Source organism: Puma concolor, chromosome E2 (assembly GCF_028749965.1).
Source record: "Puma concolor isolate L17-30 chromosome E2, mPumCon1.1.hap2, whole genome shotgun sequence".
In the NCBI taxonomy this organism is placed as follows: domain Eukaryota; kingdom Metazoa; phylum Chordata; class Mammalia; order Carnivora; family Felidae; genus Puma; species Puma concolor.
In genome coordinates this window covers 545,100-617,188 of record NC_141681.1, presented here as the reverse complement: position 1 = coordinate 617,188, position 72,089 = coordinate 545,100, and the positions used below count along the sequence as shown (strand labels likewise).

At 44.6% G+C, this 72,089-nt stretch overlaps 3 long non-coding RNA genes across 13 annotated transcripts; 2 read left to right on the top strand and 1 right to left on the bottom strand.

The window, feature by feature from the left end:
- Positions 1–5,822: 5,822 nt before the first annotated feature.
- LOC147573270 (uncharacterized) lies at positions 5,823–17,415 on the top strand. Its single transcript, XR_015244556.1, has 3 exons — positions 5,823–6,780; positions 9,605–9,628; positions 17,034–17,415. It is a non-coding gene; the product is annotated as an uncharacterized LOC147573270 (long non-coding RNA).
- A 17,891-nt stretch (positions 17,416–35,306) lies between these two features.
- Positions 35,307–65,086, bottom strand: LOC147573268 (uncharacterized). 11 transcript variants are annotated; one of them, XR_015244554.1, is made up of 10 exons: positions 64,699–65,082; positions 44,220–44,358; positions 41,934–41,990; positions 40,722–40,782; positions 40,579–40,614; positions 40,422–40,489; positions 40,217–40,298; positions 37,696–37,849; positions 36,107–36,213; positions 35,307–35,485 (listed from the first exon to the last, which is right to left on the bottom strand). It is a non-coding gene; the product is annotated as an uncharacterized LOC147573268 (long non-coding RNA). The 11 variants fall into 11 exon arrangements; XR_015244544.1 differs by lacking the exon at positions 40,422–40,489 and having other exon boundaries at positions 40,217–40,382; positions 64,699–65,079; XR_015244552.1 differs by lacking the exon at positions 40,422–40,489 and having other exon boundaries at positions 64,699–65,079.
- LOC147573269 (uncharacterized) lies at positions 36,931–40,405 on the top strand. Its single transcript, XR_015244555.1, has 3 exons — positions 36,931–37,649; positions 38,880–39,039; positions 40,270–40,405. It is a non-coding gene; the product is annotated as an uncharacterized LOC147573269 (long non-coding RNA).
- Positions 65,087–72,089: the final 7,003 nt, after the last annotated feature.

The window sequence follows — 72,089 nt, the reverse complement described above, 5'->3', positions numbered from 1 at the left end:
ATAAATGATGGCCCGTAAGTGGGTGAGGGTCAGGTGTAGGTTTAGCATTAGAGTTGAGGTAAGGTTTATGTTGAGGAGTACAGTGAGGGTCATGATTAGGGGTAGGAGTAAGTCTAAGAAGGCCCCAGATTTTGAACCCCAAGCAGTGCAGTGGTGTCCCTGGAGGGCTGAGTTGAGGACGCATGTTAGTGTGCCAGTAAGTCTTAGTCTTGGGACCTAGGGCCTGCCTCAGCTGTGGGCCACTCTTTGGTTGGGCCTCAGCAACCCCCTTGTGTAGCTCCTTCTGGGCTTTGGAAATTATCTGGTCATTTTCCACGTTCCATGCCAAGGAATCCAGCTCCTCTTCTGAACCCCACGTGTGTGGTCTCTCAGATTTTGGAATTGGATCACTATCGGCAGTGAGCCATAACTAGGTTGAAGGTTCATGCCAGGAGCATTGATAGGGCCGAGGTGACACTAGTCCCGTGTTTGCCCTTCAGGGCTGAAATGGGGGTCCATGCGTGAATGCTAGTCAGGTGTAGGGTTATTTTTAGAATTGGAGTGAGGTTAGGTTGAGGAGTAGGGTGAGGGTCATGGTTAAGGTTAGGGGTAGGGCCAAGGAGGCCCCAGATTCTGAAACGCAAGTAGGGCAGTGGTCTGTATGGACAGCTGTGTGGAAGCTGCATGGTAGTCTTCAGTTCACACTTATGCTTTGTGTGCCAGGGCCAGCCTCCCATGTGTACCACTCTACAGTTGGGCTTCAGCAACCTCCTTTTGCAGCTCCATCCCGGCAGTAGAAATGACATAATGTTCCAATACCATCCTGAATAATACTGCAGGGGTTTGGGGCCTATGTGCATGGTTTTCTCAGAGTTAGGAACTGGATCCACATTGGGAGAGAGCCTTAGATAGAGTTAGGGTTTGGTCCAGGGCCATAAGCATGGCTGAAGCTACACCAGTCCCGTTGTGTCCATGGGGGGCTGAATGAGGGCCCATGAGCGGGTGCGGTTCAGGTGTAGGGTTAGCATTAGTGTTGGGGTGAGGTTGAGGTTGAGGAGGACAACGAGGATCCTGGTTATGTTTAGGGTTGGGTTCCAGGAATCCCCAGATGCTGAACCCCTAGCTGTGCAGTGGTCTCCCTGAAGGGCAGAGTGGAGGGTGCATGGGAGGTTGTCGTTCAACTTAGTCTTTGGTTGCCAGGGCCAGCCTCAGGTGTGGGCCACTCTTCAGTTGGGCCTCAGCAACCCCCTGTGCACCTCCCTCTGGACTTTGGAAATTACCTGGTGACGTTCCACTTTCCATGGAAAGTAACACTGCACCGCTTCTGTGCCCACATGTGTGTGGTCATATCAGACTTAGGAATTTGGTCTTTATCGGGAGAGACTCTTAGCTAGTGTTAGGGTTTGGCCCAGGGACATAGATAGGACTGAAGGGATAGGAGTCCTGTGATCGCCCAGGAAGGCTGAAGTGAGGGCCCATGCACTGATGCGTGTAAGGTTTAGGATTATGGTTAGAGTTGGTGTGAAATTTAGGTTGAGGGGTATGATGAGGGTCACCATTACTGTTAGGGTTAGGTCCCAGGAGGTTCCAGGCGGTGAACTCCTAGAAGTGCAGTGGTCTCCACGGAGGGCTGAGTGGAAGCTGCACGGGAGCCTACAGTTCAGACTAAGTCTTTGCGTGCCAGGGCAGCATCCTATGTTTGACACTCTTCAGTTGGGCCTCAGCAACCTTCTTGTGCATCTCCATCCCAGAAGTGCAAATGAAATGATGATGTTCCAATTCCATCCTGAAGAATACTGCAGGGGTTTTGGCACTAAGTGCATGGTGTTCTCAGAGTTAGGAACTGGATCCCCATGGGGGAGAGCCATAGCTACGGTCAGGATTCGGTCCAGGGACATAAGCAGGGTCGAAGCGACACCAGTCCCATTGTCTACATGGAGGGCTGAATGAGCGCCCATGCAGGGGTGCAGGTCAGGTGTAGGGTTACCTTTAGAGTTGGGGTGAGGTTGAGGATGATGTGTATGGCTCCGGTAAATATAATGGTTAGGTTTTGTCCCAGGTGGCTCCAGGCGCTGAAGCACCAGCAGTGCAGTGGTCTTCCCGGAGGGCTCATTGATGAGCACGTGGGAGGGTGTGGGTCATGCTTAGCCTTTGAGACCCAGGGCGAGCCTCCTTTGTGGACCACACTTTGGTTGAGCCTCAGGAACCGTTTCTGAAACAACATCCGGGCTTTGGATATTACATGGTGATATTCCATATTCCATGCCGAGTATTCCGCCTCTTCTTCTGGACCCCATGTGTGAGGTATGCTTAGACTTAAGAATCGGGTCACCATCTGGAGAGAGCTTTAGATAGAGTTGGGTTTCAGACCAGGGCCATAAGTGGGGCTGAAGCTACCCTATTCCACTTACCTCCATGCGGTGAAGAATGATGGCCAGTGTGCAGGTGAGGGTCAGTTGTAGGGTTAGCGTTAGTGTTGGAATGAGTTTGAGGTTCAGGGTATGGTGAGGGTCATGGTTAGTTTTAGGGTTAGGGCCCAAGAAATTCCAGGCAGTGAACCCCTAGCATCACAGTGGTCTCCATGGAAGGCTGAGTGGTGGCTGCATGAGAGCCTTCAGTTCAGACTTATTCTTTGTGTTTCTAGGCCAGCCTCCCATGTGTGCCACGCTTCATTTGGGTCTCAGCAATCTCCTGGGGCAGCTCCATCCCGGCAGTGGAAACGAAATGATGATGTTCCAATTCCATACCGAATAATACTGCAGGGGTTTTGACCTATATGCGTGGTGTTTCAGAATTAGGACCTGGATACCCATTGGGAGAGAACCATGGATAGGGTGAGGTTCTGTCCAGGGACATAAGCAGGGCTGAAGAGACACAAGTCCTGTTATCTCCATGGGGGCCTGTATGAGGGCCAATGAGCGGGTGAGGGTCAGGTGAAGGGTTAGCATTAGAGTTGGGGTGAGGTATAGGTTGAGGAGTATGGGGAGGGTCACAGTTGGGGTTAGGGATAGGTTCCAGAAGGCCCAAGGTGCTGAATCCAAGGCAGTGCAGTTGTTTCCCTGGGTGACTCAAAGGAGGGCGCATGGGAGGGTGCCAGTCATGCTTAATCTTTGGGTGCCAAGGCCAGCCTCTTGTTAGTGTTAGACTTGGGGTGAGGTTCCGATTGAGGAGTATGGTTTGGGTCATGATTAGGGTGAGGGATAGATCCAAGGAGTCCCCAGGTGATGAACCCCATGCAGTGCAGTGGTTTCCCGGGAGGGCTCAGTGGAGGGCGCATGGGAGGGTGCTGGTCAGGCTTAGTCTTTGGTTACCAGTGCCAGCCTTGCATGTGGGCCACTCTTCGTTTGGGCCTCAGCAAGCATTTTTGCACCTCCCTCTGGTATTTGGACATGACATGGTGGTGGTCCACGTTCCATGTGGAGTATTCCTGCACCGCTTCTGGTCCCCATGTGCGTGATATTCTCTGCCTTAGGAATTGGATCCCCATCGGAATAGAGAAATAGCTAGGGTTACAGTGTGATCCAGGGACATAAGCAAGGCTGAAGCAACACCATTCCATTTATCTCCATTGAGTCTGAGTGAGGGCCATGCGTGGTAGCAGGTCGGGTGTAGAGTTAGTGTTAGAGTTGTGGTGAGGTTTAGGTTGAGGAATACAGTGAGGGTCATGGTGAGGGTTAGGGGTAGGTTCCACGAGGTGCATAAGTGCATAAACCTAAGTAGTGCAGGGGTCTCCTAGAGGGTTGAGTGGAGGGCGCAAGGGATGGTGCCATTCCTTCTTATTCTTAGGGTGTCAAGGCCATCCTTGGGTGTAGGACACTCCTTAGTTGGGCCTCAGCAGTGCCTTTGTGCATCTCCCTCTGGGCTTTGGAAATGACATGGTGATGTTCCAGGTTCCACGCCGAGTGATCCTGCACCGCTTCTCTATACCATGTGCGTGCTGTTGTCCGTGATTGGAATTGGGTCCCCATGAGGAAGGAGACACAGCTAGGGTTAGGATTCAGTGCCGGGACATCACCAGGGCAGAGGGACTCCAGTCTCGTGAATTTCATGGAGGGCTGAAGTGAGAACCCTTGCGAGGGTACGGGTCTGGTATACAGTTAGTGTGAAAGATAGGGTTAGGTTTAGGTTGAGGGTTATAGTAGGGTTACGATTAGGTTTAGAGTTAGGTCCCAGGAGTCTCCAGGCGCTGAACTCACAGCAGTGCACTTGTCTCCCCGAAAGGCTGAGCAGAGTGCACAATGGTGGCTGCTAGTCAGGATTAGTCTTTGGTTTCCAAGGCCAGACAAATGTTTTGGGCACTCTTCGGGTAAGCCTGTTGAATCCTCACGTGCAGTGGCAGCCGGGCTTTGAAATGACACGATGATGTTCCACATTCCACACCGAGTATTCCTGCACTGCTTCGACACCATGTGCGTGCTGATGTCAGACTTTGAATTGGGTCCCCATGTGGATGGAGCCTTAGCCAGGGTTAGGGTTCAGTGCAGGGAAGTCACCAGTGCTGAAACAACTCCCGTCTCTTGATTTTCCTTGAGGGCTGACCTGAGATCCCATGCGAGGGTGCGGCTCAAGTGTAGGGTTAGGATTAGAAACAGGGTTATGATTAGATTGAGGGTTATGTATAGGGGTATGGTTAGGGTTCACATCGGTCCCTAGGCACCAAGCGCTGAATCCACAACAGTGCAGTTGCCTCCTGGAATGACTGAGTGGAGTGCACAATGGAGGCTGCGGGTCAGGATGAGTCTTTGGGTCCCAAGGACAGACAACTGTATCCGGTCTGGTGTAGATATGTGTGTCTAGTGTGAGAGATCGGGTTAGGTTTAGGTTGAGGGTTAGCGTATAGTTCTGGTTAGCATTCAGGTTAGGTCCCAGGAGGCTCCAGGCACTGAACCCACTGCAGAGCAGTTGTATCCCCAAAGGGCTGAGTGGAGTATACAAGAGAGGGTGCTGGTCAGGATTATTCTTTGGGTTCCTTGGCCAGACAACTGTATGGGTCACCCACCGGTTAGGCCTCAGGAATCCTCTTGTGCAGCTGCAGCTGCACTTGGAAATACATGGTGATGTCTACGTTCCATGCCGAGTGTTCATGAACTGTTTCTGGTCCCCATGTGCATGCTGTTGTCAGTCTTTTGATATGGATTCCCATGGGGAGAGGGCCTTAGGTTTATAGTTTTATGGTTAGCAGGTAGAGTTAGAGAATTAAGGTTAGGGTTTTAGGGTTAGAGTTAGACGGTTAGTGTTAGAGGTTTAAGTTTAAGGTTAGGGTAAGTTGACGTTATGTTTACGTTAACTGTTAGTTAGAGTTAGGGATAGCGTTAGGGGAAGGGTAGGGGCAGGATTTAGCATTAGGGTTATGGTTATGGTTACGTGTTAGGTTTAGTTGGTGGCATTTCATTTAGTGATAGGGTTAGGAGTTGGGCAAGGAGTAGGTCATGCTTGCACCCCCACTTTGAGCTGGAAGGTGTTCATGCATGGACACCACCTCCATTTCAAGGAATTGTGTTCATGCTATCACCCCAGTCTCTCTGCACTGCAGGTTGTTCTCGCCTCGCCCCATTCCAGCTTTGCTCTGGAGTGTTTCACACCGTTACCCCGCCCTCTCTCGGTATGATAGGATTTCACGTGTCGCCCATTCCTTTTTTGGTGCATGGGTTGTGTTCATACTTGTGACACTCCACACCCTCTGTGTGCAATGGTATCACCCATGAGCCTCACCACTCCTTAGATTGGAATTACTGATGCCAGTATTAAATCTGATACTGGTGCTAGTATTAAATCTTGAATATCTCTTTTCACTTTCACAGCTGAAAAAGCAGGCGGTTCATAAGGTAAGGTTTATGGTTAGGATTAATATTAGGTGTCAGTGTAAGGTTTAGGTCATGGTCACAATCCCCCTTGGTGTGGGAGGGCTTCACGAATGTGTCCCATCTGCTCCCCTTTATCCTCGATGTAGCAGTGATAGTCCTTTTAATTCAGATGTTTTCTTTGGCACCTGGGTGTCTCATTGGGTTAAGCGTCCCACTTCGTCTTGGGTCATGGTCTCTCGGTTTCTGGTTTTGAGCCCTGGGTGGCTTCTGTGCTGATGGTTCTGAATCTGGAGCCTGCTTCAGATACCGTCTGTCTCTCTCCCTCTCTGCCTATGCCCCACTTGTGTTCTTTGTCTCTTTCAAAAATTAATGTACCTAAAAGCATTTTCAATCCGATATTTCCTGGATGGCTCTTTTCACTTTCATTCCTGAAGTAGCAGGGTGTCTGTCTCGTCCATTGTTCTTTTGTTATCTTTGGCATAGCTGACGACATATACGACATTTCCCCAACCGGCATCGGGGATGCGCAACATTTCTTCTACGAGCTGGACACCTCTCATCCACTGTAACACTGCATTCCTTTAGCGCATCCCACATGCTCCCAGATACTGGACTGTAACTGTGGATGGTAGCACTGTCCCATAGTCTTCAGATGGTATTTCAGGAGGTTCTTCATTCACATCTTTGGTTACCTTAGTGTCTTCTGGCATCTTCTCTCATGTTTCCACTCGGTCACTGCTATGACGCCCAATAGGGAACCCGAAGCAGAGAGGGATTCAGGAGCAGACCAGTTACTGCTTGGCCCCCACAAATGGTTGCCTTGGAACTCTGTATGGATGAAGAGAAAACACCCACCACCACCGTTTCATAACCCTGCACCGAATGTGGAGACAATAACCACCTACCCCCAAAAGGAAACTCCAGCAGGGTACATGTATCAAACCTAAGGTGTTGGTCATGTATTTTGGATCAATAAGTGAGGTTGTACTTTTGACTGGTAAGTGTACATCTAAATCCCTCAGAGGGGATATTATTCCCTGAGGTGACCCCAACCTAAATTGTTGGCCCACGGAGAGATGTGTTGTCACTATTGGTTGTGTTGATGTTGTCTCTGTAGGCCAGTGAATTAAAGCTCCATAGGGTCTTGTCCTATTCCAGCCTCTTCACCGGAAGGTCCATTTCACTGATTGGAAGAGACAGTAAAACCCTCATGTGGCCATTCATATGAGTCACTATTTAGGGAACAAATGATTATGTTACCTTTGCACGGTCAGAATACCACGGCCATTTCACGAATGTCCCTGGGCAGGCAGGGCCTCTAAAACTACAAATGCTAGAGGTGATTTTATTGGTAAACAGGCAGGGTTTGTTTCACTGAGTTCCTTTTATTTCTTTTCATCTTTCCTTGATTGCCTATCTGTGTTGCATCAACAATTGGTTTGATACTGACTTTACAGTTAGGTTATTTTTATCTTATGGTTAACTATCCATGGTTATCTACTCTGATAGACGCTTATGCAAGGAAAAATATTTCTTGTTGCACATACTAGCATTATTGCTTCTATTGTGAAATTAACCCGGTCATCACTTAGGGGTTGGTTGTCTTTTTTTTGGTATTCAGATCTTAAGATCATATACCAGTGCCTGAGCCCTACTATGAACGTTCATCGTCACAGCCCTAACAACCGCCTACAGTACACGAATCATATCTTTTGCATTTCTAGGACAGCCTGATAACACGTACTTGGCGATGCAGGGGTGTAATGCTCAAACCCCTCATTGGCGATGGACGGGTGTCATGCTAGCACTCCCCCATCGGCAAGGGAGTAGTGATGCCACTACTAAATCTAACATTTCCTGAATAGCTTTCATCACTGTCAGAGCTGAAGAAGCAGTCTTATGTTACAGTTAGGGTTAGGGTTAGGATTAGAGTTAGAGTTAGGGGTTAGGGTAAAGTTTAGGTCACACTTACACCCCCCCCCCCATTAGGTGCAGGACGGAGGCACTCTTGCATCTTGCCACCCCTCAGCATGGGAGGGTGTCATCCATGTGCCGGCCCCCCCTTGGCGAGGGAGTATTGATGCCACTATTAAATCTGATGTTTCATGAATGGGTCTTTTCACTTTCATGGCTGAAGAAGCAGCATCTCTTTTGATGAGGGTTAGGGTTTGGATTACCCTGAGGGATAGGGTAAGGGTTAGGTCATGCTTGCACCCCCCGTTTGGCAAGGGAGGAAGATCACACCTGACCCCTGCCACTCTCATTGCTGACGGGTGTTCAGGCATGCACCCTGCCTCCGCTCCACAAAGTAGTGATGCCACTATTTAATGTGTTGTTTTATGAATGGCTCTTTTCACTTTCACAGCCGAAGAAGCAGGCGTTTCTTAAGGGTTATGGTTAGGATTGCCGTTCATGGTTCGGGTAAGGGATAGGCCATGCCTGCACCCTCCCTTGGAGTGGGAGGGCGTTCACACATGCTCCATGCCCCCTCTCATCTTGGGAGGGTGTTCACCAATAGGACCCAGCCCCCTTCAACAGGGGAGCGTGTTGATGTATGCACCTGCACCCCTCTCGTGTGTGAGGGTGTTCACGCATGGGCACCACAACCCTAGGTGATGGAGGGCATTTGCCCCTGCGCCCTGCCCTCTTTGGCTCAGGAGGGTGTTCATGCATGCGCACAGTCCCCCCTTGGCTTGGGAGGGTGTTCAGGTATGTGCACGCACACGCCTCCAGGTATGGGAGGGAGTTCACGCATGTGCCCTGCCCCCCTGAGGCGCTGGAGAGAGTCACTTGTGCACAGTGCCACTACTCAGTAAGGGAGTAGTGATACCACTATTAAATCTCACGTTTCATGGATGGCTGTTTTCACTTTCACAGCTGAAGAAGCATACATCTCTTAAGGTCAGGGGTAGGGTTAGCATTACAGTTAGGGGTTAAGGTAAGGGTTAGGTCATGCTTGCTCTCCCCCCTCAGCATGGGAAGGTTTCACGCATTACCCTGCTATCCTGAGCAATGGAGAGTGTTCACCCTTTCACCCCACCCCCTGAGAGTGGTAAAATATTGAAGCATGTGCTCCACTCCACTTCTGCTGGGGAGGGCTTTCATACATGCGTAGGTCTCTTCGGGACAGATTGTTCATACATGTGCACCACCACCTCTCAGTGTGGGAGGGTGTTCACTCATGGGCATACCCCACCTATACATGGGAGATGATTCATGTATGTGTCTTGCCCACCTCAGCATGGGAGGGTTTTTACACATGTGCACAGCCCCACCTTGGTGTGGGAGGAGCTCACCCATGCAGAGCGCCACCCATCAATGAGGGAATAGTGATGCTACTATTAAATGTGATGTTTCATAAATGGTTCTTTTCACTTCCACCGCTGAACTAGCAGACAACTCTTAAGGTAAGGGTTAGGGTTAGCATTACCATTAACGGTTAGGGTAAGGGTTAGGTCATGCTTCCACACCCCCTCGTCACCAGAGTGTATTCATGCAATAGCATCGCCCCTCAGTGCGGGAGAATATTCATGCATGTGTCCTGCCCCTTTCAGTGTGGTAGGGTGTTCCCACATGCGCCCCATCCCCTTCCACTTGGTAGTGCGTTCACACATTCGCACATTTGCACAACCCCCACCGAGGTGAGGGAGGGTATTAACACATGTGCCCTGTCTCCCTCCACATGGGAGGTGGTTCACACATGCTCCTCACCCCTCAGCGAGGGAGGGTATCACCCATGAACAGTGCCACCCCTCGGAGTGGGAGTAGTGTTGTCACTATTAAATGTGACATTTCATCAGTGATTCTTTTCACTTTCACAGCTGAAGAAGCACGCATCACTTAAGGTAAGGGTTAGGGTTAGCATTACATTTAGGGTTTAGTGTAAGGGTTAGGTCATGCTTGCTCCCCCTTTCTGCACGAGAGGTGTTTCACTCATGCTCCCTGCCCCACTCGGCACGTGAGGGTGTTCGCGGATGCGCACAGCCCTCCCTCGGGGTAGAAGGGCGTTCTCATGCATAACCCCCCTTTGCAACGGAGGGCGTTTGTGCATGTACCCTGCCCCACTAGCACAGGAGTTTGTTCTCATGTGTGTAAGGCCCCCCCTCCTGGCATAAGGGCATTCACCCATGTGCACCATCCCCCTTTGGCATGAGAAGGTGTTGACCTATGTGACTTGATACATCACCATGGGAGAATATTCACGCATCTGCCCTGCCCTCCTCTGCCCGGGAGGGTGTGTTCATGCATGGGCACAGCCCACAGTCAGTGAGGGAAGGTATTCATGCATGCGCACAACAACCCCTCTATGAGGGAGGGTGTTCACGCATGCGCCATGCATCCCTCAGCAAGGGAATGGTTCAAGCATGCGCCCCATACCCACTTTGGCATGGAGGGTGTTGACCTATGCCCCTCGCCCCCTCAGCGCTGGAGGGTGTCATAGATGTGCCCAGCCCCTGTCGTGGCGGAAGTGTGTTCACGTTTGTAAACAACCCTGGCTAGGGGAGGGATGCCATTCGCACGTGGGTCCCACCCCATACCATGGGGGGCTGTTCACACATGTGCACAGCTCTCCCTACTGGCGGAAGAGTGTTCACACATGCACAAAACTCCCGCTCGAAGATGTAGGGCGTTTCCACGTGAGCACAACCCCCATCAGCAAGGGAGGGCATTCATCCATGCTCCTTACCCGCTACTGCAGTAGGCTATACAGGCATGCGCACAGCTCCCCCCCCCCCCCCCCACTGGCTGGTGTTCATGCATGCGCACAGCCCCCCTTAATGAGGGAGGCATTTGCATATGCGCCCCCCTCCCTTGAGCAAGGAAGGGTGTTCAGACATGCGCAGAACCACCACCTCAGCCAGGGAAGTCGTTGGCGCATGCGCCCTGCCCCACTTAGCACAGGAGGTGCTTCAGGCTTCCGCCTGGCCCCCTGTCAGCATGTGAGTCGGTAACCCATGCACAGCGCCACCCATCAGGGAGGAAGTACTGATGTCACTATTGAATGTAATGTTTTATGAATGGTTCTTTTCACACTCACAGCTGAAGAAACACGTATCTCTTAAGGTTATGTTTAGGGTTAACATTACCATCAGTGATAGGGTAAGGGTTTCATCAAGCTTCCTCCCCCTGCGCATGGATTTCCAGGCATTAGCCTGTCCCCTTTTGGCATGGGAGCGTGTTCACCCATGTGCCCATCCCCACTTTGGCACAGCAGGGTTTGGCATATGCGCCTCACCCCCATATTGCAGGAGGCTATTCACGCACGGGCACTGCCACACCTAGGGACAGAAGGGTGTTCACACATGTGCACAAACCCTCTCATTGTGGAATGGTGTTCGCGCATGCGCCCAGTGCTCTCCATGGGGAGAAGGTTCTCATATGCACCACGCCCCCTTGACATGGCAGGGTGTTCACGCATAGGAACCAGCCCCTCTCTATGAGGGAGGGGTGCTTTCGTGCATGTGCCATGCAACTATGCCGCCAGGGAGGCTGTTGACATATGCTCCCCGCTCCCCTCGCCAGAATGGTGTTCATGCATATGCAAAGCCCCCCCTTCCTGTCCGAAGGGGGTTCAGGCATGCCCACAACCCCCTCTCTGTGAGGTAGACCATTTGTGCAGGCACACAACCCTCCCTCAGCAAGGGAGAGCGTTCACGCTTGGCCCAACTCACGTTGGCGTGAAGGGTGTTCGCACATGCACAGAACCCTCCTCAGCGATGGAGGGCGTTCAAACATGCGCCGCACCCCACTTGACGCCAGATGTGGTTCAGGATTCTGCCTTGCCCCTGGTTGGTGTATGAGATGGTCATGCATGCACAGTGCCATCCTTCAGGGAGAGACTAGTGATGTCACTATTAAATGTGATGATTCGCGAATGGTTCTTTCACTTTCACAGTTGAAGAAACATGCATCTCTTATGGTAAGGGTTAGGGTTGACACTGACATAACGGGAGGGTATGTCTTAGGTCATACTTCCTCCACTCTGGGTATGGAAGGTTTTCAAGCATTAGCGCCCCCCCCCCCCCGCCTTTGGACAGGAGGGAGTTGAAACATGCACCGTCCCACATCAAGGGTGGGTGGTCCCCATTGCGCCATTGTCTCTGGAATGGAGGGGTGTCACTCATGTGCTCTCCCCCACCTCAGCACGGGAGGGGATCGTGCATGTGTCCCTTCTGCATCCCTTCATCGGCGATGTAGCGTTGATGTTCCTTTCAGGTCACACATATTTTGCACTGCCTCAGCCATTCAGTGGGTTAAGTGTCCCACTTTGGTTCAGGTCATGGTCTCATGGTTTGTGGGTTTGAAACCTGGCTTCACCTCTGTGCTGATGGCTCTGACCATGGAGCCTGCTTCAAATACTGTGTCTCACTCTCTGTCTGCCCCTTCCCCACGTGTGTTCTTTATCTCTCTCTCCCTCTCTTTATCTATCTCTCAAAAAAAAAAAATGAAGGTAAAAACATTTGAAAGCAGCTCCATCGGTCAACTTGTCTTCTTGTCCTATTCCCACCTCTTCACAGGAAGGTCCATTTCACCGATTGGAAGACAGTAAAACCCTCGTGTGGCCATTCATATGAGTCACTATTTAGGGAACAAGTGATTATGCTACCTTTGCATGGTCAGGATACCATGGCCATTTCACTAATGTCCCTGGGCAGGCAGGGCCTCTAAAACTAGAAATGCTAGAGGTTATTTTACTGGTAAACAGGTGGGTTTGTGTTCACTGAGTTCCTTTTATTTCTTTTCATCTTTCCTTGATTGCCTATCTGTGTTGCATCAACAATTGGTTTGATATTGACTTTACAGTTAGGTTATTTTTATCTTATGGTTAACTATCCATGGTTATCCGCTCTGATAGAGCTTAGGCAAGTACAAATATTTCTTGTTGCACATACTAGCATTATTGTTTCTATTGTGAAATACACCCAGTGTTAACTTAGGAGTTGGTTGTCTACTTTTGATACTCAGATCTTAAGATCATATACCAGTGCCTGAGCTCTACTACGAATGCTCATGGCCATATCTCTAACAGCCGCCTACAGTGTGTGAATCATATATTTTGACCTTCAAGGACAGCCTTGATACCCCTACACCGGCAATACAGGGGTCTGACCCTTGCAGCCCTTCTGTGCCCCTTCATTGGCCATGTAGATATGTCACGCCTGTGTCCCTTCCTGGGCTATGTAGGGGCAAGCCACCTGTGCCCCTTCATGGTCTATGTAGGGGTGTGGCGCCAGCACCCCTTCATGGCCACTATAGTGTTTGTACTGTCATGGTTTCCAGGACCCACCTGGGGTCTCCGGACATATCCCCATGGATAACGGGGAGCTTCTGTAGTTGTGTTCCTCTGCATTACACCTCCCCACAAGACTTTCCTCTCCAGATAAATATTCAGGATCAGGAACCACTTTTCGTTGCAGTTTCTTCTTGGTGGAAACATCTTGTCTTTGCTTAGCATGGCTGCTTTGGCCTCTCCACCATTTCCTGGAGGTTCCCTTACCTTTGCACTGTTCTTCACTCACTGCTTTTGGGTGTGCTGTCTGCCTCTGTCGCAGTCCTGGACCAGTGGTAATCTATACCATGAGTGGCCACAGGAAACCGCTTGGAACTGGGACTCTGGGACTGGACTGCTCTTTCAGGAGAAGACATACAAGTAGCTTCCTTGATGGCAGAAGTGGATGCTGGACATTGGTGGTAAGAGGTGATTTCACATTTGCTCACATTACCACTAGTGTTGGTGTGGAGTGATGGAGGACAGCACGCTGGAGGACAGCACGCTGGAGGATCACTGGTGGAGTTGTCACTGTGGCCATGGGGGGCAGTTACAGAACCTGTCCAGAGTCAGTTTTGGGTGTCTGGGGTATATGCAGGAAATAGGAGAGGTTGAAAGCAAGGGAAAAACACCAGAAAACATATGACTTCATGAGGTGAGTATCTTGTGTTTGTTGCCAAGAGAAGCAACTCCCCCTGTCTGAGGAAAATAGTCCTATCCCACCCCAGGGCCCCTAGAGAAAAGATTTCACTGGCTTCACCTAAGACAATACTGTCATGACCGAGAACAGTGATCTTCAGGCTCCACGCCTATCATCTGTGTTTACTTCCTGGAAAATAGCGGGATTCTATTATACTCCAAACGGAGGTGTGGGATCAGGTCCACGCATGATCAGGTGTCCATGCAGGGGAGTTGCAGGATATTACCACTTCGCACTGGTAGTAGATGGGGGACGAGTATGGGAGTGGGTTCAAAGAGTATTACACCAAAGAGGGTGACGTAAGATAGGCCAGACATGGATACATGGTTCTTCCTGCAGGAAATGTAATTTAATGTGTTGCCTGGAGAACTGGGAATGGTCATAATAATGACTCAATGGCTGCCTGCAGTCAACTAGGTTGAAATGCCAGAACTTCCCTGACTTTCTCAGGGAAGGAAGACTCCAAAGTCCAAGGGAGATGGGAATGGGGGCCTGTTGTGCCCACACCTGATCTTTTACCACAAACTTAATGGCTTATGAGAACAAAATTATGTTCTCTCAGAGTTCTGGAGGCCAGGAACCCGAAATCCCTTTACTCAGACTAAGGTGTCAGCAGGGCTGTACTCCCGGTGGAGACTCCAGGGCTCCAGGGGACAGTATACCCCTTCCGTCTAGTAGTTGCCGGTGGCCACCAACCTCCTTTGGCTTGTGACCGCATCACCCCAGTCTGTCTCCATGGACACAGTGCCTCCTCTTTTGTCAAGTCTCCCTTTGCCTCTCTAAGGATGTTCGTCATTCCATCTAGGGCTCACTCAGGCAACCCAGGCCTCAAGATCCTTAACTAGATCCCATCGATGGGAGTTATTCCAGCTATTAGGACTTGCTTTCTTTGAGGGCCATTGACCAGCCTAGTACAATGTGTCCTTCCATAGGCAGACAGCCAAACTATGCTATCCCCATGTGGTGGGCGCTCACCTGTGAGCAGTGCCAGGGCACGCACTGCTTACAGACACTGTAGCAGGACTGAATCTCTGGAGAATTATGCCCAGAGTGGAAAAGCGAATCCTAAAAAGATCACATGCTTTTTGATTCGATTTGTATAATATTCTCGGTGCGACAAAATCATAAAAATGGTTAGCAGATCAGGGATTGCCAGGCATCACAGAGGTGATGGGTGCAGGAATGAGATGGAAATGTCTGCTGTAAGAGGACAACTTGGGAGTCCCTATGGAGGGCTCGATGCTCTGTTTCTCGTGTGCATCAGTATTGAAATGCTGGCCATGATCCCATTCTACAGGCAGAGATAATGTAGGGCGTCTTTATCATGTTTCCCAATCACACACATTCCCAACAACCTCACAGCTGCCCACATTGCTACATCTATCCCCATGGCCCTGGCTGGTGTCCCGTTGACACAGTTGGGTCATATTCCTAAGGGAGAAATCCATCTCTTGCTAACACGCTTCCCATACTGCTTCCCTCTCTCCTGCACACTGCGGGTTTTCTCAGGACCTGGCAATCCTGTGCACCTGCAGCTATTTCTCCCAGCCCACGGGGAGCAATCACTTCCCATACAGCATCACCTGTTTGGTCTTCCTATGCCTAGCATTGCACGTGCCAGTGCCTGCAGACCTTCCCTTGTCTCTGTCAGCTGAGTCTGTATGGGCTTCCTCTCCCACTCGTCCTTGGTTCTCATCTCTTTAATGAATGACATATATTGCTAAAGCTCACAGTGAAGTCTCAACCCCCTGTATGTGGACGACATGGTACCATTTTACAGACTCAGTTGATTACTCCCTTTCTTTAAAAATTCCTTCCTTCCTCCTCCCACCATCTGGGCCGCTGCTCACCAGTGTCTGTGTTGGTTGGTCCTCATCTTCTTCCCACACACCCCCCCATCTGCTTTCAGTCCACCCTTACTCTGGTGTGATGGCAGCCAGCCTCAGGCTTCTATCTATCAGCAGCTGGGCCTCCAAGTCCTTATGCCCTGCCCCCAGCTCTTCAAGTCTCCAGACTACTGACTCCAACGTATACCACACAGGTGCTACCCTCCCCAGACTCTGCTTCCTCCCTGAAGGCCTCTCCTATTCCCCTCCCCTTGTTTACTAGGCTGTGGCCACACTGCTCCCTCCCTGCTCCCTGAGCATGTCAGGCACATATTCCTGCTTCAGGTCTTTGCACTCACTTTTCCTCTCTCTGTCCGGAATGTTCTCCCACAGACCAACAAGACATACTCCATCATTTCCGTCATAACTTTGCTCTGACATCCCCTGCTCAGTGGAGTCTCTGCTAGCTCTCTATCTAAAACCGAAAACTGCTCCTTCTCTGACCTGAACACTTGATATCCCTTCCCACCATTCTTTTTCTTCTCGGCCCTTGGCATCATCTGTTTTTCTTTCTTGCTTGCTGGATGTCTCCTACTGCAGTCCCTGCCAGAATGTAGGCTCCATGGGGTTCAAAGACCAAACTAGCTTGTTTAGGGCTGTTTCCTTAGGGCCCTAGAACAGTGTCTAACTACTTCAAAGACTCAAACACCATTTGCTGAGCAAGTAAATATTGGGATTTCATATTCCTTTGCTGGGTCCACCATCACAAAGTACCACAGACTGGGTGGCTTAAGGAACAGAAATTGATTTATTTATTTTCTCACACTTTATTTTTTTAAGGTTTATTTATTTTTGAGACAGAGACAGAGCATTAATGGGGGAGGGTCAGAGAGAGAGAGGGAGGCACAGAATCTGAAACAGGCTTTAGGCTCTGAGCTGTCATCACAGAGCCCGACGTGGGGCTTGAACTCATGAACTGCGATATCATGACCTGGGCCAAAGTCGGCGCTTAACTGACTGAGCGACCCAGGCGCCCCCAACTTTCTCACACTTTAGATCAAGGTGTGGCCAGGGTGGGTGTCCTGTCTCCATGACTGGTGGACGACATCCTTCCCACGTCTTCACGTGGTCTGACTTCTGTGTGTGTATGTGCCTACTCTCTTCCTTTACGACACCAGTTATCAGATTAGGGTCCCTCCCCGAAATTGAGCTCATTCGACCTCCACTTTACTGTTCAAGATCTGGCATCCAAGTACAGTCCCATGGGTAGTTAGGACTTTAATGTATGGACTTAGGGGGCAAATGCATTCCATAACAGGTTTCTGTCTGTTGTACCTAGTCACTACCTACATGTTTTTTTTTCTCTATGCCCTTTTCCCCATTATTTGCTCACACAGTGCTAATCCCAGTTTGCCCTTAGCCCAAGTTATAACTCTGTTTATTTATCTGTATAGGCTTGCATCTTTCCTCTACCTCTATACTCCAAGTTCCTGGCTGGCACTGGAGTTACATCCTTAGCATGGGCATCATAACCTCCAGGTGAGGTAAGTATGATTATTCTCGTTTTGAAAATCCACAGTCTGAAGCTCAAGAGAGAGTAGGTCATGTTTCTGAGATCACAGTACTAGTAAGTGCTGTCCTTTGGATAACTTTGTTCTCATGGGCTCCAAAGCCCACTTTCTTTCATCTACCACACTGTCCCCAAGATGAACAGGGAAAAGCGATACTTCAGCCTGGTATAATATAAGCAATGGTACGTGTAAAGCTGCTCTCACATTCCAGGAAATGGGATTAAGTTTAGTATCTGAGTAATTATACCCACAGGTTGAATTTCAATCTCACATCCTTTTATTTTTTTACTGCTGCAATTTCTGTTATCCTTAATGATTATATAAATGTATTCGTCCCTTTGCAAAATTTAGCCAGCAAAAATACTGAGAGAGTTTGTTTCCTTTGTAACAGGTCTGAATTATACAATGAATTCATAATGTCAAGATAATAGATGTTATTTTTTCCTACAATATAGAAGAAAAGGTCATTGCCTTTGTTGTAAGAGTTTACCATGTGTTCTTGGTAACAAGACTGAGCTGTATTGCTCAAAACCATCGTAGACTTTGAAAGTCAGTTATTTATACTTAAGAGAGTATCGTTCTTTCTTTGGGTGCAGCTGGTTGTTGGAAATAGAACTTAGGATTTTTCTGCATAGATTGTCTATTTCAGAATGAGCTTTGTTTTAAAAAGTGTATTTGCATTCATGTGAGTTGTACAATTATTCTTTTGGGTTCCTAATACTCCATTGTTTATGTATATATACATACATATATATACCACATCTTTTTATCCATTCATCCATCAATGGACGTTTGGGCTTCTTCCATACTTTAGCTGTTGTTGATAGTGCTGCTATAAACTTTGGGGTTCACTTGTCCCTTCGAAATAGCATATCTGTATCTCTTGGATAAATACCTAGTTGTGCAACTGCCGGGTTAGGGTAGACCTCTTTTTCATTTTGTGAGGAACGTACCTACTGTTTTCCAGAGTGGCTTCACCATTTTGCATTCCCGCCAGCAGCACAAGAGTTCCTCTTTCACCGCTTCCCCGCCAACATCTGTTGTTGCCTGAGTTGTTAATGTTAGCCATTCTCACAGGGGTGAGGTGTTATCTCATTGTGGTTTTGATTTGTATTTCCCTGATGATGATTGATGTTGAGCATTTTCTCATGTCTCATTTGGCCATCTGGATGTCATCCTTGGAGAAGTGTTTTCTCATGTCTTTGCCCATTTCTTCACTGGATTACTTGTTTTTTGGGTGTTGAGTTCGATATGTTCTTTATAGATTTTGAATACTAATCCTTTATCTCATATGTTGTTTGCAAATATTTTCTCCCTTTCTTTTGGTTGCCTTTTAGTTATGCTGATGGTTTCCTTCTCTGTTCAGAATCGTTTTCTTTTAATGAGGTCCTAATAGTTCATTTTTGCTTTTGTTTCCCTTGCCTCCAGAGACTTATTGACTAAGAAGTTGTGGAAGCAAACATCAAAGAGGTTTCTGCCAGCTTTCTCCTCGAGGGTTTTGATGGCTTCCTATGTTACATTTAGGTCTTTCATCCATTTTGAGTGTCTTTCATCCATTTTGAGTGTGAGAAAGTGGTCCAGACTCATTCTTCTGTATGTCGCTGTCCAGTTTTCCCAGCACTCTTGCTGAGGAGACTGTATTTATTCCATTGGATATTCTTTCCTTCCTTGTCAAAGATTAGTTGGCCATACATCTCTGGGTACATTTCTGTGTTTGTATTCTCTTCCACTCATCTGAGTGTCTGTTCTTGTGCCAAGAGCATACTGTCTTGGTGATTACTGCTTTGTAATACAGCTTGAAGTCCAGGATTGTGATGCCTCCTACTTTGGTTTTCTTTTTCAAGATAGCTTTGGTTATTCAGGATCTTTTCTGGTTCCATACAAATTGTAGAATTCTTTGTTGTAGGTCTGTGAAGAATGCTGGTGTTATTTTGATAGGTATTGTGTTGAATATATATATTGCTCTGGATACTGTTGACATTTTAACAATATTTGTTCTTCCTATCCAGGAGCATGCAATATTTTTCTTTTCTGTGTGTTTGTCATTTGCAATTTCTTTCATAAGCTTTCTATAGTTTTCGGTGTATAGATTTTTCACCTCTTTGGTTAGACTTATTCCTAGGTATTTTATAGTTTTTGGTGCAGTTGTAAATGGGATCGATTCCCTGATTTCTCTTTCTGTTGCTTCATTGTTGGTGCATGGGAATGCAACTTATTTCTGTGCATTGATTTTATATCCTGCCACTTTGCTGAATTCATGTATTATTTCTAGCAGTTTTTTTGGTGCACTATTTTAAGATTTCCACATAGAATTTCATGCCATCTACGAAGAGTGAAAGATTGAGCTCCTCCTGGATGATTTGGATGCCTGTTATTTTTTTGTGTTGTCTGATTGCTGAGGCTAAGACTTCCCATATTATGTTGAATACCAGTGGTGAGAGTGGACATCCTTGTCTTGTTCCTGACCTTAGGAGAAAAGCTCTCAGTTTTGCTCCATTGAGGATGCTCTTAGTGTCGGGTCTTTCACATTTGCCTTTTATGATCTCGAGGTATGATCCTTCTATCCCTACTTTCTTGAGGGTATTTATCAAGAAAGGATGCTGTATTTTTTCAAATGCTTTCTCTGCATCTATTGAGAGGATCATGTGGTTCTTGTCCTTTCTTTTATCAATGTGATAAGTCACATTGATTGTTTTGTGGATATTGAACCAGCTTTGCATTCCAGGTATAAATCCCACTTGGTCGTGGTGAGTAACGTTTAAATGTATTGTTGGATCTGGTTGGTTCATATCTTGTGGAAGATGTTTGCGTCCATGTTCATCATGAAAATTTGTGTATACTTATCCTTTCTAGTGGGTCTTTTTCTGGTTTTGGAATCAAGGTAATGCTGGGTTCAGAGAAAATGTTTGGAAGTTTTCCTTCCATTTCTTTTTTGGGGACAGCTTCAAGAGCATAGGTGTTAACTCTTCCTTAAATGTTTGGTAGAATTTTCCTGGAAAGCCATCTGGACCTGGGCTCTTGTTTTTCGGCATATGTTTTATTAGTAATTCAATGTCTTTGCTGGTTATGTGTCTGTTCAAGTTTTCTATTTCTTCCTGTTTCTGTTTTGGTAGTTAATATATTTCTAGAAATTTGTCCGTTTCTTCCAGATTGCCGATTTTATTGGCATATATTTGCTGATAATATTCTCTTATCATTGTTTGTATTTCTGCTGTGTTGGTTGTGATCTCTCCTCTTTCATTCTTGATTTTATTTATTTGGGTCCTTTCCTTTTTCTTTTTGATCCAAATGGCTAGTGGTTTATCACTGTTAGTAATTATTTCAAAGAAACAGCTTCTGGTTTCATTGATCTGTTCTACTGTTTGTTTTTTGTGGGGTTATATGTTGTTGTTGTTTTTCCTGTGTGTGTTTTTGTTTTAGTTTTCAGTTTCAATAGCATTGATTTTTGCTGTAATCTTTATCATTTCTTGCCTTCTGCTGGTTTTGGTTTTATTTGTTGTTCTTTTTCCAGCTCTTCAAGATATAAGGTTAGGTTGTGTATCTGAGACCTTCTTACCTCTTTGGGAAGGCCTGGATTGCTATAAACTTTCTCTTATGACTACCTTTGCTGAATCCCAGAGGTTTTGGTGTGTGGTGTTATCCGTTTCGTTGGCTTCCGTGTACTTTTAAATTTTCTCTTTAACTTCTTGGTTCACCCATTCATTCCCTGTTCTTTGAATTTTATCTTTTATTTTTTAACGTTTACATCCAAATTAGTTAGCATATAGTGCAACAATGATTTCATGAGTAGATTCCTTAATGCCCCTTACCCATTGAGCCCAACCCCCTCCCACATCCCATCCAGTAACACGCTGTCTGTTCTACATAGTTATGAGTCAATTCTGTTTTGACCCCTCACTGTTTTTATTTTATTTTTGTTTCCCTTCCCTTATGTTCATATGTTTTGTCTCTTAAAGTCCTCATGTGAGTGAAGTCATATGATTTTTGTCTTTCTCTGACTACTAATTTCACTTAACATAATATACTACAGTTCAATCCACATAGTTGCAAATGGCAAGATTTCAGTCTTTTTGATTGCCAGGTAACACACCTTTGTATATATGTACCTCTTCTTCTTTATCCATTTATCCATTGATGGACATTTAGGCTCTTTCCATACTTTGGATATTATTGATAGTGCTGCTATGATCATGGGGGTGGTGCATGTGTCCCTTCGAATCAGCACACCTGTATCCCTTGGATAAATGCCTAGCAGTGCAATTGTTGGGTCATAGAGTAGTTCTGTTTTTAGTTTTTTGAGGAACCTCCGTACTGTTTTACAGAGTGGCTGCACCAGCTTGCATTCCACCATTCATTCTTTAGTAGTATGTCCTTTAGTCTCCAAGTATTTGTTTTCTTTCCAAATTTTTTCTTATGGTTGATTTTGAGTTTCATAGCATTGTGGTCTGATAATATGGAGATCACGGAATGATCTCGAACTTTTTGTACTTCTTGAGGGATGATTTGTTTCCAGTATGATATCTATTCTGCAGACGTTCCATGTGCCCTGGAGAAGAATGTATATTCTGCTGCTTTAGGATGAAATGTTCTGAATATATCTGTTAAGTCCATGTGGTCCATTGTCTCACTCAAATCCATTGTTTGTTTGTTGATTTTCTGTTTAAATGATCTTTCTGTTGTCATAATGGGGTGTTGAAGTCCCATACTATTATGGTTTTATTATCATTGATCTTCTTTATATTTGTGATTAATTGATTTATATTTTTGAGTGCTCTCACATTGGGAGCATAAATGTTTACAATTGTTAAGTCTTGTTGGTGGATAGGACCCCTCAATTATGATGCAACATCCTTCTTCATCTCTTGTTACAGTCTTTTTTTAAAAGTCTACATTGTCTCATATGAGTACGGTTACTCTGGCTTTCTTTGGCGACCATTAGCATGATAGATGGTTCTCCATCCCCTTACTTTCAATCTGAAGGTGTCTTTAGGTCTCATGTGGGTATCTTGTAAACAGCATATAGATGGATCTTCTTTTTTTCCCCACTCTGTTACCCTGTGTCTTTTGATTGGAGCATTTATTCCATTGACGTTTAGAGTGAGTACTCAAAGATATGAGATTATTGTCATTATGTGTCTTGTAGAGTTGGATTTTGTGGTGGTGTTTTTTGTGCTATCCACTCTTTGGTCCTTTTGGTGTTTTTTTTGTGTGTTTTGTGTGTGTGTGTGTGTGTGTGTGTGTGTGTGTGTGTGTTTTACCTTTTTACATCTTTTCTTCCTCAGAGAGTCCCCTGAAAATTCCTTGAGGTCTTGTTTAGTGGTCACGAACTCCTTTGAGTTTTGTTTGTCTGGGAAACTTTTAATCTGTCCTATTTTGAATGACAGACTTGCTGGATAAGGAATTCTTAGCTGCATAGTTTTCTGATTCAGCACATTGAGTATATCTTGCCACTCTTTTCTGCCCTGCCAAGTCTCTATGGATAGGTGTGCTGCAAACCTGATCTGTCTTCCATTGTTTGTTAAGGACTTTTTTCCATTGCTGCTTTCATGATTCTTTCCTTGCCTGAGTATTTTCTGACTTTGAATATAGTATTCCTTTTACTGGTGGGTTTTTGTTGAATCTAATGAGAGTCTTCTGTGCTTCCTGGATTTTAATGTCTGTGCCTTTTCCCAGGTAAGAAAAATTATCTGCTATGATTTGCTAAATTAACACTTCTACCCCTTTTCTCTCTATCATCTCAGACGCTATGATTCTGATGTTCCTTTTAATAAGATAGGGTTAGGGGTAGGTTGATGGTTATGGTTAGGGTAAAGGCTAGGATTGGGGTTAGGTCCCAGGAGGCTGCAGGCACTGAAACCCCAACAGTGCACTTGCTTCCATGAAGGGCTGAGTGGAGTACACAATGGAGGGTCCAGTCAGGATTAGTCTCTGGGTACCAAGACCAGCCAACTCTAAGGGACGCCTTTTGAGTAGGCCTCAGAAATACTCTCTTGTAGATGCAGTCGTGCTTTGGAAATGGCATGGTGATGTTTCAGATTCCATGCCGAGTATTTCTGCACGAATTTATGAACCTGTGTGCGTTCTGTTGTCAGACTTTGAAATTGGGTCCCCATTGGGAGACAGCCATAGATAGCTAGGGTTAGATTTCATCCAGGGACATCACCAGGGCTAAAGTGACACCAGTGTTCTGAAATACATGGAGGGCTGAAGTGAGGGCACATGTGCGGATGCGGGTCTGCTGTAGAGTTACTGTGACAGATAGGGTTAGGTGTAGGTTGAGGGTTACGGTAAGGGTTAAGGTTAGGGTTAGGGTTTGTCCGAGGAGGCTCCAGGCACTGACCCCCCAGGAGAGCAATTGTCTGCCCGAAGGGCTGAGTGGAGTACACAGGGAGTGTGCCAGTTAGGATTAGGCTTGGGTTCCAAGACCAGACTAAATAAGGTTAGCCCTTCAGGGAGACCTCAGGTATCCTCTCATACAGCTGCAGGTGCACTTTGGAAATGACATGGTGATGTTCCACATTCCATGCCTAGTATTTTTGTACTGATACTCGAACCCATGTACGTGCTGTTGTCAGACATTGGAATTGGGTCCCGATTGGGAGAGAGCCTTAACATTGGTTAGGGTTCGATCCAGGCACTTTGCCAAGGCTGAAGCAACTCGAGTCTCATGACCTTCGTTTATACGGTAGGGTTCGGTTGAGGAATAAGCTTAGAGTTAGGGTTAGGTTTGTTTCCCAGGAGGCTCAAGGGGCTAATACCACAGCAGTGCAATTGTCTCCCCAAAGTCCTGCGTTGAAGGCAAAATGAAGGGTGCTGGTCAATAGTAGTCTTTGGTTTCCAAGAACAGTCAACTGTATGGGCCACTAGTCGGGTAGGCATCAGGAAACCTCTCAGGCAGAGGCAGCCCGGCCTTGGAAATGACATGCTAATGTACCAGGATCCAGTCCAAGTGATCCTTCATCTCTTCTGGGCCCAGGCGTGTGGTGTTGTCAGATTCTGGTATTGGATCCCCATGGGGAAAGAGTCTTAGCTATGTTTGAAGTTCAGTCCACAGATGTCGCCAGGGGGAAAGTGAATCCAGACTCATGATACCAGTCAAGAATTGAAGTGAGGGAGATCTCAGGAAGATGGCGGCGTAGGAGGACGCTGGGCTCACCGCGCGTCCTGCTGATCACTTAGATTCCACCTACACCTGCCTAAATAACCCAGAAAACCGCCAGAGGATTAGCAGAACGGAGTCGCCGGAGCCAAGCGCAGACGAGAGGCCCACGGAAGAGGGTAGGAAGGGCGGCGAGGCGGTGCGCGCTCCACGGACTGGCGGGAGGGAGCCGGGGCGGAGGGGCGGCTCGCCGGCCAAGCAGAGCCCCCGAGTCTGGCTTGCAAAAAGCGGAGGGGCCTGACGGACTGTGTTCCGACAGCAAGCGCGACTTAGCGTCTGGGAGGTCATAAGCTAACAGCTCTGCTCAGAAAGCGGGAAGGCTGGAGGACAAAGGGAGGAGAGCTGCTGAGCCCCCGGACGACAGAGCTCAGTTTGGTGGGGAACAAAGGCGCTCGCCAGCGCCATCTTCCCCGCCCATCCCCCAGCCAAAATCCCAAAGAGAACCAGTTCCTGCCAGGGAACTTGCTGGCTCCGCGCGCAAACACCCAACTCTGCGCTTCTGCGGATCCAAACCTCCGGCAGCGGATCTGACTCCCTCCTGCTGCCACAGGGCCCCTCCTGAAGTGGATCACCTAAGGAGAAGCAAGCTAAGCCTGCCCCTCCTGCCCCTGTGCACCTTGCCTACCCACCCCAGCTAAGACGCCAGATCCCCAGCATCACAAGCCTGGCAGTGTGCAAGTAGCCCAGACAGGCCACCCCACCCCACAGTGAATCCCGCCCCTAGGAGAGGGGAAGAGAAGGCACGCACCAGTCTGACTGTGGCCACAGCGGTGGGCTCGGGGCAGACATCAGGTCTGACTGCGGCTCCGCCCACCAACTCCAGTTATACACCACAGCACAGGGGAAGTGCCCTGCAGGTCCTCACCACGCCAGGGACTATCCAAAATGACCAAGCGGAAGAATTCCCCTCAGAAGAATCTCCAGGAAATAACAACAGCTAATGAGCTGATCAAAAAGGATTTAAATAATATAACAGAAAGTGAATTTAGAATAATAGTCATAAAATTAATCGCTGGGCTTGAAAACAGTATAGCTGACAGCAGAGAATCTCTTGCTACAGAGATCAAGGGACTAAGGAACAGTCACGAGGAGCTGAAAAACGCTTTAAACGAAATGCATAACAAAATGGAAACCACCACGGCTCGGATTGAAGAGGCAGAGGAGAGAATAGGTGAACTAGAAGATAAAGTTATGGAAAAAGAGGAAGCTGAGAAAAAGAGGGATAAAAAAATCCAGGAATATGAGGGGAAAATTAGAGAACTAAGTGATACACTAAAAAGAAATAATATACGCATCATTGGTATTCCAGAGGAGGAAGAGAGAGGGAAAGGTGCTGAAGGGGTACTTGAAGAAATAATAGCTGAGAACTTCCCTGAACTGGGGAAGGAAAAAGGCATTGAAATCCAAGAGGCACAGAGAACTCCCTTCAGACGTAACTTGAATCGATCTTCTGCATGACATATCATAGTGAAACTGGCAAAATACAAGGATAAAGAGAAAATTCTGAAAGCAGCAAGGGGTAAACGTGCCCTCACATATAAAGGGAGACCTATAAGACTCGTGACTGATCTCTCTTTTGAAACTTGGCAGGCCAGAAAGAATTGGCACGAGATTTTCAGTGTGCTAGACAGAAAAAATATGCAGCCGAGAATCCTTTATCCAGCAAGTCTGTCATTTAGAATAGAAGGAGAGATAAAGGTCTTCCCAAACAAACAAAAACTGAAGGAATTTGTCACCACTAAACCAGCCCTCCAAGAGATCCTAAGGGGGACCCTGTGAGACAAAGTACCAGAGACATCACTACAAGCATAAAACATACAGACATCACAATGACTCTAAACCCATATCTTTCTATAATAACACTGAATGTAAATGGATTAAATGCGCCAACCAAAAGACATAGGGTATCAGAATGGATAAAAAAACAAGACCCATCTATTTGCTGTCTACAAGAGACTCATTTTAGACCTGAGGACACCTTTAGATTGAGAGTGAGGGGATGGAGAACTATTTATCATGCTACTGGAAGCCAAAAGAAAGCTGGAGTAGCCATACTTCTATCAGACAAACTAGACTTTAAATTAAAGGCTGTAACAAGAGATGAAGAAGGACATTATATAATAGTGACAGGGTCTATCCATCAGGAAGAGCTAACAATTATAAATGTCTATGCGCCGAATACCGGAGCGCCCAAATATATAAAACAATTACTCATAAACACAAGCAACCTTATTGATAAGAATGTGGTCATTGCAGGGGACTTTAACACCCCACTTACAGAAATGGATAGATCATCTAGACACACGATCAATAAAGAAACAAGGGCCCTGAATGAGACATTGGATCAGATGGACTTGACAGATATATTTAGAACTCTGCATCCCAAAGCAACAGAATATACTTTCTTCTCGAGTGCACATGGAACATTCTCCAAGATAGATCATATACTGGGTCACAAAACAGCCCTTCATAAGTTTACAAGAATTGAAATCATACCATGCATACTTTCAGACCACAATGCTATGAAGCTTGAAATCAACCACAGAAAAAAGTCTGGAAAACCTCCAAAAGCATGGAGGTTAAAGAACACCCTACTAACGAATGAGTGGGTCAACCAGGCAATTAGAGAAGAAATTAAAAAATATATGGAAACGAAAATGAAAATACAACAATCCAAACGCTTTGGGACGCAGCGAAGGCAGTCCTGAGAGGAAAATACATTGCAATCCAGGCCTATCTCAAGAAACAAGAAAAATCCCAAATACAAAATCTAACAGCACACCTAAAGGAAATAGAAGCAGAACAGCAAAGGCAGCCTAAACCCAGCAGAAGAAGAGAAATAATAAAGATCAGAGCAGAAATAAACAATATAGAATCTAAAAAAACTGTAGAGCAGATCAACGAAACCAAGAGTTGGTTTTTTGAAAAAATAAACAAAATTGACAAACCTCTAGCCAGGCTTCTCAAAAAGAAAAGGGAGATGACCCAAATAGATAAAATCATGAATGAAAATGGAATTATTACAACCAATCCCTCAGAGATACAAACAATTATCAGGGAATACTATGAAAAATTATATGCCAACAAATTGGACAACCTGGAAGAAATGGACAAATTCCTGAACACCCACACTCTTCCAAAACTCAATCAGGAGGAAATAGAAAGCTTGAACAGACCCATAACCAGCGAAGAAATTGAATCGGTTATCAAAAATCTCCCAACAAATAAGAGTCCAGGACCAGATGGCTTCCCAGGGGAGTTCTACCAGACGTTTAAAGCAGAGATAATACCTATTCTTCTCAAGCTATTCCAAGAAATAGAAAGGGAAGGAAAACTTCCAGACTCATTCTATGAAGCCAGTATTACTTTGATTCCTAAACCAGACAGAGACCCAGTAAAAAAAGAGAACTACAGGCCAATATCCCTGATGAATATGGATGCAAAAATTCTCAATAAGATACTAGCAAATCGAATTCAATGGCATATAAAAAGAATTATTCACCATAATCAAGTGGGATTCATTCCTGGGATGCAGGGCTGGTTCAACATTCGCAAATCAATCAACGTGATACATCACATTAACAAAAACAAAGAGAAGAACCATATGATCCTGTCAATCGATGCAGAAAAGGCCTTTGACAAAATCCAGCACCCTTTCTTAATAAAAACTCTTGAGAAAGTCGGGATAGAAGGAACATACTTAAAGATCATAAAAGCCATTTATGAAAAGCCCACAGCTAACATCATCCTCAACGGGGAAAAACTGAGAGCTTTTTCCCTGAGATCAGGAACACGACAGGGATGCCCACTGTCACCGCTGTTGTTTAACATAGTGCTGGAAGTTCTAGCATCAGCAATCAGACAACAAAAGGAAATCAAAGGCGTCAAAATTGGCAAAGATGAAGTCAAGCTTTCGCTCTTTGCAGATGACATGATATTATACATGGAAAATCCGATAGACTCCACCAAAAGTCTGCTAGAACTGATCCATGAATTCAGCAAAGTTGCAGGATACAAAATCAATGTACATAAATCAGTTGCATTCTTATACACTAACAATGAAGCAACAGAAAGACAAATCAAGAAACTGATCCCATTCACAATTGCACCAAGAAGCATCAAATACCTAGGAATAAATCTAACCAAAGATGTAAAGGATCTGTATGCTGAAAACTATAGAAAGCTTATGAAGGTAATTGAAGAAGATTTAAAGAAATGGAAAGACATTCCCTGCTCATGGATTGGAAGAATAAATATTATCAAAATGTCAATACTACCCAAAGCTATCTACACATTCAATGCAATCCCAATCAAAATTGCACCAGCATTCTTCTCGAAACTAGAACAAGCAATCCTAAAATTCATATGGAACCACAAAAGGCCCCGAATAGCCAAAGTAATTTTGAAGAAGAAGACCAAAGCAGGAGGCATCACAATCCCAGACTTTAGCCTCTACTACAAAGCTGTCATCATCAAGACAGCATGGTATTGGCACAAAAACAGACACATAGACCAATGGAATAGAATAGAAACCCCAGAACTAGACCCACAAACGTATGGCCAACTCATCTTTGACAAAGCAGGAAAGAACATCCAATGGAAAAAAGACAGTCTCTTTAACAAATGGTGCTGGGAGAACTGGACAGCAACATGCAGAAGGTTGAAACTAGACCACTTTCTCACACCATTCACAAAAATAAACTCAAAATGGATAAAGGACCTGAATGTGAGACAGGAAACCATCAAAACCTTAGAGGAGAAAGCAGGAAAAGACCTCTCTGACCTCAGCCGTAGCAATCTCTTACTCGACACATCCCCAAAGGCAAGGGAATTAAAAGCAAAAGTGAATTACTGGGACCTTATGAAGATCAAAAGCTTCTGCACAGCAAAGGAAACAACCAACAAAACTAAAAGGCAACCAACGGAATGGGAAAAGATATTTGCAAATGACATATCGGACAAAGGGCTAGTATCCAAAATCTATAAAGAGCTCACCAAACTCCACACCCGAAAAGCAAATAACCCAGTGAAGAAATGGGCAGAAAACATGAATAGACACTTCTCTAAAGAAGACATCCGGATGGCCAACAGGCACATGAAAAGATGTTCAGCGTCGCTCCTTATCAGGGAAATACAAATCAAAACCACACTCAGGTATCACCTCACGCCAGTCAGAGTGGCCAAAATGAACAAATCAGGAGACTATAGATGCTGGAGAGGATGTGGAGAAACGGGAACCCTCTTGCACTGTTGGTGGGAATGCAAATTGGTGCAGCCGCTCTGGAAAGCAGTGTGGAGGTTCCTCAGAAAATTAAAAATAGACCTACCCTATGACCCAGCAATAGCACTGCTAGGAATTTATCCAAGGGACACAGGAGTACTGATGCATAGGGGCACTTGTACCCCAATGTTCATAGCAGCACTCTCAACAATAGCCAAATTATGGAAAGAGCCTAAATGTCCATCAACTGATGAATGGATAAAGAAATTGTGGTTTATATACACAATGGAGTACTACGTGGCAATGAGAAAAAATGAAATATGGCCTTTTGTAGCAACGTGGATGGAACTGGAGAGTGTGATGCTAAGTGAAATAAGCCATACAGAGAAAGACAGATACCATATGGTTTCACTCTTATGTGGATCCTGAGAAACTTAAGAGAAGCCCATGGGGGAGGGGAACAAAAAAAAAAAAAAAAGAGGTTAGAGTGGGAGAGAGCCAAAGCATAAGAGACTGTTGAGAACTGAGAACAAACTAAGGGTTGATGGGGGGTGGGAAGGAGGAGAGGGTGGGTGATGGGTACCGAGGAGGGCACCTTTTGGGATGAGCACTGGGTGTTGTATGGAAACCAATTTGACAATAAATTTCATATATAAAAAAAAAAAAAAAAAAAAAAGAATTGAAGTGAGGTTCCCAAGCAACGGTGTGGTTCAAGTGTAGGATTATGTTTTTGAAAGGTTTAGGCTTCCATTGACCTTTGTGGTTAGATTTATGGTTAGGTTAAGGCCCCAGGAGCCTCCAAGCACTGAAGCCAAAGCAGTGCAGTTGTATCCCCGAAGGGATGAGTGGAGGGCACAAAGGAGGGTGCCGGTCAGTATAAGAATTTGGATTCAAAGGCCACACAATTCTATGGGCCACAGGTCGGGTAGGCTTCGGGAATTCTCTGGGGCAGCTGCAGCCAGGCCTGGGAAATGACATGGTGAACTTCCAGGTTCCATGCCGAGTGACCCTGCACCAATTATGGACCACAGGCTCTTGGTACTGTCAGACTTTGGTATTGGGTACCCATGGGGAGAGAGCCTTAGCTAGGGTTAGGTGTCGGTGCAGGGATGTCGCCAGGGCCAAAGCGACTCCAGTCTCGATATATCCCTTAAAGTCTGAAGTGAGGGCCCATGCGATGGTGCAGCTCAAGTGTAGGGTTAGGCGTTGAGATAGGGTTAGTTTTTGTTGGAGGGTTCTTGTTTGGGGAAAGGTTAGTGTTATGATTAGGTCCCAGGAGGCAACAGGCGCTGAAACCATAGCAGTGCAGTTGTCTCACCGAGGGGCTAGGTTGAGGGCACAAGGGATGGTGCCGGTCAGGATAAGTCTATAGCTTCTAAGGCGAAACAACACTAACAGCCCTCGTTTGGGTATACCTCAGGAATCCTCTCGGACAGTTGTAGCTGGGCCAGGGTAATGACAAGGTATGATTCCAGGCTCCAGGCTGAGTGAGACTGCACCGCTTCTGGACCCCAGGTGCGTGATGTTGTCAGAATTTGATATTGGGTCCCGATGGGAGGGAGCCTTAGCTAGGGTTAGGGTTCAGTCCAGGGATGTCGCCAGGGCCGAAGCGAGTCCAGTCTTGAGATCCCCCATGAGGGCTGAAGTGAGGGCCCATGCGACAGTGCAGCATAAGTGTTGGGCTAGGGTTCGAGGCCAGCTTAGGTTTCGGGGGAAGGTTCTGGTTAGTGTTGGGTTTGGGATAGTTTTGGTCACAGGAGGTTCCAGACGCTGAACCCACTGCCGTGCAGTGGTCTCCCCCAAATGCTGAGTTGAGAGCAGAAGGGAGGGTGCGGGTCAGGATCAGTCTTTGGCTGCCAAGGCCACACAAGTCGATGGGCCCCTGGTTGGTGAGGCCTCAGGTATCCTCTCGGGCAGCTGCAGCTGGTCCTGGGAAACGACATGGTGAGCTTCCAGGTTCCATGCCGAGTGACACAGCACTGCATCTGGACCCCAGGCGAGTGATGTTGTCAGACTTTGGTATTGGGACCCCATGGGAACAGCCTTAGCTAGGGTTAGGATTTGGTCCAGGGATGTCGCCAGGGCCGAAGCGACTCCAGTCTCTTGATCTCCCTCGAGGGCTGAAATTAGGGCCCATGTGATGTTCTGTCTGAAGTGGAGGGTTAGGGTTCGAGGCAGCTTAGGTTTCAGTGGAGGGTCCTGGTTCGGGGTAGGGTTAAAGTTAGGGTTAGGTCCCAGGAGGCTCCAGGCGCCAAACCCACAGCAGGGCAGTGGTCTCCCCGAAGGGCTGATTTGAGGGCACAAGGGAGGATGCCGCTCATGGTCAGTCTTTGGCTTCCAAGGCGACACAACTCTATGGGCCCTTGGTCGGGGATGCCTTAGGAATCCTCTTGGGCAACTTCAGCCGGGGCTGTGAAACATCATATTGAGCTTCCAGGTTCCATGCCGAGTGAGCCAGCACCGCTTCTGGACCCCAGGCGCTTGGTGTTGACAGAGTTTGGTATTGGTTCCCCATGGTGACAGAGCCTTAGCTAGCGTTAGTGTTCAATCCAGGGATGTCTCCACGGCCGATGAGTCCAGTCTCGTGATCTGCCTCGAGGGCTGAATTGAGGGCCCATGGGGCGGTGCGGCTCAATTGTAGGGTTATGGTTCAAGGCCGGCTTAGGTTACATTGGAGGGTTCTGTTTCGGGGTAGGGTTAGGGTTAGGTCCCAGGAGACTCCAGGCGCTGAATCTACAGCAGTGCAGTGGTCTCCCCGAAGGCTGAGTTGTGGGCACAAGTTAGGGAGCCGGTCAGGGTCTGTCTTTGGCTTCCAAGGCCAGATTACTCTATGGTCCCCTGCTTGGTGTGGCCTATAGAATTTTCTCGGGCAACTACAGCCTGGCCTGGAAATGATATGGTGAGTTTCCAGTTCCCATTCTGAGTGACACTGCACCACTTCTGGACCACAGGCATGTGGTGTTGTCAGTCTTTGGTATTGGGTCCCCATGGGGAGAGAGCCTTAGCTAAGGTTAGGGTTCAGTCCAGGGATGTCGCCAGGGCCGAAGCAAGTCCAGTCTCATGATCTCCCTCGAGGTCTGAAGTGAGGGCCCATGTGAAGTTGCGGCTAAAGTGTAGGGTTAGAGTTTGAGGCCGGCTTAGGTTTTAGTGGAGTGTTCCGGTTAGGGGTATGGTTAGGGTTAGGTCCCAGGAGTCTCCAGGTGCTTATCCCACAGCAGTGCAGTTGTGTGCCTGAATGACTGAGTTGAGGGCACAAGGGAGGGTGCCAGTCAGGATCATTCTCTGGCTTCCATGGACACACAACTCTATGGGTCCCTGGTTGGCGAGGCCTCAGGAATTCTCTCCGGCAGCTGTAGCCGGCCCTGGCAAAGGACATGTTGTGTTTGCAGGTTCCATGCCGAGTTATTCTGCACTGCTTGTGGACCCCAGGCATGTGGTATTGTCAGACTTTGGTATTGGGTCCCCATGGGCAGAGAGCCTTAGCTAGGGTTAGGATTCAGTTCAAGGATGTTTCCAGGGCCAAAGCGACTCCAGTCTTGTGATCTCCCTTGAGGGCTGATTTCTGGGCCCATGTCACGGGGGGGGGGGGGGTGCAAATGTACGGTTAGTGTTCGATATAGGGTTATATTTGGTTTAGGGTTCTGGTTAGGGTTCTGTAGGGTTAGTGTTTGGGTTAAGTCCTATGCGGCTCCAGATGCTGAACCCACAGTACGGTAGTTGTCTCCCAAATGGTGATTTGATTGCAGACGGAGGGTCTCAGTCAGGACTAGTCTTTGGCTTTCAAGACCACACAACTCTATGGGCCCCTGGTCGGATAGGCCTCAGGAATCATCTCGGCACATGTTGCTGGTTGTGTCAAAGGATATGCTGAGGTTCCTGGTTCTATGCCGAGTCATCCTGCACTGCTTCTGGACCCCAGGCGCATAGTGTTGTCAGACTTTGGTATTAGGTCCCTATGTGGAGAGAGCCTCAGTTAGGGTTTGTGTTCAATCCAGGTACATCACCAGGGCCAAAGTGACACCATTCACATAAGTTCCATGGAGGGCTGAAATGGGGGCACTTGGGCGGTTGTCTGTCTGGTGTAGAGTTAGTGTGAGAGTTCGTATTAGGTTTAGGTTTAGGGTTAAGTTTACAGTTCTGTTTAGGGGTAAGGTTAGTTCCCAAGCATTTCCAAGCCCTTAATGTACAGTTGTGCAGTTGTCTCCCCGAAGGGCTGACTGGTGTGCAGAAGGGTCCCGATCAGCATTAGTCTTTGCGTTCCAAGGCCAGACACATATATCTGCACTCAGGATGTAGGCCTCAAGATTCCTCCTGTGCATCAGAAGCCATGCTTTGGAAATGACATGGTGATGTTCCATGTTTCACACAGAATTATCTTGCACCGCTTCTGAACCCAGTGTGTGTGCTCTTGTCATACTGTGGTATTCGGTCCCCATGTGGAGATAGCCTTAGCTCTGTTTGGGTTTTGTGCCAGGGAAATCTCCAGGGCTGAAGTGACACCAGTCCTGTGATCTCCCTGTATCGATGGTGTGTGGGCACATGCATGCTGCGAGTTAGGTTTAGGGTGAGTGTTAAAGATGAGGTGAGGTTTAGGTTCACATATATACTGTGGGTCACCGTTAAGATTAGGGCTTGGGCACAGGAGGATCGTGGCACTATACCCCCAGTAGGGCAGTTGTCCCCCCGCAGGGCTGAATAGAGGCGTCTAAGGAGGGTCCGAGTCAGGCTGAGTTTTGGGTGCCAGGGTCACTCCTTGGTTAGACCTCAAGAAGTCCCCTGTGGAGCTCCTTCTGGTCTTTGGAAATGAAATTGTGATATTCCAGGTTCCATGCTGAGTAATCCTTCTCTGCTTCAGGGCCCATGTCCGTCATGTCCTCAGACTTAGGAATTGGGTCCCCATTAGGAGAAAGCTTTAGCCAAGGTTAAGTTTTGGTCCAGGGACGTTGCCGGGGCCGAAGCAACACCATTGCCATGATCACCCTGGAAGGCTGAATGAGGACCCATGCGCAGGTGCGGGTCATGTGTAGGGTTAGGTTTGAGTTGGGGTGAGGTTTAGTTTGAATGGTATGTGAGTGTCACAGTTAAGGTTAGGGTTAGGTCCCAGGAAGCTCCAAGCACTGAAACTCTTGCAGGGTAGTGGTCTTCCCAAAGGATTGAGTGTAGGCCTCATTGGAGTGGGCTGTTCAGGCTTAGTGTTTGTGAGCCAGGGCCAGCTGTGTGTGCCATCTTCAGTTGGGCCTCATCAACCCCCTTGTGCAGCATCATGCGGGCATTGGAAATGTCATGATGATGTTTGATGTTCCATGCCAAGTAAGTCTGCACCGCTTTGCGCCATTTGTTTGTGGTGTTCTCAGAGATAGGAACTGGGTCCCCATCCAGAGAGATCCTTAACTAGGGTTAATGTTCTGTCCAGGGACTTCACCAGTGCCGAGGTGACACCATTCCTGTGTGCCGTGTGTGTTGCTTAGGGTTTGGGATTGGGTTTGGTGTTAGGGGTCAGGGTTATGGTTAGGGTTGGTGTTAGGGGCCAGAATTAGGTTTATGCTTTAGGTCTGGGTTTAGGGTTATGGTTAGTGTTTAGGATTATGGTTAGGGGTTAGGGTTTTGAGTTAGAGTTAGGTGTTAGCTTTGGACTTGGATTAGGCTTAGGTTTAGGGTTATGGTTTGGGTTTGAGATTAGGGTTATGGTTAGATGGTAGGGTTAGGGATAGGTGTTAGCGTTAGTGTTAGGGTTTGAGTTAGGTTTAGGGATAAGGTGAGATCTAGGTCTAGATCATGAAGAAGATGAATATACTTTACCAGCCACTCATCCAGTTCAGGTCATCTTAACAAATAGAGTAGGTGGAGGAGGGGGATGTGGCCTATAGCCCATGACTGGTAGTGAAGGGTGGTCCACGGGGTACAGCCTGCAAGGCAATCCTGGGAAATGACCAGGACTCTTGCATACAAAAGAGCCTGCGGAAAAGAAATGAGAGGTATGTTCATAGGACAGAACAGAGCACCAACACCAGCAAAAAGCAGAAACCCAAAGAAGCAGTGCTCATATCCTACTAGCTTCCCCACCACCAGGTTCCAAGAGGGCAGCATCAGCGCCAAAATCTCTACCCATACTTTAGGTTCCACTTACAGCTTTGAGGTGAGGAATGGACGTGATTGGGATAAACTAGTGTCCCCACGTGTCTGGAAATGTAGAAACAGCAAGGGCCCTTTTCCTAGAAGATTTATAGGCTGAATAGTAAACAAAGTAGCATATTCCAGATAGGAAGGCAACTATGTCCAGGATCACACTCCACCCTTCATCCCCTCCACCACAGAGGCTGTTTATTGTGTCTGTGAAGAACTACAAAATGAGAAGGAATGACAAAGCCAGTGTCCACACATGGAATCATAGCCCTCGTGGCTCCAAGTTCTGCCTTAGAGGCCCCTGCCTGTGTCCAAACTACTGTCCCGACAATGGGGTCTCCTCCTCTCTGGAAGTGCTATCCATGGGCACAGAGACATATGGGGAGACGGGAATCCTGAGGGCCTGTAGAGGACCTGGGAAAGCATGCTCTTAGAGAAACAGGTAGCCTATACATGTTAGTTGGGTTCAGCTAACTTATTTTACTTCGGAGGTACTTCTCAGCTTAAGTGCAGTACACTTTGCAGGGTAATTGTGTCCTCTGGAAAAGTGAGCTGAAATTCTAAAAGACAAAAGTAACACAAATGCACTTTGATGTCTGGTGTAAGTTTCCATGTTTTAGCTGTACCTGTGACACAGGACACGAGAGAACGTGCTCATGTGAACACAAGTGAAGGACACCGTGGGGACTTGCCACACAGGTAATTTTGGATTTTTTCTCTTCACAACTTAAGTTTCAGTGCATGTTTTCTATCACAAATATGCCACCTCTTATAGTTCAGAGTGTTTCTGCCCAGGGCACACCTGAAGGGATTCTGGACAGCATGTATACCAAAATGCTGATGGGTGTGAAATTAACTTTGTCTAAGACCATTCTAAAGGACACATACAAAAATATAAGTTGGAGTGAAGGCAGTTCGCATTTTCAAATTGTAAGGATACCCACAGATTTTTCTGAGCATGTTAAAACCCTCAATAGAAGGAAACAGGAGAGGAAGAAACATCAAGAGCAATGATTCCACATTGAGGAGACCCACAAAGAAGGAGGCAAGGTAGGAGACTTCCAAGTGGAGTGTGGTGTCATCCTCCTTGATTTATTCCAGGAACACATTAGAAAAGCCCTGTGGTCCCCACCTCTAGGCACGCTTAGCTGCTCAAGTTACCACAAACAGATGCCAGCTGAGAAACAGGGAAGCCCGTAGACTCGGCGGTAAAGGTTTTGCATTTGGGAAGAAAAAAAACAAAAACAAAAACAGCAGACATACCATAAGACACACGAACCAGAGATAATGGCAGGAGAGTGTCCTGTACAGAAAGATGTGGCTGTCCGTAAAGACTTAGAACTGAAAATGGCCAGAGCATTTACTTTGTGCTTCTTGGCAGTTTTGGCAGAGCCAGTGTCGATGTCACTCTTGGTTGTGATACCTACTTCTGGATCTGCAAAAAGCCCCAGAAGGGATGCAGGTTTATTCTGATTTGAGTAGACTGTTTGGAGATCAAAAACAAAAGACCCTCCCCTTATACTTCCGACAACTTAAACTCTTTGCCCCAATGAGATCCCAAATTACATGCACAGGGTGTCCCACATGCCTCCGGTGATACCCAAGAAGAACTTGAAGAACCATCCCTTATAACTTGATGAAGACTCCTAAAAGCCCTGATTCAGATGTATTCATCACTCATCGAACAACTATGGATGGCTGGGGGCACAACTAGATGGACATACGTTACATTGTGCCTCATGCCTCACAGATCCCAGCAAGTGGACTGTGTACAGGGCATTTCTGCTGAAGTGCTATGTCTGATTTTCTGCATACAGCCCCATTCCTTTTCCACAAGAGACGCCTGTACCAACCCATGGTGGGGGAAAGGACAAAGATGAGATCCTGAGAAACTTGAGGAATATGGTAATGGCAGCAGACACATTCCTCTTGCATCACAATGGTCTGTGGTACCGCCTCTGCACCTTGGCCCAAGACCTAACAGCAACAAAATAAGGTGAGTGTGTTTTACAAGTCAACTCCTAGTGCTCAGATCATCTTACCAAGTGTTGCAGGTGGAGGGGTTCCGGGTGGCCTCAGGGCCACTAAGGTTCAGGAGGTGGACGTGCCTAATAGTCCTTGGGGGTGGGGCGTCTCCAGGGTAGGGCACGCAGAATCGTCCAGTTAACGGAGGAGGTCCCCAGGATCCAGACTGCCCTGCAGAACAGAAGTGACAGCTACATCCATATGCCAGACAAGAGAACAAATACCAAAAGCAGCTGTAACCCAGAGAATGTGTCAGCACCTGCCACCTTCTCTACCACCAGGATCCAAGAGAGTAGCATCAGTACCTGAAAACTCTGTCCCTGCCACTGGATACCACCTACAGCTTGGGGTAGTAGAGGCAAGAGGTTAACCTACTGCCACCACACACCACTGCCCATGTCTGCGGAAGTGAAATGGCAAGGGTCCTGTCCTAGAGGGTGACCAGAAGTAATTACAGATTAATGAAGTAGCATTCTCCCGACAGGCAGCCATCGATGTCCAGGTTCACCCTGCATCCCTTCTCTACAGCAACTCCAGATGCTCTGCTTTTGGTATATTAAGAACACAAAAAAATGAGTGGGAATACACGGCTCATATTCTGCTCATGGAATCACAGCCACTCCTGGCAAAACGTTCTGCAGCCGGACCCTCACTGTGCCTCCTCTGCTCCTCTCCCTGAGAAAGGAGTCTTCCCTCTTGAAGTGTTGTCAAAGGCCTCGGAGACCTCTGGGGAGTGGAGGATGCCTGGAATCTTGCAGGGGAAGGAGAGTCTTCTGTGAAGAATGAGTTACTTGTGGTGAATGTCTACAAAGCTCAGATGTGTTCATCTTAATTCATAGGGAATTCTGACTTTAAGCATACTACAGGGCACAGAGTAATTATGTGCAATGGAAAAAAAGAGGGAGAAATTCACATAACAGATTTCATGCAAGTGTTTTGGTATAAAACTGGTATGTGTCATGAGACTATATCAGCTCTAACAGTGACTGGGGACACAACCAGAAACTGCTCATAGAAACACAACTGAAGGACACAGTGTTCAAATTGTTTTTACCTAAGGTATAGCTGGAGGATTCCAGACAAGTCATTTACCAACAAAGACGGAAAGGTGATGAGTGATGACGTTGGCTTTCTCTATGACCACTCTAAATAGCACAGGGCACATAATAAAAAGTTGGAGTCATGATGTCGTTTCTAACAGGTTCATCTCCTAGCCAGAATCAAGAAAGGAAGACACAACAGCCACACTGTTTCCACAGAGGTGAGGTCTGGAAGGGATCACCCAGGCCGGGAGACCTCTGTTTGGAGTGTGCAGTCATCCTCCTCTCATTATTTCCTGAAACTCATGGAAAAACCTTAAGGTACTCAGTCTCTAAGAGCTTTTGGCTTCTAAACTTACCACAGAAAGCTGACAGACTAAAAATTGAGAAGCCTGTGGGCTCCTGGGTTATGAGTGTGCATTTGGAAAAGAAAGAACAAACAGACATATCACACAACACGCAAAACGAGACAAGGCCGGGAGAGCGTGCTGTACATAAAGATGAGGGTTTCCCAAAAGAGTTACAACTGAGAATGGCCCTGGCATTTACCTTGTCCTTGTCTGCATTCTTGGTACAGTCAGAACCGCTGTAACCCACAGAGGTTTCATCAGTTTCTCCATCTACTAAAGACACTAGAAGGGACAGAGGTTTATTCTGCTTTTAGAGGACTGTGCGGAATGAAAACAATCCCTCAACTCATTCCTCAAATATCTTAAACTTTTCCCTACAGTCAGGTCCCTGGCCAGAGGCAGAGGGTATCCCACATGCCTCAGGTGACCCCCAAGGATAAGGGGGAGAACCGTCCCCTCACCTTGATAAAGACCTCACGGTGCCCTAGTTCATGTTGTGGCGCCTGCTTGGCATTCTGTCTATGCGTCTCTCAAAATAAATAAAGTTAACAAAAAAGAATAACATTGAGAATACTGGTTTGGTGTATATCCTCAATGAGTCCTCAAGAAGGGTGCATTTCTTCAGGCTTCAGGCAAATTATTCAGTCTCCCAGCTTATCTATAAGGAAAGACTAATTTGAGAAAAGGAAAACTGTCAGAAGTTAGCAGTGAAGCTGCAGAGTTGCACTGATACCATCAGAGGACTAAGCTAAGCTTTATGGAACTTGAATTGAGGGATGTATGGCTACAGTTCCCAAAACAAACAAAAAGAAAGACTGTTAAAACTAGTGAATAAATGACCTTCTCCTCAAATAAACTAAAGTCTTCACATTGTGTCCGGGTGGGAAGAAGGTTTCCAGGCTCTTCAGACAGGGGGATGCTAGAGGAGGTGGGAGGGTCACCGTCAGAGGAGGGGCATGAGCTCCACCAGTCACAGGGACAAGTGCCTCACTGTCTGTGGCACCAGAGGAGAACACCCTTCTGTTACCCCTTCAGACCACCTGCCGTCCTTAGTGCGTGTGATTCTTTCCAGACCACACGATGATCACACACAGGAATAGGCTGCACAGCAGAAATTAGACTGCGGCACATCACAACGTGCTCCTTACCTCTCCTTGGAGGGTTCTTGCAGTGATTGGTTTCTGCCTCGTGTATCCCTCAGGCAGCCTCTTTGCTTCCATCCCTTCCAGTCTTGGATACAGAAAAATAATGGACTTCTATAAGAGTTGCAACACCACGTCGTCTACTTGACAACAAACAGTGCAGGCGTCATCCCTGGAAACACCCATAAAAAGGCAAGTCAAATGACCACACCTGTATTTCAAGTAAGCGACCTCCCTGCCCTGCTCCACCATCTCCCTGTCTCAAATCTGAGTCTTGATCTGGGGGAGAAAAAACACATCCATTTTCAGTCAGAAGGTGGTGCCAGACTGTGCACCAAACAAAGAGGAGGAAACAAGAAAACACTTACCTAGTTGTCCTGAGCATTCTTCTCATGAACTGCAAGCTGAAAAAGCCAACAATGAAAAGCCCATGGTTAGGGATTCCAAGGGCCACTACACTCACCCGCGTGAGGTGCTAAGGGTTCAGTATATCAGGCAGAACTCAGGTTACCTGGTATCTAAAGGTGAGCTCTGCCTGCTGCAGCTGTTCCCGTGTTTGTTCAATTTGTTGCCTGTGAGTTACAATTGCTCTTGTCAGATAAGGCCCAATATTGGGTATGATTTTAAATAAGCTGCCCAGGGGTGCCTGGGTGGCTCAGTCGGTTAAGCGTCCGACTTCGGCTCAGGTCACGATCTTGCGGTCCGTGAGTTCGAGCCCTGCGTCGGGCTCTGGGCTGATGGCTCAGAGCCTGGAGCCTGCTTCCGATTCTGTGTCTCCCTCTCTCTCCGCCCCTCCCCTGTTCATGCTCTGTCTCTCTCTGTCTCAAAAATAAATAAACGTTAAAAAATTTTTTTTTTAAATATGCTGCCCACGTTCCCAACAACCTCATATCTGTCCCCTGATACAATTTATTCTTACACATGAAACACTTTGCACATGATTATCAATGTATAGTAGGATCAAAACTATTGTTACATCCTTTCCTTACTCATTATTCCATGCCTGTAGGGTTCAGAGTTCATAGAATTCCTTCCCATTTTCAATCTTTCTCTAACTCATCATGTGACAAATGTCTTTTATCATAAAGATCTATTCTTCTATAACTTATATCCTCACCATGTTTCCCAGGGTTGCAAAGACGAGGGCCATGAAATGGCACTACCACGTTGATGGGTATGATTCATTGTACAACACACTGCTTTCCTACAGATTATGACAATTGACACCACCCCCGAGGAATATTAGCATGGACAAAGTTTCCACACAGTCTGGCCACTACTTGAGATCTGCAAATGTTTAGAAATTAATTGTTTTATTCTTTCTAAACTTACCTTTTTAATCTGTTAATACTCTATGCATATGTTGACTTTAAACATTACAAAAAGATTAAAAACCAAAAAATGAACAGCAGTTTCACGAGCTGCTGGTAATTACTAGCTGAACTCACTTTTACTTGTTTATTTCTTCTGTAGCTATTTTCTTTTTTTTCCTAATGTTTATTTATTTTTGAGACAGAGAGAGAGTGAGCACATGCATGAGCGGGGGAGGGACAGAAAGAGATGTAACAGAACCTGAAACAGGCTCCAGGCTCTGACCTGTCAGCACAGAGCCTGACACAGGGCTCGAACTCCCGGACTGTGAAATTATGACCTGAGCTGAAGTTGGATGCTTAAACGACTGAGCCACCCAGGCTCCCCTTATGTAGCTATGTTCAAATTTTACCTGCAGTTGCCAGCTGATTCTTCTTTGCCGCCAGTTCACAGTGTCATTTTCAGCTTCCTAAGGTGGGAAAGATACATACACAGTCAGGAACAAGGTCCAGAAGTTCTCCCTTTTTACCTCCCAGCACTCTTGAAGGCCTATGCAAATATCCCTTCCCCCACTTCTCCCATAAATGCACAGACTGACAACCCAATCAGAGAAATCAAGTGAACACCCCATTTAAGTTCAAGAAAATTTAACTTCTGTCTGCTGCCACGTCTCTACTATTGGAACTGTCTTTCTAGTTCTCTTGTTTCCTCTCCTTTATCATAAAGTCATCAAATAACATTGTACTTTGTCCCTTCCCAGAGTTGGTCTTTTGTTTGATATGGCGAAGACTCATTTCATCAGTGAGTGAAAAACCATATCTGACCAACTGTACCCATTAGGATGAATCAGGGGATCATCACTAGTCTTACACCTCCATGGGGAGCCCTGATTCTCAGTCCAAAAGTTGTACCATGACACAGGCAATCACCTGAAAGACGACCTTCCAGAATATGGTTTCACTAACATTGCAGCTCACTCCCAGACATCGCTAGAGTTCAGGACTGCAACCCCTGCCTCCACCTTCAAAAGGCCAATCTTAGAACAACATCATCTCCTGACGTACAACCTGATATGAACTGTCACACAGTCTGGGTTTACTTCCAGGAAACAGATTTCAGGTGGAAAACTCTCAACTTCATGGAGCCAAATCTACTTTAACAAGACTCATTCCATTGATAGTGAAGGCAGCAGAAGGCAATGCTTGGCAAGGCTGGGTTGCTGTGTTTCCCTCAGACTATTTTCTTTGTGGTGTTGATTGAGATGGTTTCAACTTGACACTTGATGTACTCAAGAATCACATGCAAAATTGAAAATCTCTTAGAAAATGACACAAAAGCACTAGACAGAGAAAGGCACATGCATTTCCTTCTGGCCTCTCAGGCAGTCCTTCAGCAAATGCTTTCTGGAGTGGTTGTAATGTAGTGGCTCTGTTGTAAGGTGTTGAAGATAGAGAGGTGGTCAGGGTGCTGTACCCACTCACAGAAAGAGCTTACGAGTTAACAAAAACAAGATGCCAGTGAGACAGAGCAAGCCCTAACCCCAACTGTGGGAAGGACGAACATAAAGGTGAGTCTCCAGGGAAGAGAAGACTTCACTTTCCAACACGAGTGAGGGACTCTAAAGTCCCCCATCTCCTCCTGAGAACAAAAGGAAATACTGTACAAAGGAGGAAACATGTGACTGAATGCACCAAGTATCTGACAACCCCACAAAGACACACAAGACCAAGACGGAGAAGGAAGCCCAGGACAAAGCCAGCCTGGCAGTTGGACCCAAACTCCCTAGGACTCATCATTGATGTGGGGGGCATACATTTGAATGGCAAAGAAGCTGAACAACTTTATGGGCACAGACTTAGAAGTAAACAAGTGTAGTTCAGGGGCGGCCAGCAAAGATGAGCCCTAGTGAAGCTGTGGGCTTTGGTCAAGACTCAGAAGAGTTACACTTAAAAACTCAGGGGACAGGAAACAACTTGACTTTCTGAGGGATTGGGCCTGCAGTGAACAATCTCACTGGCAGAATGGATGCAGGGATCCAGTACTGCTGGTACCCCTACCCACTTTCCAGAAAGCAACTTCCATTGTTTCTGCAGAAAGATAATTCATTTTTTTCCCCACACATTTTTGACCCATGTCTGGTCCTGAACAAAAATGACCTAATTGTTGGGTGACAAAACAGTGTGATGCGATTGAAACCTATAGGACTGTGTAGGTTGATCCAGGTATTAAAGTTATTAATGATGGTTCCTTCCCTCTTCCGCCCCAAAAACATGACACAATGTGTGGCAAGCATTTAGGAGAAAGAAAATGCAGGCTATGTTACAGAAAGCAAGGTAGGAAGGGTAGGTCCAATTCTACTGAATGCATTGGGCAAAAATACTCTGGACCCAGTTCCAAAAGAAATACAATTATCTCTACTGGCTGCCATGTTCTCCCATACAATCTGGTCCTTGTGACAGTTCTCACATGAACATCTTACTTTTCTAAATTTTTTTTTTAACATTTATTCATTTTTTGATAGAGACAGAGTGCGAGTTGGGTAGGGCCAGAGGAAGATATAGAATCCAAAGCAAGCTCCAGGCTCTGAACTGTCAACACAGAGCCCGACATGGGGCTTGAACTCATGGACTGTGAGATCATGACCTGAGCCGAATTTGGACGTTCAACTGACTGAGCCACCCAAGGTCCCCCATCTTACTTTTTTGTAGGCATTTTTCTTTGTTCATAGAATTCTTCCAGGTTATGTGCTTTCTCCTTCAGCTGTTTGACTTTTGCTTCCTTTGTGGCTTTCACAGACCTCAATGCATTACACTTGTCTTCCAGGGCGTTTTTATTTTCTGGGAAAAAAAAAAGGTGTTTTCTTGATAAACATGCACATGACCTGAGTCTTGATTTTGGTGAGACACAAAAAGCGCAAGAACCATGAAAGCATGAAAGTATTCTTTCCCTTACCAATGCAAAGTCATTGCCATCATATGGGGATTTCTCCCCAACAGAAAATATAACTTCTAGTTGACAGTTATTGGACCTCAATGCTCTTAGCTCTACATCCAGCTGTAGGTTCAGTGCCTGGAGCCTCTTGGGACCTGACCGTAACCCTAACCCCAACCAGAACCGCCAACCAAAACCTAACCCAGTCTCGAAACCTAACCGTACACTTGACCCATACCATCACCCAAGCCCTCACTTCAGCCTTCGAGGAAGATCACGAGACGGGAGTTGCTTCAGCTCTGGTGACGTCCCTGGACCAAGCCCTAACCCTAGCTAAGGCTCTCTTCCCATGGGGACCAAATACCAAAATCTGACAATACCACGTGCCTGGGGTCCAGAAGCAGTGCAGGATCACTCCACATAGAACCTGGAACATCACCATGTCATTTCCAAGGCTGGGCTTCAGGTGCTCAAAAGTATTCCTGAGGCCTAACCGACCAGTGGCCCATAGAGTTGTTTGGCCTTGGAACCCAAAGACAAACCCTGACCGGCACCCTCCCTTGTGTCCTCAACTCAGCTCTTCAGGGAGACAAGTGCACTGCTATGTGTTTAGCGCCTTGAATCTCCTGGGAACAAACCCCGAACACTACTTCTAACCCTAATCAGAAACCTCAACTGAAACTGAACCTAACTCGAACCCAAACCCTACAATTGCTCCGCATCGTCATATTGGCCCTCACTTCAGACCTCGAGGGAGATGAGGAGACTGGTTTCGCTTGGAGCTGGAAACGTCACTGGACCGAACCCTAACCCTAGATAAGGCTCTCTCGCTATTAGACCCAATAACAAAGTATGACAACACCACATGCCTGGGGAACACAAGGGGTGCAGCATCACTCCTCACAGGACATGTAATATACTATGTCCTTTTGAAGGACCGGTTGAAGCTCCAGAGAGATTTCCAGAGGCCTACCCGATTAGTGGCCTACACAGTTGTCTAGCCTTGGAACTCAAAGACTAATCCTAATTGACACCCTCCATTGGTCCTTCAAATTAGACTTTCGGGGACACAACTGCACTGCTCTGGTTTCAGCGCCTAGTGTCTCCTGGAACATAACCCTAAACCTATGCTTACCTAAACAAAACCCTCAACCGAATCCTAACACTATCTCAACCCTAAACTTACAGTTGAAAAGCACCATCGCATGGGTCCTCAATTCAGCCCTAGAGGGAGATCACGAAACAAGAGTCGCTTACGCCCTGGCGACGTCCCTGTAACAAACCATAACCCTAGTTAAGGCTCTCTACCCATGCGGACCCACTAACAAAGTCTGACAACACCACGCCCTAGGGTCCAGAAGCCGTGCAGGATCACTCGGCTTAGAACCTGGAACATCACCATGTCATTTCCAAAACCTGGCTGCAGCTGCCCGAGAATATTCCTGAGGCCTACCAGACCACTCTCCCATAGAGTTGTCTGGATTGGAACCAAAAGACTAATCCTGACAGGCAACCGACCTTGGAACCTCAACTCAGCCCTTTCGGGAGACAACTGCAATGCTGTGGGTTCAGCCCCTGCAATGTCCTAGGACCTAATCCTAAGTACTAACCCTAACCTTAATCCTAGCCCTAAATCCTATCCCTAACGCAAACCATGGCACTAACCTACCCGAACCCCAACCGCAACAATACTAACCCTAAACCCTACACCGTAACGTTGAACCCTAAACCCCAAACCCTAATCCAAATCCTAACCATAACCATAAACTTAAACCCTAGACCTGAACACTAAACTCTAACCCTAATCCCTAAATTATAAATCCTAAACACGAACCCTAAACCAAACACTGACCCTGACCGTAACTCTAAAACCCTAAACCTAAAACCTAAAACCCTAAAAACCTAAAACGTAACCACGAAAACCTAACCCCTACCCCAAAACCTAAAACCTAGACACCCAACAATAAAACCTAAATCCTAACCCCTATCCCCTGACCCTGACACTACCCTGACCGTGACGCTAACCCTGAAGCTAATGCTGATACTAACACTAACACCTAAGACCTACCCTAACCCTAACCATCACCCCAACCCTAGCCCCTAAACCCTAAACCTAACCTTCACCCTAATCCTAACCCTTTAAATCTAACCATCTAATCCTAACCCTAACCCTAACCCCGAACCGCTAACCCTAACCCCTAACCCTAACCCCATGGACAGTCCTTCATCACCAGTCATGGGCTATGAACCACCCCCCCCATCCTCCACCTCCTCTATTTGGGTAGATAAACTGAAGTGGTTAGGGATTTCTAAAGCATATTCATCTACTTCGTGAAACACTTTGTGGGAAAAATGTAGAGATGGTTGTTAGGGTTTGGCAATTCAACTGCAAAACTGCCTGAGGACAGTGTAACATATCTCAAGTTTCTCAGGACATATGTTCAATGGACTGTATCACTTCCCCGTAATGAGGTCAGCTTTAGGTTTCTGTCAAAAAGAAAGAGGATTTTTACACAAAAGACAGATGTATCGGGCGTACTGGTGCATATTTTACAGACACAATGTTTTGAGTTCTGTGAAGGATGAGATGCACCCCTAAGTGTAGGTGCCTTAGGTGTCCTGTGTGAAATGGGGCACATGCATTATATGACAAAGACCTTGTGGTCACCATAATGGAAGCACCAGTGAAGGAGTGGGGGAAACTTGAATCACACAGGAATAGAAATTTGAGAAATTAGAGGACAGTAAGCAGAGTTTGAGGAAGTGCAGAGGGGAGGGTACTGGGTTCAGTGAGATGCAGTTTCAGGCCATTCCTGACCACAGCCTGAGCAGGGAGCATGAGTTCCACACGGAGCAACTATGTGGGATCACTCTCAGTGCACAATGCAAGGTTCCTCTCCAAAATGTCATATTTGTCAAAGTGCACCTAGGTGATCATCTAAAAAGGTTGTTGTCTCCCTGCATTGTCTGAAGGTTCTGGATATTTATGGGTGAAAAAATGCCCTGGATATATAGGAAATTTAACTTGGTCTTAAGGAAATGCTTGTCTGCCTAAGTTCATATCCTTCAGTGAGACTGAAAGTGAAGACAGGATCTAGATCAGCTGAGTGCCTGCATTGGCCTTTAGCTTGGGTAAACCTACAATTCAGGGATGCCCAGATGCCACCCCTGCTGGACCCCTGACATAACCTGACTATGGCTTTGCATCTATCTCCTTAAACTTCTCTCACAGTATCCCGAGGGTTTCCCTGTGTTCCTGCTATCTCAGCCAGAATACCAATTCTCAGTGGGACCTACACAGAGCCTGAGATGGGTTATCTGTGAAAGAGGGGTAATATTTGTTTCTAAGGACATAATGAAAAGAAGACATTGAATACAGAATGCATCTGCAAAATGTCTGGGAAATGTCCACTCACCCTTCTCACAGTTTCAATTAAGATATCTCCACACAAATGATCATCAAAAAAAGATGGTCACAGAAGTTCATTAAACTAAGACGTTTAATGCCTCAGCCCAGGATTGGGGATCACCACTTTAAAGAAGACAACGGCACATTTATTCTATTAAGATTCAGGCACTACCAGACAAAGAAAGAAAAAGATAATTACGAGAATGTGTATATCAGAGTTCTACACCTGAGATCTGAAGACAATCATATTCCATTACATATAGACTCGCAGATGCATCCACACAATAAAGTGTTCATCTGAGGCCACAGATTAACTACTGAAGAGGGAATGCATGTAGGAAAACATAAGACCATAGGGAAATAACCCCAAATCTCGTAAATCTCACTGCTTTATACGACAACTATTTTGAAATTTGAAGAGGACTGTGTGAGGTGACAGAGTATGGTGATTATATATCTTAAAAATGTGTCAGATCTGCCTGCATGCTTTCTCTGCCCACCCTGCGCTCTCCACTTTGTCCTTCTTGGTATCCCTTAACACTACTTTCACTGTTATGTCTCTGTTTCAGTGTTTGCTTCTAGGAGGACCTACTCTCACCCCCCATTGAATGCACACAGTGCGGTTCCTATACACACAGGTAACAAACTAGCAGAAATTGCAGTGATGGAGGATAGTAGCAAGATTGCCCTTTTTGCAGAGGAGCCCGAGAGAGTTTTCTGGGGTGATGTTAACTTCCTATATCTAGATGCATGGGGTGCCTGTGCTCATTTATTTTAGAAATATTCACTGACTCCTGGTGCTTGGGGTCAGATAGACAGGTACCTGACCCTAGCATATGGCTGATTTCTAATGGTGGGTAAGGATCAGGGACCAGCAGTGACTGTGGGAGATGAGTGAGGAGGCCACACATGGAGTCAGATCCTCCCTCAGGATGCCATGTCTCCACGGACAGCAACCTTGTGCAGGAGGGCTCTGAGGATCACATATTTCCTGATCAGTCCTGTGAACTGCATAATCCTACTCCAGATTTCTCACTGAGGTATGGACAGGCAGAGGCCAGCAGCTGGAGGACACCCTGATCATGGCTGGAGTGGAACAGTGGGCCTGGGAGATTGAGTCAGAGAAAGGGAAAGGCAGAAGATAGTGGCAAGGATTTTGAGATATAAAGGGAAGAGGAGAGAAGGCAATGTTTTCTACTGACTTCACCCACATTTCTGCGTGAACAAAAGGAGAGTTTTGTCTCTCAGGGAAGGGAAGAGGGCTGGCAAAAAGACAGGGTGACATTCTCAGCTCAAGTGCTCAGGATATCTGCCTTGCTCTTGAATACATATCACAGGAAGCCTGTGCCTTCTGTCATAAGTGGAACTGCAGCTCATACCATTTAGTGAAAATTAAAGCGATGATGAAGACCTCATCATTAAAGTATTGCAACGAGAGTATGTGAACATACAGAGAGATACAATAGAAGCAAAAGTCCAAAGGTAAACCGACTGCAAAACTTATGGGAATATAGACTATCAGAAAAGGAGATACCCCAATGCCAGCTTTCAGACACCTGGGCAATATGTGAAAACGTGGAAAAAAAAGTAGTCCTTACTTCAAAAGCAACATTAGCATTAGACACAAAGGGATCATGATGGAAGGTTTAGGGAGAAACCATCTGATTTCATGGTGCTGTACCCATGGTCCTGTACCCTCAATCTCATCAAAGTATACCCTTTAACTTGAGGTTTGTTATATGTAATTATACCTCATTAAAGAGAGTGTCAAAACATAAAATAATAGAAGCAAATGTGGGAAAGTTCCTTTCCAATCCTGAAGTGCATGTGTGATATAAGTCTGTCTTCTCATGTCTCAAAAATCCAAAATAAGACATTTAAAAATTAATAATAGCAAATTAAGAGGACCCTGAGCTCACCCTGTCCCATATTTTCAACTGCATAACATCCACATCCAAGTCCATGAACCAAAGAGCGATCCAAAGACTGGCAGAACAAACTCCACACCGAAGTAGAGAGAAGCTGCATCAGAAAGGTTAGGAATGTCAGAAAGGTGGAGGCTGTCTGCCTGCAGAAGGGGCAGAAAAAGTGAGCCCTCACACCAGGGAGGTCACACAGGGAAGACTAATCTCCATAACATTGGGTATTAAAACTTAGAGGGGCTGAATGCCTTTGTGTTCAGATACAGGAGCTTTGGAGGTCAGCTGACCCAGCACTGGGAGATCCAGGAGGATGAGTGATAGCCAGATCCCTGCGTGTGTAGAGAGGCAATGTAAACATGCCATTTTACACAATGCCGAGGGAACAGGAGACAGATGTATTCATGCTGATTCCTGAGTGTGTTGGAGGACTTCTCCAACAATGAGGGAGCTCACAGGCACCATTATTCTCCCTCAGCCTCCCAGAATAAGCATAGAAGCACCCACAAGAGGGTGAGGCTGCACAGACTCTTGCTAACTAACCCATTAGCAGTGTGCCAGTCCCAAGGGTTCACTAGGGGACTCACCAAACCAAGCCTGCTGGTCTCAGGCTAAACATTTTTCAAACCACAAGGGCACCCTGTCTGACAAGCTGCATGCATAGCTGCCACAGCGTGCTGTGCACATCTGCACCTCACCCAGTTGTACATATCCATGCACCCTCATCTGTCTCACTAAGCCACATGTCCCCAGGCACAGACATGCTCTGTGCATATCCTCAAGCCCCTAGCTTCCACCGCTGGTCCACAGCCCCCAGGCACCAAAGGACATCGGGAAATCTGGCATAGGACTTGTAGTCCTGTGAAATTTTGCTAACACTCCTGCCCTGTGCCCAAGTTATTCAGCGGGCATACCACCCCACAGCTGGCCTGCCTGGGTTCCACTAACACCACTGAGACAAAGCACAGCCCACAACAGCACGCAATCAGTGCAGACACCTGCACTAAAAGGAAAAGTAACCCAGACACAGCAGCAGGCTGTGAACAGTACCCATACGATAGCCTCCTGAAGGTCCAGGTCCTATAAACGGAGACGTGCACTGCTGAGTTCTCCAGGACCTATTCTTCATAACGTTATTAGTTTCAAGAGCAGAAGGTACAGCTGACTTTATTAACACAGAGAAATAGAGACAGAGAGACAGACAAAATGGACACAGAGAGATGTTTATCCACAATGAAAGACCTAGTCAAAGTCACAGCCAGAGATCTAAGCCAAAGAGATGTAGGTAACATACCTGATACAGATTTGAAAGCAATGATCATAAGGGTACTCATTAGAGTTGTGCAATGAGCAGAAGAGTGAGACCCCTGACTAGAGATAAGAAATAGTAGACATTGAGGACACAATAAAGGAGAGACACGCTTGCTGGAACTAACAAAGGGACGGAAGAAGCAGAGGAGCAAACCAGTGACCTCAAAGACTGAGTAATGGAAATGAATCACATTGAACCAAAGAGAGAACAGATTTCTGCAACGTGAGATGAGACTAAGGTAACTCAGTGACTACAGCAAAGATAACAATATTGATATTGTAGGGGTCTCAGAAGAAAGAGAAAAGGGGGCAGAAAAGTTATTTGTGGAAACAATAGCTGAAAAATGCCCTAATTGGGGGAGGAAACAAACATCCACATCTGGGAGGCTAGAGAATTCACATCGAAATGAAAATCAGGCCAACATCCAGACATATTGTAAGCAAACTTGCAAATTACAGTGACAATAAAGAAAAACTCTTAAATGCAGCAACACAAAGAGACCTTCACTTAGAAGGGAAGACCCATAAGGCTAGCTACCAGATTTCTGAACAGATACTTGGCAAGCGAGAAGTGAGTGACATCACATATTCAAAGTGCTGAATGGAAAAATCAGCATCCAAGAATACTCTATCCAGCAACTCTATCATTCAGAATGGAAGGAGACACAGACATTCCTAAACAAAAAGTAAAGGTGTTTGTACCACTAAACCAGTCCTGCAAGAAATATGAAGAGGTGTGGGGGGCCGGGCCCCGGCGCCAGGCTGAGACCAGGTCGAGCAATGTTCCCTGTTGACTCAAGCCAACCCGGTGGTTCCCCCTCCCATTCCCCCACTTTCAAGGGCATATGAAAGCCTTGTCAAGGCTGAGAAAGTTAATTCCTGAAGCCTGTGGTCTGCAGGTGTTGGCAGTAATGCTACCTCCCTTTTTCTACCCCGAGTCAGATAGAAACAAACATGGGAACTGTGTTTTGCTAGCAATCTATCAACAAGGTCTTGTGACCCGTTCACAAGGTTCACAAGGTATACAGAACTAAATGTTTTGGCTGGCAGTGATCATGTGAAACCTGTTTATTCTTAGAATGACCTGATCCATAAGAGTCTTATATTATAAAAGATTGTGTACAGCAACAATAAAGCCGTCACTTGGGCCATCAGCCCAGGGGACCCTCCTGTTCCCAAACTTTCTCTTCTCTCTCTTTTTTCTTGCATTCCCCTACCCTCAGGACCCTGACCTCGGTGATTGTCACGCCGGTCGTGGGTCGTGACAAGAGGGACTCTTTGAGTGGAAAGGAGAGACCAAAAGTGACACTATAGAGGTAAAAGACACAAATCAAGTAAAACATGAATATTTTTGAAAAAAATAGTTAAAGAACTCAGAGATATGGATTTGAAATATAATAACATCTACCAAAAACCTAGGGAGGAGAAAATAATGGGTTCCAAGGTAAATGACCATCAGCTTAATACAAACTGCTAAACGCAGAAGAGGTTATATAAATAACCCAGCAGTAACCATATATCAGAAACCAGTCACAAATATGCTAAGAATAAAGATAAATAAATTAAAATACTTCACTAAAGAAAATAAGCAAAACATGAAAGACAGACAAGAAAGGATCGGAGAAAATCATTAGAAACCACAAGAAAACAGGTAATATAATGGCAATACATACATACATAGCGATCATTTCTTTGAAGGTAAATGGAATGAATGCTCCAATATAGAGACATAGGGTGTAAGAACGGATGAAAAAAAAAACTAGAGTAGCAATACTTGTATCAGAAAAAATACACTTAAAACAAAGTACATAACAAGAGACAGAGGAGGACGTTATATAACAGTACAGGGTACAGTCCAAAAGGAGATATAACAACTGTAAATATATCCCACAATTAAGTGGGATTTATTCCCAAGCTGCAAGGGTGGTTCAGTATTTGCAAATCAATCAATGTGATACAATATATCAACTGGAGAAAGGATAAGAACCATATGATCGGGGCACCTGGGTGGCTCAATCCTTTAGCAGTCCGACATCAGCTCAGGTCATGACCTCATGATTCAGGAGTTCAAGTCCCACATCAGACTCTGTGCTGAAAGCTCAGAGCCAAGAGCCTCCATCTAACTCTGCGTCTCCCACTCTCTTTCTGCCCCTTCCCTGCTCACACTCTGTCTCTCTCAAAATTAATAAACGTTAAAAGAAAAGAACCATACGGTCATTTCAATACATGAAGAAAAAGCATTTGACATACTACAACATCCATTCATGATTATAACCCCCTAAAGTAGGTTTACAGGGAACATACATCAATGCAATAAATGTTTTCTATGAAAACCCTGCAGCTATAATCAACCTGAATGGAGAAAATCTGAGAGCTTTTCCTATAAGGTCAGGGAAAACACAAGGATGTTTACTCTTACCACTTTTAATAAACATAGCACTGGAAGTCCAAGCTACAGCCAGCAGATAAATCAAACAAAATGAAACAAAACAAAACAAAACAACGTAAATTAAAGTAAAAGTAAAGAAAAAACAAAAAGAAAAGAAAAGAAAAGAAAAGAAAAGAAAAGAAAAGAAAAGAAAAAACTATTCCAAATCTGGAAGAAGTGAATCTTTCACACTTTGCAGATTACGTGACACTATATATAGAAAACCCTAAAGAGTCCACCCAATAACTGCTAGAAGTGATAAATGAATACAGCAATGTCACCAGATACAAAATCATTGTACAGAAATCTGTTGCATTTCTAGACAATAACGAAGCAGTAGAGACAGAAATTAAGAAAACAGTCCCATTTACAGTTGTACATCAAATAATAAGGTATCTATGAATAAATCTATCCAAGGTGGTGAGCGACCTATACTCTGAAAAGTATAAAACAGTGATGAAAGAAATACAAGATGACATCAAAAAATGGAAGGATATTCCATACTCATGGATCGGAAGTACAAATTTCATGGAAATGTCTATACTTCCCAAAGCAACTGGCACAATTAATGCAATCACCATCAAAATAGCAACAACATTTTTCATAGAACTAGAACGGTCCTAAAATTTGTACAGAACCACAAAAGACCCAAATCTTCAGAGTAAACAACCTTTATGTGAAGTGATAATTATGGATGGCACTATGCCTCTGGATCTTCTGCTCCAAAACACAGTAGTCAGCCTAAGCATTTGAACAAACGTCAGACATATCCCAACCAAGGATCATTCTACAAAATACATTCTACAAACGTACCCTCAAAACTTTGCAGATTATGAAGAATATGGAAAAATCTAAAAATTGCCATGGCCAAGTGGAGCCGAAGGAGACAGGATGACTGTAATGTGCCAGCTGGGATGAGTCTGGGACAGAAGAGGTGAAAACCGAAGCAATCTGAATACAAATACAAAGTTAGTTAATACTACCATATCTCTTTGGGATATTGATTGTGATCATGTATCAACTTAGAGGATATCAATAGTCAGAAAACACTCTGATGTATGTGGAGATTCAATAATATCTTCCCAATTTTTCTGGTAACTAGAAACCCACCACGATTGAAAAGATTATTAGTAATTATGGTTTTATGTTTTCAACACCTAATATTATGACTAGTTCTAGTATTAGTTACTAGTGATGGCCATGTACCTATTCTTGTTGTTCTTACTATTGTGTAATTTAAATAATAGCATTCATGGTACAGAAAACTGAATGCATGATATACACTTCATAGAAACATCCACTTTACATATTTTAAGATAATAACATATGTATACACCACTGTATTATGTGGTCTGTAAATTAAGTGTTTTTCGGATCTTGAATGAACATGTCATTAAATGGCTTCCATAAAGGCGGTTATCCTAGATAATGAATGATACTCAGATTTTACAGGATGTACTTCACATCATGCCTGAACAGTGTCCAAAAAAGAAAACATACGTACACACGGCCAGATGGATCATTGTGACTGGTTTACTTATTGTAAAGAATCCTTGCCTTAATATTTTCACGCATATTTTTAGCAGGAATACAAGAGAATGAAATATTTCCAAATCAAAGAGATGTTCAAAGGCTGGAAGAATGATAGGGTGTTCAAGGGGTTTCAGAAGGAAAAGATGTGATCATGAAGTGGCAGTCACAGGTAAGCAGGTTTCTCTCATCCACTTTGACAGGTTTTCATGAGGGGATGTCCATCACAGCATGTGATCTGCAAAAGGGTAAGATCCAGAAGTACCAGAGGGAAAGACACGCTTTAGGAAGAGGTGACTTGGAAAGGGTGCTTCTGTGCCTAAGTGATGGCTCAGCAACCTGGCTGGGTGTCCTTGGGTCAAAGATTTCAGGAGGCCAGCAGTAACCTAGACTCACAAAGATCTTAGTAACATACATCAATGTAATTTAGAGTCACAAAAATCTTAGAGCCACAGAGTTGATCTTCATCTATGATTAGGAGATGGTCACAGTTTTACAGGATATGATAATTGGGCCGGCAGTAGATGGCTAAAATATTATTTAGGGTTATGTTTTTAATAAAAAAATTGATGTGCAAAAATATGGGTTTGGAATGTAAAGAAAACTCACAGGACCATCATGGAGTTACTTATGTTAAGGGCTCATGTCACTAACCCTAAATTCATTCCTGTAGGAATGTAACCTTTAACCAGTCAGCAATGAAATTCCTAATCATTGCTGGAAATTTAACTGACAGACCCCTGCCATTCCCTCAGGGAGGAAATCTCGCCTAAATAAGGTATTCCATGCCACTAAATTTGTTTTAAGTTTATTTATTTTGAGAGAGAGAGAGAGAGAGAGAGAGAGAGAGAGAGAGCACACATGCAAGGGAGGGGCAGGAATAGAGGGAGAGAGAGAAGCCCATGGCCACGAGGTCATGATCTGAGCCAGGATCAAGACTAGGACACTTAACCAAGCGATCCAGACCCCGAGAATGTGGAGTTTCAAAGGTTAGCAGGCTTGGCTGGGATACAGCCCTGAGAGCACTGGCCTAATCCTTGAGAGAAGGCAGCAAACTACTTACAGGCAGATGGTAGGGAAACAGTGACCTGTACATCGCCTGGTGCACACAGTGGGGCGATTATACACTCTCATGGGGAGCATCCCTGAGAAGCAGTGTTCACAACAAGGGACAAAGGAGGTAGGACAGAGGAGGTGTGTGGGACCATTTTCCTCCTCTTCCCCACAGCATAGACACAGAGCCATCTGCTGGAAACAAGGTCATCTCCACACTGGCTGCCTAAGATGCTTACACCAACCCCACATTCCTGTGCTCTCGTGAGACTGGCCTTCTAGGTCAATCAGGCTTGCCTCAGTCCCAATGGAGGTGTCCCCTGCCCCAGGAGACCAGTGGAAGCCCATGACCACACCACCTCTCTTGACCAGACAGTTCTGCAGAGCTTCACTTCGAGTGGCAGACATTTCAACTCTCATTTAAGAAGCAGATCGGAGCTGAACTACACAAAACTCAGCACATTCTGGCCAAGGACCATACATTGTCCATACAACTGGCCTGAAGGACAGTGCAGCCAGAACACAAAACAATGTATGCAACACACACCACAGACACTCCCTGATGTGTCAGCCCCTGGACACTAGATGACCTCCTTTTCATAAAGCCATTCATCTCACAGGCAGCTAACATAATGAGCGTTTGTAACACAGAGAAGGCAAATACTCAGCCAAAATGCCAAGACAAGAGGAATGCATCCCAAATGAAAGAACAAGATAAGGTCATGGCCAGAGAAATGGAAGGAACACTTCCAAACTCATTCTATGAGGTCGGCATGGCCTTGAGTCCAAACTGGACAAAGACCCCACCAGAAAGGAAAACTACAGACCAATTTCTCTGATGAACCTGGATGCAAAAATTCTCAACAAAAAGCAGCAAACCGGATCCAACAATACATACAAATAATTATTCACCACAATGAATTGGATTTATTCCTGGAATGCACCACCAATTCAATATCTGCAAATCAACTGATGTGATACATCACATTGATAAAAGAAAGGATAACAACCGTATGATCCTCTCAATAGATGCAGAAAGAGCATTTGACACAATGCAGCATCCTTTCTTGATGAAAAAAAGCACTCATGAAAGGAAGGATAGAAAGATCTTGTCTGAATATCAGTATGTCCAGATACGAAAGTCCCACAGCTAATATCATCTTCAATGAGGAAAAACTGACAGCTTTCCCCCTAAGGTCAGGAACATGACTGGGATGTCCACTCTCACCACTATTATTCCACAAACTGTTGGAAGTCCTAATCTCAGCAAGCAGACAACAAAAAGAAATACAAGGCGTCCAAACTGGCAAGGAGGGTCAAACTTTCTCTCTTCGCAGACATGATAATTTCCAAGGAAATCCAAAAGACTCCATGGAAAAACTGTTAGGACTGATACTGGAATTCAGGAAAGTCTCAGGATATAAAATCAATATACAGAAGTTGACTGCATTTCTATACACCAATAATGAGTCAGCAGAGAGAAATCAAGGATTGATGTACTTTACAACTGCACTGAAAACCATCAAATACCCAGGGGTAAACATAACCAAAGAGGTAAAAGATCAGTACACTTAAAACAACAGAGTGGCGCCTGGGTGGCTCAGTCGGTTAAGTGCCAACTTCGGTTCAGGACATGATCCCGCATTTGTGGGTCTGAGTCCCGTGATGGGCACTGTGCTGACAGCTCGGAGCCTGGAGCCTGCTTCAGAGTCTGTGTCTCCCTCTCTCTCTCTTTCTGCCCCTCCCCTGCTCATGCGCTCTCTCTTTCTCTCTCTCTCTCAAAAATAAAGATTAAAAAAATAAAGGAACAAACCATACATCTATGAAAGAAATGGAAGAAACACAAAGAAACGGAAAAACATTCCATGCTCATGGATGAGAAGAACAAATATTATTAAAATGTCAATACTACCCAAAGCAATTGACACATTCAATGCAATCCCTATCAAAATAACACCAGCATTCCTCACAGAACTAGAACAACCCTAAAATTTGTAGGGAGCCAGAAAAGACCCCAAATCGCCAAAGTCATGTTGAAAAAGAAAACAAAGCTGGAGACATTAAAATTTGGACTTTATGGTGTATTAGAAAACCGCAATCATCCAGACAGTATGGTACGGGCACAAAAACGGACACAGACATCAATGGAATGGAATAGGGAACCCATAAATGGACCCTCAAACATATGGCAGAGTAATCTTTGATAACACTGGAAAGAATATGCAATGGAAAAACAAAAGTCTCTTCAGCAAATGGTACTGGGAAAACTGGACAGTGAGAAGATTGGACCTGGACTATGTTCTTAAACCACACACACACACACACACACATGCACACACACACACACACACACACACACACGCATGCACACACCTCAAAATGGATGAAAGATATAAATGTAAGAAAGGGACCATCAAAATCCTAGAGGAGAAAACAGGCAATCTACCTCCTTGATCCTGGCCACAACAACTTCTTGCTTGTCATGTCTCCAAAGCAAGGGCAATAAAAACCAAAATGAACTATTGGAACCGCAAGATAAAAAGCTTCTGCACAGCAGAGGACACAATCAGGAAAACTAAAAGGAAACTTAATGGAATGGGAGAAGATATTTGCAGATGACATATCAGATAAAGTGTTAGTATCCAAAATCTATAAAAAATTATCACACTCAACACCCAAAAACCAAATAATCCAGTGAAGAAATGGGCAAAAGACGTGAAGAGACACTTTAACAAAGATGACATCCAGATTGGTCACACATGAAAAGATGCTCAATCTCACTTGTCATCACTGAAATACAAATCGAAACCACAATGAGATATCCCCTCACACCTATCAGAATGGCTAAAATTAACATCTCTGAAAAAGACAGATGTTGGCAAGGATGCAGAGAAAGGGAACGCTTTTGCAATGCTGGTGGGAATGCAAAGTGGTGTAGCCACTCTGGAAATAGTATGGAGATTTGTCAGAGAAACTAAAAATAGAACTACACTAGGCCCCAGCAATTGCACTACTACGTATTTATCCAAAGGATACACTAACGCTGAGTCGAAGTGGCACATGCACTGCAATGTTTATAGCAACATTATCAACAATAGCTAAATTATGCAAAGAGCCCAAATGACCATTGACAGATGAATGGATAAAGAAGATGTGGTATATTCATACAATGGAATATTACTCAGTGGTCAAAAAGAATGAAATCTTGCTATTTGAAACAACATGGATGGAACCGGACTTGATTATGCTAAGCAAAATATGTCAGAGAAAGACACACATCATATGGTTTCTCTCATCTGTGGAATTTAATACAACTGATGAATGTAGTGAAAGGAAAGCAAAAATAAGGTACAAACCGAAAGGGAGTCAAACGATAAGAGACTTAAATACAGAGAAGAAACTCAGGGTTCCAGGAGGGTTACTGAATAGGGGTATGGGCTAAATCGGTGATGGGCATTACGGGAGCACTTGGGATGAGTATTGGGTATATTTTGTACTTGATGGGTCACTAAATTCTACTGCTGAAACTGTATTCCTCTATAAAGTAACTAACTTGGGCTTAAATTAAAAAAAAAAAGAAATATTAAAAAGAAGTAAAGAAATGTACTACCAGTCAAAAGAAAAGAATATTTAAATCGGGCTCTTAGAGTGGAAATCTAGGACTAAAAGTGTTACACACAAGAAAGGATCAGAGAAAACATCAAGAAACAATGGCAAAACAACTAGTAGAATGGCACTAAATATATACCTATTAATAATCACTCTAAATGTACATGGACTAAATGCTCCAATCAAAAGACATTGGATAGGGCATCAGAATGGACAAAACGAACAAACAAAAACAACACCTATCTAGATGCTGCCTACAAAGCTTTATTTGGACTTAAGTCACCTTTAGATTTAAAGTGAGGGAATGAAGAAACATTTATTATGCCAATAATGTCAAAAGAAAGCCAGTAGCAATACTTATATCAGGCAAAATAACCTTTAAAACCAAGACTCTATTTTGGTACACTTTGGGTAAATACCTAATAGTGACATTTCATGAACCCAGTATTTATAGTAGCATTATCAACAGTAGCCAAACTATAGAGAAAGCCCAAGTATCCATCAACTGATGAAGGTATAAAGAAGTTGTGGTGTGTGTGTGTGCGTATGTATGTATACGCATATATACATATGTAGATATGTGTATGTTCATACATACAAACATATGTATATACAAAGAAATATAACTCAACTTCAAGAAGAATGAAATCTTACCATTTGCAATGATGTGGATGGAGCTAGAATGTATTACGCTAAGTGAAATATGTCAATCAGAGAAAGACAAATATATGATTTCACTCATATGGAATTGAAGAAACAAAACAGATGAAAATATGGGAAGGGGGCAGGAAACGAGAAGAGTGGTAACAAATCACATGAGTCTCTTAATGTTAGAGAAAAAAACCGAACGTTGATGGAGGGAAATGGGTCAGCGCTGGGCTAGATGTGGGATGAGTATTAAGGAGAGCACTTGTTGTGATGAGCACTGGGTATTGTATGTAAGGGATGAATCACCAAATTCTACTCCCGAATCCGAGAATGCACTGTATGTCAACTATGACTTAAATTAAAATAAATAAATAAATGAATAAGTAAATAAATAAATAAAGCTATAACAAGAGATGAAGATGGACGCTATCTCATACTAAAGGGGACAATGAAACAAGAAGATCCAATGATTGTAAATTTTGATGCACCCAACATGCGATCACCAAGTATATAAAATATTTAACAACAACCATAAAGGAACTCATTTTTTATAATATAACGATAGTAGAGGACTTTAACACATCGCTCACATCAATGGACAGAAGCTGTAAACAGAAAATCAACAAGGAAACAATGGCTTTGAATGACACCCTGGACCAGATGGATTTAACAGATATATTTAGAACACTCCATACTAAAATGGCAGAGTACATATTCTTTTCAAGCGCACATGGGACATTCTCCAGAATTGATCATATTCCAGGTCACATATCAGAAGAAGAACAGCAGAAGGAAGGAAGTAATAGAGATTCAGACAGAAATAAGGGATATTCAAACCAAAAAGACACTAGACAAAATCAATGAAACCAGGGGCCAGTTCTTTGAAAACAGTAATCAACATGAAAACTTCTAGGCAGACTTTTCAGTAAGAAGAGAGAAAGGACTCCAATAAATAAAATCACAAATAAGAAAGGAGAAATAACAGTCCACACCACAAAAATACAGTTAGAAGTTAATATTATGAACAACTATATGCAACAAATTGGACACTCTGAGAAAAATGGACAAATTCCTAGAAACACACAAACTACCAAAACTGAAACAGGAAGATACATAAAATCTGAAAACAGAAAGAAATAAAATCAGTAATAAAAAAAATTTCCCCCCAACACAAGAGTTCTGGGCCAGATGGTTTAACTGATGAATTCTACCATCCATTTAAGAAAGAGGTAATATGTATTCTCCTCGAATTATTACGAAAAGTAAAAAAGAAGGAAAACTTATCAATTCATCTTATGAGGCCATCATTACCCTGATACCGAACCAGATAAAGCCTCCACTAAAACCGAAAACTGCCAGGGCGTCTGTGTGCCTTAGGCTGTTTACTGTCCAACTCTTAATTTCAGATTAGGACATTATCTTGTGGTGCATGGGTTCTAGTCCCATGTTGGACTCTGCCATGACAGTGTGGGGCATGGCCAGGATTCTCTCTCTTCCTATCTCTGAGCCCCTCCCTCACTTTTATGTACTCAAGGGAAAGAAATAAACATTTAAAAAATGTTAAAAAATTTTTAAATAAAACTGCAGCCCAATAGCCTGATGACTATGTATGCCAAAATTCTTATTAAAATACCTTCAAATTAAAGTCAACAATACATTAATAGAATCATTTATCATAATCACCTGGGATATATTCCCGGGCTGCAAGGGTGGTTCCACATTCACAGATCAATCAACATGATGCGCCACAGTAATAGAAGAAAGGATAAGAACAATATGATGCTTTCAACAGACGCAGGAAAACTATTTGACAAAATGTCACATCCATTCATGATAAAACCCCTCAGCAAGGTACATTGAGACTCAACCTACCTGCACATAATAAAGGTCATCTATGAAAAACCCACAGCTCATCTCATCCTCAATGGGGAAAAATTGAAAATTTTTCCTCCAAGGTCAGGGACAAAACAGGGATGACCCTTCTCACCACTGTTATTCCACATAGTATGGGAAACCCTAACCACAGCACTCAGACAACAAAAAGAAATAAGAGGCATCCAAATCGGCAAGGAAGAAGTAGCGCTTTCACTATTTGGAACTGACATGATGTGTTCTATAAAAAACATGAAAGATTCCCTTAAAAATTGCTAGAATTGATATATGAATTCCACAAGTCACAATATACAGAAATCAAGCTACATAGATGTATTGCATTTCTAACACAAATCATGAATTAACACAGAGAGAAAGTAAGGGATCAATCCCATTGACAGGCTCACAAATACCACAAGAAACCAGGAATAAACCTAACCAAAGAATTGAAAGACCTGTACTCTGAAGTCTATGAAACACTTATGAAAGAAATGGAAGAGGACACAAAGAAATGGAATACATTTCATGTTCATGGATGGGAAGCACAAAATACTGTTAAAATGTCTACACTCCTCAAAACAATCTACACATATAATGAAATCCCTATCACACTAACAAAAACATTTGTGAGAGAACAAGAACAAATAATCTCAAAATTTGTATGGAATAACAAAAGTCCCCAAACAGCCAAAACAAACTTGAAGAAGAAAAGCAAAGCTGGAGACATCACAATTCCAGACTTTAGGTTATATTACAAAGCTGTACTGATCAGAACAGTATGGTACTGGCAAAACAACAACAACAACAACAACAACAACAACAAAACACAGAAGCATAGATCAATAGAATAGAAATGCAGAAATGAACTCATACCCATATGGTCAATCAAATCTCAACAAAGCAGGAAAGAACATCCAATGGAAAAAAAGATAGTCTTGGGACACAGGGGTGGCTCAGCCAACAAAGCGTGTGATTGTGAATTCAGCTCAGGTTATGATCTCAGGGCAGTGCAGAGCATGCGTGGGATTCTCTCCGTTTCTCTCTGCCCCTCTTTTGCATGCTCTCTCTCTCTCAAAAATAAGTAAATAAACTTAAAAAAAAGGCTCCTCAACATATGGTTTTGGAAAAACTGGACAGCAATCTGCAAAACAAAACAAAAACAACAATGGACCACTTTCTTACAACATACACAAAAATAAATCCAACATGGATAAAGACCTATATGTGAAACCTGAAACCATAAAAATTCCAGAGGATAACACGGGTAGTATCTTATTTGACATTGCCTGTACAACGTCTTTGTAGATATATCTCTAGAGGTAAGGGAAACACAAGCAAAAATAATGAGACTTCATAAAAATTAAAACCTTCCATCACCAAGGAAATAATCAACAAAACTTAAACACCTACAGAATGATATTTGCAAATGACATCGGATAAAGGGTTAGTGTCCAAAATATATACAGTTATACAGCACCCAAAAAATAATAAATCTGATTAAAAATGGGCAGAAGACAAAAATGGACATTTCCTGAAGGAAGACATATACCTGGCCAAGGGACAAATGAAAAAATACTCAACAATACTGATCTTCAGGGAAATACAATTCACAAGTACAATGAGATAACACATCACATCTGTCACAATGACGAAAATCAATGAAGGATGAAACATCAGGTGTTGCCAAGTATATGGGGGAAAGAATAACCCTCTTGCACTGTGGGTAAGAATGCAAACTGGTGCAGCCAGTCTGGAAAACATTATGGAGATTTCTCAAAAAAACCCACAAAAACTGGAAATGGAAGTACCTTACGATCCAGCAATTTCACTACAAGGTATTTCCGCAAAGAATACAAAATCTTCAAAGGGATACATGCACCATGATGTTTACAGCAGCATTTTCTACAACAGCCAAATTACAAACTATCCAAGCATCCATCAACTGATGAATAAATTGAGATGTGGTATATGGAATGTAATATTATTAGGCCATAAAAACATGAAATCTTGTCATTTGCCATGAGCTGGATGGAGCAAGAGAATGTTATCCTGGGTGAAATAAGCCTTTCAGACAAAGACAAATACCAGATGATTTCACTAACACATGGATATAAAACAAAACAAAGTGGGGGGGAGGAGGAGACAGTGACAAACAGACTCTTAACTAGGAAACAAACTGAGGGCTTCCAGAGCAAGGTGGGGAATGGGTGAAACAGCTGCTGGGGATTAAGAAGTGCACCTGGGATGAGCACCGGATGACGTGTGGAAGGGTTGCTCTATATTTTACACCTGAAACTAATACTACACTGTATCTTTACTCACTGCAATTTAAATTAAAGATAACGTACATTAATGACAGGTACCTACCAGGTTTTCTGTAGTTTGCAATCACTTAATTAGGTTGGAAAAATAACCATGAAACTTTTTAAAAAGCATGTATGATGTGGGGGACAGTTTGTGCCCTTACCTCGGTCACTGGTTCTAGCAGGCCTTGGAAAGTGGGTCCCAGCTCATTCTTCCAGGAGTTCCCAAGACGAACATTTCATGTATTCATGTCCTAACGGAATGCAGCTCCCGTTCTTCTGAATGTCTGTCAGGGTTTCTTCCCGGAAACAAGCCTGAATCTGGAACAAACCATCGACTGCATCGATGAGGTGATGTCGTGGGACTCCGCAATCCACGAGACCTTTAGTAAAACATGTCTTGTTCAAATACTGTCCGGGAAGGGGAGGAATGAAACACGGGAACAGCCCAGAAAATGCAAGGGCCTGTGCAGCTCAGCAACCAGCTTGCCCAGAGAAGTCACCCAGCGCCCACTCCTCAGCACTCAGTACAATAAGAAAAATTCTCTCTGGCTACTCAGGAGATGCCAAGTTGCTACAAAGCTCCCAAGATCTCCCCTGGGGCGGGTGGCACAACCTGCTGGAAATGCAGCTCTGCTCTCTGTACTGAGGCAGCGGCAGAGGCCCTGAGTACTCTGGGAGCAATCAAAGCCCTTCCTGCTCTCAGGTGCCCTGGGTCAGAAAAGCCCATGGTGCGCCCTCTGCTGGCCATCACTGCCTGGGCAAAGGAACCCGCCTCTCTGGGTCTGTGGTGCTCGAGCTCTCTCTGCTGGCAATCATGGGCATTCTTGCAATGTTGAAGGCCCTGGTCGCTCAGCTGAGACACTGAAGGTGCCTGGGCAACTCCGCCTGTTCTCCACATTGGGAAAGGTTTTAATGACAGGGCCTGGGACACAAAGAAATCTTTTCCTTCTCCTTTCTTGTGAGTGAAGAATGAAACCGAATTTATTAACGTAATGACATCATTTGTAATGTTTTAAGCAATGTTCACAGAAAAATAGACCGCCAATTTATGCTTGCTGAGCAAGAGACAATTGTGTTTACCACCAAAATACTTAGGTTAGATAAAGAATGAACACCTTTGAGAGAGATACCGGTGTCAGCTATGGAATGAATGAGCCCTAGGGATACAAGGGACAGCCAATGTAATGGAGTCAATCCTGTAATAATACTGTTGCATGTTTTCACAGGATAGCTACACTTGGGCTTAAGTACAATATAATTTATAGACATATGGAATGACTACAATGTATGCCTAAAACTCATACAACAAATGTGTGAACAATATTTCAATTAAAAATAGACATCCTTTACACTATTTTTAATTTCTCCTTCTTTGCCAATAAACTATCATTCCTGGGGCGCTTGGGTGGCTTAGTCGGCTAAGCGTCCGACTTTGACGCAAGTCGTGATCTTGCAGTCCATGAGTTTGAGCCCCGCGTCAGGCTCTGTCCAGAGAGCTCAGAGCCTCGAGCCTGCCTCAGATTTGGTATCTCCCACTCTCTCCCCCCTCCCGAGCTCGGGCTCTCTCAAAAAAAGAAAAAAGAAACATTAAAAATGAAAAATAATTCCTAATTTGGAATTTGTGAAATTCCATTTATACCAGATTCTCTAACATGACCATCTTGATGTGGAGAGCTTATCTGAAAAGTCACTAATAATATCTTTGATGACACATATGTGACAAGGTCAGAATGAAACTTACAGGGAGCTATGAATCAGTTGTGAATTTACAGTATGTATCCTTGGCTAATATTTCCAATGAAACGTGCTTTAGGGACATGGATGGATGAAATAATGTCCACCAGTCATATAGGTAAATATCCTATAGGACCATTATGCCTTCAATTACTAATTGCCATCTCTTCAGCATTAAAAGAAAGCTGGGACAAGAAAATGTCTTTGAATTTGATGTAAGAGAAGACTAGAGTGTTTTAAAGTGTTCACCTACCTTCTGGAATCCTCAGATTAGTTGTGGACAGGAGGATAGCAACCCACGATTGGGATGCACACTGCTAGTCCCAGAGGGAGGATATGGACCTTATTGTCAATTTTATTTTTATCAATATCAGCAGTCCACCTCTGCCAGGTACAGACTTCAGGACCTGGGGACAACATGATGCCTGATTCCTGGGTTCAGAACTTGAGGAAGGCCAGCTGGTGGGGGAGAGGGGAAATCCAACAGGGCCTGGGGCAGTGAGAGAGATGGTCCCAGGACACCTCCCCACAGGGCAGACTTGGAGTATACCTGCCAAAGAGCAGCACAATCTCCCTCAAGACATCCCTCTCCATGACAGAACATGAGGCTGAGCCTCACAATTCCAGAAGAAATGAGGGATACCCATCTGTTCAATTCCAATGGCTTCTGCAGAGCTTGGACCCAGGGATGTTGGAGTCTTGGGGTCATGGAACTCTGATGGCCATGATACAAGCCCTTTCTGCCCCAGCACTCAGAGCCACCTCATACATCCCGTCTTCCCTGATGCATCTAACGCCATCCACATACTGCGAGCAGGTGTCTACCTTCCTCTTTGTACTTCCTCTTTGTCACTGTTTCTCTCTAACCACATCTCTCTATGTTTCTTCCTTTCACTCTTTAGGGTGTGTAACATACGGTGCTAACCTTTATTCTTATACATGTGAAATCCAAATTTCCCAGCACCAGTTATTCAAGAGACTATTCTTCTCCACTGTGTATTTTTGACTCCCTTGTCAAATACTAGTTGACTGTGCATACATGGGTTTAGATTGGGCTCTCAATTTCCGTTCCATTGTCTTGTGTGTGTGCTTATGCCAGTGACAGTGACTTCTTTGTGTTAGAATGAAGCTTGAAATCAAGAAGGGTGATGCCTCCTATTTTGTCCTTTCTTGCATTGGCTACTTAGGGTCTTTTTGTGGTTCCAAATACATTTGACGATATGTGTTTCCAATTGCATAAAAATTGCATCGGAGTCTTAATAGAGATAGCACTGAATCTCTAGAGGGCTTTGAGTAGTATGGGCATTGTATCTGTATTAATTCCTCCTACAGATGGACATGGGGTGGCTTTTCACTGACTTGTGTGTTCTGTTTCTTCCATGCAAATTGAATTTCTTCCATTTCTGCACACAGGTTTTATAGTTTTCTGTAGAGATCTTTCACCTCTTTGGCTAAATTTATTCCAATAAATTTTATTGTTTTTGATGCTATTGTAAACGTATGGCCAACTAATCTTTGACAAAGCAGGAAAGATTATCCAATGGAAAAAAGACAGTCTTCTTTAACAAATGGTGCTGAGAGAACTGGACAGCAACATGCAGAAGATTGAAACTAGACCACTTCCTCATACCATTCACAAAAATAAACTCAAAATGGATAAAGGATCTGAATGTGAGACAGGAAACCATCCAAACCCTAGAGGCGAAAGCAGGAAAAGACCTCTCTGACCTGAGCCGTAGCAATTTCTTACTTGACACATCCCCAAAGGCAAGGGAATTAAAAGCAAAAATGAACTACTGGGACCTTATGAAGATAAAAAGCTTCTGCACAGTAAAGGAAACAACCAACAAAACTAAAAGGCAACCAATGGAATGGGAAAAGATATCTGCAAATGACATATCGGACAAAGGGCTAGTATCCAAAATCTATAAAGAGCTCACCAAACTCCACACCCGAAAAACAAGTAATCCAGTGAAGAAATGGGCAGAAAATATGAATAGACACTTCTCTAAAGAAGACATCCAGATGGCCAACAGGCACATGAAAAGATGCTCAACGTCGCTCCTCATCAGGGAAATACAAATCAAAACCACATTCAGATATCACCTCACGCCAATCAGAGTGGCCAAAATGAACAAATCAGGAGACTATAGATGCTGGTGAGAATGTGGAGAAACGGGAACCCTCTTGCATTGCTGGTGGGAATGCAAATTGGTGCAGCCACTCTGGAAAACAGTGTGGAGGTTCCTCAAAAAATTAAAAATAGACCTACCCTATGACCCAGCAATAGCACTGCTAGGAATTTACCCAAGGGATACAGGAGTACTGATGCATAGGGACACTTGTACCCCAATGTTTATAGCAGCACTCTCAACAATAGCCAAATTATGGAAAGAACCTAAATGTCCATCAACTGATGAATGGATAAAGAAATTGTGGTTTATATACACAATGGAGTACTACGTGGCAATGAGAAAGAATGAAATATGGCCCTTTGTAGCAACATGGATGGAACTGGAGAGTGTCATGCTAAGTGAAATAAGCCATACAGAGAAAGACAGATACCATATGGTTTCACTCTTATGTGGATCCTGAGAAACTTAACAGAAACCCATGGGGGGGGGGGGGAAGGAAAAAAAAAGAGGTTAGAGTGGAAGAGAGCTAAAGCATAAGAGACTCTTAAAAACTGAGAACAAACTGAGGGTTGATGGGGGGTGGGACGTAGGGGAGGGTGGGTGATGGGTATTGAGGAGGGCACATTTTGGGATGAGCACTGGATGTTGTATGGAAACCAATTTGACAATAAACTTCATATATTGAAAAAAAAATAAAATGTATTTAGTTTAGTTTAAATTTATGTATGCATTTCTTTAGTATTTATTTTTTCAAGTTTTTATTTAAATTCCAATTGGTTAACATACAGTGTATGTTAATTTCAGGTATAGAATGTAGCCATCCATAACTTACATACAACACCCAGTGCTCCTCACTGCTAGCGCCCTCCATAGCCCATCACCCATTTAACCCATGCCCCTGCCCACCTCACTTATAGTAACCCTCCATTTTCTATTTATAGTTAACAGTCTGGTTTCTGGTTGATTTTTATTTCATTCAATTATGTGAGGGGTCACATTTATTGATTTGCATTTCTGAAACATCCTGCCTTTACAGGGAAAAAAACCCTTCATCACGGTCAATGATTCTTTTCATGTGATCCTGAATTTGGTTTGCCTGTATGTTACTGGGAATTATTTATCTATATTCATCACGGGGATCCTGGCCTATAGATTTCTGTTCAGGTAGTATCCTTTCTGGCTTCTTACCAGGGTAATTCTAGTCTCATGAAATGAGTTTGGTGGTGTTCATTCCTTTTGAATCAGTGAGAGGACTGCTGTTAGTTCTTCTACAAACGTTTGGTTAAATTCACCAATGAATCCACCTGGTCCTGGGGTTTTCTTCCTTGGCAGAACTTTGATTACTGATTCAATTTACTTACATTGGTTATCTTCTTGTATTGATACAGTCTTCCTTTAATGGGTTTGTGCAAACCTTCTATATCTTCCTGATACAATCTTGGTAGGTTGTGTGTTTCTAAAAACCTATCCATTTCTTCTAGGTAGGTAGTTTTATGTCATCTAATTCGGCCATAGTCGCCACTTTGTCTGCTTTATGTTTCTTTGGTAAAAGGCATAATATCTTCTCTTTTATGTATAATTCTTTTGAATTTGGTCCTCTTTATGTCTTAGCATAGTCTATGTATAGTCCTGACAATTTTGTTTCACTCTTCTGAAAACCCACTGTTGGTCTTCTTCATATTTTCTATTGATTTCATGGTCTGTTTCATTGGTTTCCACTCTCATATGGATTAATTTCTCCCTTTTGAGAACATTGGGCATAGATTGTTTTTTTCTTCTAGTTCTTAGAAGTTAAAGGTAGGTTGTTCATTTGAATCTCAAATCTATCCTCCACTTATGCAAATCCAGTGACTCATCAGAGAACCTTCAATAGGTCTTTTCTGTCCTATTTCTTATTCTCAGAACTCTGAGAAATAGAATCTGAAAATTTATTTGAAGACACAATAAATGAAAACTTCCCTAATGCGGGAAAGGAAACAGATCCAGAGCAGGAGGCACAAAGAATCCCCATTATATTCAACAGAAGCAGATCCACACCAAGTCGTATAGTAATTAAAACCCAAAATGTCATGATAAAGAAAAATTTTCACAGCAAGAAAACAAAAGTTGACAGTTACCTACAAGGGAAACCCCATAAAGTTATCACTGGATGTATTTCAGAAGAAACTTTGAAACCGTAAGTAAGCAGCACGGTTTGGTAAAGGTGCCGAATGGAAAACATCTGCAACCAAAGAGAGTCTATCCAGCAAACTATCATTCAGATGGAAGGAGAGATCAAGAGGTTCCCAAATAAGGGGCGCCTGGGTGGCGCAGTCGGTTGAGCGTCCGACTTCAGCCAGGTCACGATCTCGCGGTCCGTGAGTTCGAGCCCCGCGTCGGGCTCTGGGCTGATGGCTTGGAGCCTGGAGCCTGTTTCCGATGCTGTGTCTCCCTCTCTCTCTGCCCCTCCCCCGTTCATGCTCTGTTTCTCTCTGTCCCAAAAATAAATAAAAAACGTTGGGGGAAAAAAAAAAAAGAGGTTCCCAAATAAATACTAAGCGAGTTCACAATCAACAAACCACCCCTGCAAGAAATGTTAAAGTGGACTCTTTAAGTGGAAAAGAAACACCTAAAGTGACAATATTAAAGTGTGAAACGCAAAAGCAATAAAAATGAGTATATCTGTAAAACATCAGTCAAGGTATTCACAATATGAAAGGTTTCGAAATAGGAACACTACATAGCTACAACATGGGGAGAGAGGAGTAAACAACTGGTTCAAACTTAAACAACTATCAACTTAATATAGACTCCTATATGCAGAAGTGGTTAGGTACAAACCTAATAATACCCACAAATCAAACACTACTAATACATATGCAGAGTATAAAGACAAACAATTTCAACTGTGAAATTGTGAAGAAACCCAGCAAATCAAAAAAAGAGAAAGAGAACAAAGGATCAGAAAAATTCAGAAATAACCAATATCAAGTAATAATAGGACAAGTACATGTCTATGAATTACTTTGAATAGAAACAGAATAAATGCTCAAATCAAAGGCACTGGGTGACAGATAGGGGCAACTGGATGGCTCAATCGCTTGAGATTTTGACTCTTGATTTCGGTTCAGGCTATGATCGCAATTTCATGGGATTGAGCCCCAACTGGGCTCTGCACTGAGCATGGAACTTGGTGAGGATTCATTCTCGTTCTCATTCTCTCTCTCCCTCTTTCTCTCTCTCTTCCCTCATTCGCCCCACCCCACCCTCCCATGCCTGTGCTCTCTCTCTTCATAATAAAAGGCACTGGGTGATAGAATGAGTAAATATATAGGACCCATCTACCTTCTACCTACAAGAGACTAATTATGGAACTAAGGTTTCAAAAGAAATCTGCAGTAGCAATACCTTTAGCAGACAAAATAGTTTTAAAAATAAAACTGTAACAAGAGACAAAGAAGGACACTATAATAATAAAAGATACAATCCAACAAAAAGATAGAACAATTGTAAACATATATGCGCTCAACCTGAGAGCATCCAAATACACAAAGCAGTCCAAAACTAAAAAATTGATAGTCATCCAATGATAGTAGGGCACTTTAACACCCCAATGACATCAATGGAGAGATATTTCCATCAGAAAATCAACAAGGAAATAGAGACTTTGAATGATAGAGTAGACCAGATGGACTTAACTGATA